This window comes from Panicum virgatum, chromosome 8K (genome assembly GCF_016808335.1).
Source record: "Panicum virgatum strain AP13 chromosome 8K, P.virgatum_v5, whole genome shotgun sequence".
NCBI lineage: Eukaryota > Viridiplantae > Streptophyta > Magnoliopsida > Poales > Poaceae > Panicum > Panicum virgatum.
In genome coordinates, this window is record NC_053143.1 from 55,073,062 (window position 1) to 55,145,150 (window position 72,089).

Below are 72,089 nucleotides of genomic sequence, written 5' to 3' on the forward strand. Positions count from 1 at the left end.
AAATTTTTGAAAAAACATCTTTCTACATTTGAAATACTAAATATAGACTAATCACAAAAATAATTACAGAACTCGTCTATAAATCGCGAGACGAATCTAATGAGCATAATTAATCCGTCATTAGAGGTTCTTTACTGTATTATTACTGTAGCAATTTAACATCTAATTACAGCCTAATTAGGTTCATTAGATTCGTCTCTCCATTTACAGACAACAGTCGCAATGCGTTTTTTATTTCGTCTATATTTAAGTCTTCATGCAGGTATCGGAAAAAAAATTTGGAATTTAGAATTTTGCAACCAAACACGGGTACCAATGCAAAGAAGTGGAAAGACATGCTCGTCAATGTCATTGTCAGACTCGTGCCTCACGCTTCTTGCATTATTGGAGGCGGCATCTGTTCTTTGCCATATGCCATCAGCGATGACGTGGCTTGCACCTTCATCATGTGGAATATATATAATATTTTCAGTGCGCCAAGAAAGCTGATTTAGTGGTGTAAAGGGGCCAGGGCTGATAAGACGGAATAATAATGTTTTGTTCCATATCATGTATGCCAGCCAATCATCATCTAGGCCCACAATAAAAACAGTGTAAGCTAGGACACTTCACCTTTATCGTTGGAGCTAGCAGTCCACCACCACAACCCTACCTACCGTTTGCTGCACAGATTGGGTCTCAATGAAGTAACCAGCGCGACTCCTCACAAGCTAGCCATGGAGGTTGCAACGGGAGCACTGGGCACTCTGATCCCCAAGCTCGGCCAGCTCCTCCAGGATGAGTACAATCTGCAGAAGGGAGTCAAGAAGGACATCGAGTTTCTCTCAAGGGAGCTCGATAGTATGCATGCCGCCCTCCGCAGTGTTGGCGAGGTGCCACGAGAGGAACTCAAAGAGCAGGTCCGGATCTGGGCGCGCGATGTTAGGGAGCTGTCCTACGACATGGAAGACATCGTAGACACCTTCCTGGTGCGCGTCCGGGGCCCTGTGGCCCCTAGCAAAAGGAGTGCCAAGAGGTTCATGAAGAAGATGATGAATATTGTCACAAAGGCCGCGACTCGCCATGAGATCGGGCAAGAGATCAAGGATATCAAGGAGCGTGTCAAGGAGGTGGCCGAGCGACGTGACAGGTCCCGGAACACCCTCAGAGATCTGCATCTGAACTTATTTTTCTGAATTTTCCTCTTACCTTCATTGATGTGTTTTTCTTCTTGGACAGGTACAAGGTTGATGCTATTAAGCCTGAAAAAATCTTGGTTGACCCTCGCATAACAGCTCTATACACTAAGGCTACATTGGTTGACCCTCGCATAACAGCTCTATACACTAAGGCTACAGATCTTGTGGGTATTGATGAAGCAAGAGAAGAACTAATCATGAGGTTGACAAATGGAGATGACATGTCTGGGCAGCAGCAAAGGGTAGTCTCTATCGTTGGTTTTGGAGGATTAGGCAAGACAACACTTGCCAAAGTAGTGTATGACCAGCTAAGAGTTCAATTTGATTGCACAGCTTTCGTTTCAGTGTCTCAGAATCCTGACTTGAACAAACTTCTCAAGAATATGCTTTATGAACTTGACAAGGAAAAGTATGCCAATATTCATAGCACAATGTTGGAAGAAAAGCATCTCATTGACCTAGTCCGGGAATTCCTCCAAAATAAAAGGTACGGAGCATCTAGATTGAGCATGTTTTGGTATTTTCTTTCAGTATACCTATCCTCTAATATCTATGAAAACTAGTAAGGTGGCTTATGCCAATTGAGATTTAGCATTGACGAGGCTAAAGTCAGATCAACAAACTTGTTGATATAACATATATGCTGATATGTGGTTTCACCGGTGCTCTTTGTTGTTGTATTTTTTTTTCTGTGAGTATTTGTTGTTGTTGCATTTGGTTGCTGAACAATTTATGTCTTGCATGCCATCCTCCCCATGGCACCCCTATATATTAACATCACAGCATCGTGCAAACAAAAAGAAATGACAACCTGCAGATTTTCTTGATTTCACTTGTCAATGGTCGAAATTCCTGCTTTATTACAATACAAAAACCTCACCTTTATGTGTGGTCTCTCCCCCCACTCTAATAAGAAAAAGAGTGCGAGTAGGCCAGGGAAAAAGTTTTTATGGAAGAACTTATAGACACTTATATTTAACAGAAACTCTCGTGGTATACTAGCACTGTAGTATAGTTCAACTTTTCCCATGTCACATCACTCATACACTCTGCACTGCCTGACATGCAGCTTTTAATTGGCCACCACCGAGCTCAGGCTGTATGTGGCCAACGTTCTTGTCCTCACCTCCTCACTCCACCGAAGATGTCGTCAATCATGTCCGATAGATGGGCGATGGCCAAGACTCGTCTTCACCTCTATTTATTGCCCTCTTGCTAGTCCAATGATCTTCCTCCCCTATTGAAACTTGTACCTATCCTAGCCGCTTGCAACTGTCGTCGTTCTCTCGAGAAGAACGTGCATGAGATACATATGAGTAGCTCATGATGACTTTGGCGGCGCTTTAGCCACACCACCATGCTGCTAAGTGCTAACCACTACCACCCCTCGTGCCCGGTCTCTAGCCCCAGGCATCCTGCAAGCCTAGGGACACCTCTCCGTAGATCAAGGAATGCTTGCCGCCTAGGCAGCCACCATCAACTGAATCAAGCCTCAATGTCCAGGCGATTGGAGAATTTTAAGTGTGATGAATAAAACTTTATTCATATTCTAAATCGATCGTAGATAAAAATAATTAATCTTCTATGGATGCAAATCAACAGATGCAATGCAGGAGGAGAGATAAAATCTGCCCCCGGATGGCCCGGACATGAGTCGCTCGCCTAGAGAGCCATGGAGCGGAAAACGATGTCGTCCTGGTGTTGTTGCCACGCACGACGTCACGCATATTGCCACGGTCCTTTTCCAAAATAAAAAAGTGCTAATTTTTATATTTTGGTTTTGGTATGTGTGATTGTTTTTCTGGAACTGCAGATGAGAAATTAGTAAAGAGTTGCTTATCTTATTGGTTGTATATTCTTTTCCTTATATAGAATTTATTATATATGCATATTATTATCTTTTCTATTAATAATCTAATATTTTTAGTCGTATTTGATATGGACTCTTTAGATAAATGTAAGCCATTAGATCTTCATAAAATCTGAGGGTGCAATTTTAGTTTAACGTGAGAATTTCTAGACCTCCCTAGACCAACTGTTCGAGAGATCAGGTTGAGAAACGACGGAGAACTCTTTTCGGCTAGAAAAAAACTGTGCAAGACAAAGCTAATTGTACCAATTATTTTAAGGTTCTATTTATATATTGAGCCTAATATAGATGACAGAGTCGGTCTTGTACCGAGCAAAAGCTTTGATGTAATGGATATGTCTTTATGATGTGACCTTTCTTTATTTTTTAAATCCTATCCATAAACGAAGCAGTATAGAGCCCTAGTTTGAGCAACCAAACTTTGTTTGCTTGATGTAACCTTGCCAGAAACGAAGCATGCAACCTTTCCAAGTATAGACAGTTTAATGTCGCTAAAACAATGGAGTCCGACTCTAATAACAATAGGAAATATAAAAATTTTATTCAATGTGGATTTTTTATGTGATATGGATTTTTTTATATGATATGAATTCTTAGAATAATATAGACCGTTAGATCTTCATATAATCCAACGGTGTATATTCTTCTCTTTTTTAGATTACGTGGGAATTTCTAAACTCTCTCGGCGAACGTGGTGACTTCTTTTAACACTATTGTATTAAGATCTTATAATAATATAGACCGTTAGATCTTCATAAAATCAAACGGTGTATATTCTTCTCTTTTTTAGATTAATGTGGGAATTTCTAAACCCTCTCGGCGAATGTGGTGGCTTCTTTTAACACTATTGTATTAAGATAATAGATTGAAATGACCTTGCTTGTCCCTATTTATTAGTCATATTTGACACTAATTGACTGTTACATGGACATGCACAAACCAACTGTAGTAACAATGGCAAAAATTATCTCAGCTTTTGTAAGCTGGTCTCCCCAGCTAGTGTGTGTACCACAAACGTCATATGCTTTCTATAAAAGCAGGGTGCGTGGTTCCTTTGTCAAACAATGGCAAAATTTGTGGGGTAAGTTAGTGTGGTGCATGCGTGCATATGTGTTTTCATGAAAATGAAAAGAAATCCACTTCTCTAAATTTTTTCCCATATTCATTACAATAAAGTGGCTGCATGCTACCTAAAAGGGTTTTAGACTTTGTGGAAAGAAATTTAGTACTTCTACACTGGTTTCATTGACATTCTGCAAATATCTACAAGTATTCTTGTCACTGCACTAGAGGGTTTTTATTTTTATGTCAGTAGATGTTGGAAGTGCTCTCACATATATTCATACTCTTTTGCCCATATTTCAATCTTACATGGCAGCCTTATTTATTTCCATATGCATATAGGTACTTCATTGTCATCGATGATATATGGGATATGAAACCATGGGGGATACTACGATGTTCTCTACATGAGAATGGCCTGAAAAGCATAATCATAACAACTACTCGCATACTTGATGTTGCTGAGCAAATTGGTGGTTGCTATAGGATGAAACCTCTAACTCATGAGAGCTCCAAAAAGCTATTCTATGGAAGAATATTCGGCTCTGAAGACAAATGTCCTGGGCAGTATTTTGAGGTATCTGAAAAGATTTTGAAGAAATGTGGAGGTGTGCCATTGGCCATCATTACCACATCTAGCTTGCTTGCTAATAAATCAGAAAATATAAAAGTGTGGAATGACGTTTGTGGCTCTATTGGTTCCGGACTTGCAAGTAATCCTAGCATGGACAGTATGAGGAAGATATTGTTGCTTAGCTATTATGATCTACCTTCTCATTTGAAGGCATGCTTATTATATCTTAGTATATTTCCTGAAGATTATGAGATTGAGAAATATCGGTTGATATTGAGGTGGATAGCTGAAGATTTTGTCCACCGTGAAAATGAGAGTCAAAGTTTATTTGAGCATGGAGAGAGTTACTTCAATGAGCTTCTAAATAGAAGCCTGATTCAGATAGCAGATAGGGATACCATTTCATTTTGCCGTGTGCATGATATGGTACTTGAACTCATTTGCTCCTTGTCAAGAGAAGAAAGTTTTGTTACCACGGTATTAGGAGATAGTAGGCAATGCATGCCTTCTTCTGGAAGCACCGTTCGCAGGTTATCTCTCCAGAATACTACTTGGCCTAAAACGGAAATGCCAAAATTGAGGTCCGTTGCTATCTTCAGTCCCGCTATAATTAATACAATGCCATCCCTTTCGATTTATCATCTTCTACGTGTGTTGGATCTACAAGATTGCAATCTCAGGGAACGTCGAAATTTGAGGTTTGTTGGGAATTTATTTCACTTAAGGTATCTAAGTCTAGCACGTGCTGGGTATGCTGGTGAGCTGCCAGTGGAGGTAGGGAAGCTACAGTTTTTGCAGTCATTGCTCTTACATGGAACTGAAATAGAAGAACTACCGTCAAGTATTGTAGGCCTAACACAGTTGATGTTCCTATGTGTTGACCGCCGTACAAGTCTGCCTAATGGGTTGAAGTATCTAACATCCCTAGAAATGCTAGGGATTGTGAGAGTGGATTCTGCATGCATTGCGGAAGAGCTAGGCCATCTGATGCAACTGAGGCTCCTTTTAGTGAATCTCACAACTGACAAGGAAGGCAGATGGGATGAAAACATATGCACAGCTTTGGTGGGGTCTCTTGGGAAATTACACAAAATCCAAACTCTAATAGTACTGTCAGATGACGTGGCAGCCAATCTCGAAGGCTCAGTGGAGTCCGTGGGCAACTTGAGCACTCTCTCTATTGATAGAACCACTTCCTTGCCAACATGGATTCGCCCTGCAATATTATTGCTTCTCTCCTACGTGGACATAACGGTGGTTCAAGTGAGAAGGGAGGACATCCAAGTCCTCGGGAGGCTCCAGGCTCTTCGTTATCTTTATTTAGGAGTTGGCAACAAACAAGTGCTGGAAAGGTTCATGGTCAGGCCTGATGCTTTTCCATGTGCAATAACATGTATATTCAGCAAGCTTGCAATGGTTCCGTCTACCTTCCCACCTGGAGCTATGCCTAGACTTGAAAAGTTTATATTTGGCATCCAACTGGAGGATTTCTTGCGAGGTGAATTTACTACTGATGACCTGGCCTTGGGCCACCTCCCCTCCCTTCAGGATGTGCAGGTTTACCTTAGTGGAAGGTGGAAAGTCAGCGAAGAGGTGGTAACCAAAGTGAAAGAGAAGCTAAGGCACGAGGCCGATGGCCACCCCAACCACCCCTCCCTTCGATATGATGATGATTTCTGAAATCTTATATATACCAATAAATAATGTACGTGCTGATCTTTTCTTCTCTGCTATTGTGTTGTTTGTCCAATAATGAGTAGCAGTATGGTAGTACTACAGAATCGAAGCTTATTCTAGTTGCTTGCATGCCATTTCAATTTGAATCTTACCATGGTATTTATTTCGCATGTATGTGGTACAGTAGTAGCTCCTTCTAGTTGCACTCTAGTTTTATGGTGTCAATACATACGTACTCATTAAACTAGAAAAACCTGGTTATTCACTACCATGACTGGTTATTCATTACCATGACTGGTAATTGTTCACTCTGTTTGCAGCTTGCAAATCACGTATGTCTGTCCTCGTAGAAATTCTGAGCCAATATATAGTTTGTTGTGCTCCAGGAACAGAGTCTACATCGACATAGCCGGGAACCTTGACGTGGATCTCTAATTGTTGCAATTTATACTGTAGGTTTGTGTGAGATTAGATAAATTAAATTTTGCCTCTGAATTGTCGTGCAGGACGAATTGAAGGCTACCATATTAAGCTTTGGTGTGGTGGAAAAACATTTACGCCTAGTACCAGATCGCCGTGACATACATGGATCGGAGATCTGCTGCTCTGCATGTGCATGGTGCCGAACCATGGTCCATGAAGATAACCCGGTAGGACGCACGGCCTGTGTTCTTCCTGCCCGGCCAAGTTCGCCTTCGTCTACAAGGGCCTTCCCACCTGACACCTGGTCTCCGTTGACCGTTGGTTTTGTCTGATTCTTCTACATGTATGTTCAAGTTGGCCTGATACTCTGGTCCCGTTCTTCCCCGTTCCCATGCAAGACTCATTAAAACTCTGCGGTTGGTCGAGCAGCAATATGATCCATAAGCCCAAGATCACTATTCAACTGTATTTAATTTGTAGCATTATTATGATGGACTATCTATTGGCCTTGTTTGGTTTGTACTATGGTAGGAACTATAACAATTTTGACTATTAATTAGAGGTATTAAATAAATGCAGTTTGCAAAATTATCTCCACAACTCCTGCGCTAGGAACTATAAGGAATCTAATGAGGCCTCTGACCGCGCGATTAGAGGATGGTTATTGTAGCATCACTGTAGCTAATCATTGATTAATTACCGTCATTAGATTTGTCGCGAAAAATTACACATATTCCTACAAAAGTTTTGCAAATAAACTTCATTTAGTACTTCATGCATTCAAAAAAAATTCGTGCTAGGAACTAGCAAATGCGAACCAAACAAGGCCATTGTTTCTGTACACCACTCTTTGTTCCTGTTCCTGCGTATCTAGTGTTGCCACTCGAAATAATGTGAGCACAGTACACTATGCAGGTTGTCCTCGTCTCAGGTGCATAGCGTATTGGGCTTCATTTGTTCCTTGGGCCTGCCTAACATTTCGGGTATATTTCAGATCTGGATAAATTTGGAGCAAGCTAGAATCTTATCTGTATGCGGTGACACGATGTAATCTGTATTCTACAAACGATATTTTATAATTTAAATGAAAGCCTGACGTTTGAAAACTAGCTGCAGGAACATGCATGATGTCTAATTCTTCAGGTTAACATCTGCAATATGGATTGGTGAAGCATGGATACGAATATGGCAGCAGGAACAAAGGTGCCTGTGCCCAATTCCCATATATACTAGTCTATCAACCCGTACAGAGCATGGGCTAATTAGGATTAATAGATAAGACATATAGCTAATAATTATAACTATGTCTACCCCACTCCCTCTTTCATCTATTAAATATTCTAACACATACTCTAAAATACATATTTATTATTATCTATTTGCAATGGTTTTCATTTTGTATCGCATGTCTACATGTGTTTGATATATGTTAATTGAAGCATTTATTTGCAAATTAGTATTCTTATCTCTTCCATCATAAATCAATAAATGGTGACACATATCGTGGGTATAATTTTTATATAAACAATAACATAAATAATATATTAATAAGGATAAAAATAGTAATTTAGATTTTTATATTGGTGCACTCTAATATTTTGTTGTGCTTATATAATTTAGATTCAGATTTGGGTGTTGCTTTAACTTTTTATAATGACATAATTGGATAATTTATATACAAATTTGTGGGATTATTTATATTATTTTTATAATAGCATATGTGGGTAATTTATACGAAGATTAGGAGGTTACTTTAGATTTTTTATAATGGTAGAGATGGGTAATTTAGATACATGTTTAGGGGGTTACTTTAGTCTACCTTCATAATGACAGATGTAGGTAATTTATTAGGAAAGATAACAGATCCAACGACTATTATGATTACAGTTATCGGATTGATGGACGATGTTTCTGATTTTTGTGAGAATTTCTAGAACTTCTCTATTTTTCTATTTTGTCCACCTAGGATTCTAGGTATCTTCACGTGGAGGCTTCAAAGGAGCATCCAATTAGTAATATTAAGATTAAGATTAAGATAGCCTGCGCCATGTACTTCTCATTTACCCCTGTAATAAACTTAGAAAAGGAAAAAAGATAAGAACATAAAAACCTAGTGACTCTCAATTTGCACCAATAATGTAAGAAATAACTAATCTGTCAATCAAGGATTAAACACTTTCTCATATAAAAGCAATGCTCAGATGGACTCCCCAAAAGGAGTATATATGTCTTAATACCTTCAAATGACTTGAGATCAATTAGTTTAGGGAAATCACACACATACAGGTTAATAGTAAACACAAACAGTCTTACACGCATGCCTCCTTGCACATGCATGTGTTGATGCAGAATCGCGCCAACACACTCGAATGCGCTAGAATGCGCGGACGATTGTCAAAACAATCAACACCCGTGAAACCTTGGGCAGGCCGGTCTGACTGGTGCCGCCGACCGGTCTGATCGGTGCAAGCAGGGTTTCGCCGGAAACCTAGAACAGCGAGCTCGGGAGGGACCCCGTCGGAGCTCGGGAACGTAGGGTTGCTCTGAAGTCGGTAGGCCACTCAGAACGTCTTCAAATGCCGTCGAGACGAAGGAAGAAAGTAATCTAGGGTTGGAAAAGGCTAGGATTTGAGAGATCAAAAGTAATGCGATTTTTGTATTGATTCGATTGGGTATATACCTCAATCGGCCTTAGCCTTTATATTTATAGGCCGGGGAAGACGTACCCCTTCATGAGTAGGATTACATGAGGACTCTTTACAAAAAACCCTATTCTACTCGGACTGTACAGACCAGACCGGTCAGACCGGTCGACCCGACCGGTCAGACCGGTCGGCCTTGGCAGGTGCCAAATTTGGCTGTCAACATATACCCCCCTGCTTTTTAGTGAGTTTACAAGCTAAAAAGCAAAACAGAGGTATTCTATACAATACTAGGGCCTAAAAAATACTGATAAAGATGATTCTCATAAACCGGCCGTCTTCCTTCATGCATCTTGCCACACACTTGGATAGAATTTCTTCGAGTACTTCCCATTGATAGCTCTAGGTAGTCGATCTCCTTGCAGCGTCTCCATCATGTAGGAATTCCCGAAGATAACTTTAACAACTCTATATGGACCCTCCCAACTTGGCGACCACTTACCAAACTTATTGTCTTCCAAACTAAATCCCCAACCTGAAAAGATTTATCTTTTACCTTCTTGTTGTAAGCTCTAGCAACCCGAAGCTTGTCCTTTTCAATCTCCTTTAAAGCCTTCATACGCTTGTCAGTCACCTCATCAATATTATCCATCATTGAATTATAATAATCAACAGCAGAAAGATCATTTTGCTTAGCCAATCTATAAGCGTCCAGATTTACCGCAACGGGTAAAACGGCCTCTTGACCATACACAAGCTCAAAAGGAGTAACATTGGTAGCACCATGACGAGATATACGATGAGCCCACAATGCTTCGGATAACACTTCATGCCAGCTCTTAGGATTTTCTTCTATTTTCTTCTTAATAAGGTTGATCAAAATCTTGTTACTTGACTCGGCCTGTCCATTGGCCTCCTTTGATATAAATGAAGAGCCTTGATCTGTAGTCAAAGTTTGAGGAATACCGAATCTATGAATAATATGCTCAGTTATAAACTCAATCACCTCTCTATGTGTCATATTCTTCAAAGGAACCGCTTCGGTCCACTTAGTAAAATAATATGTAGCAACCAATACGAAGCGATGCCCATTTGAAGATGGAGGATTAATTTGTCCAATAAAATCCAACCCCCAACCTCGGAATGGCCATGGTTTAATGATAGGATACAACGATGTAGCAGGTACCAATTGCAAATTTCCAAACCGTTGACATTCTTCACATCCCTTATAATACTTGAAACAATCCGGAATCATGGAAGGCCAATAGAAACCGGCTCTCCTAAGCAACCACTTCATTTTAGGAGCCAATTGATGAGTACCACAGATGCCTTCATGAACTTCTCCCATAGCAATCATGGCCTGATCCGAGTCCAAACACTTGAGAAGCAAATCTTCGGCGGTTCGACGATAAAGCTCATCATCAATTAAAATATACTTGAACACTGCACGCCGAATATTTCTCTCTACATCACGACCAGGATCTTTAGGATAGGAGATTATAGGAACTCTCCAATCCTGATCTTCGGCTTTTTTCATGGCCGAATCAGTGTTTTCTGCTGTCTGATCGGTTAGACCGGTCTCCGGACCGGTCAGACCGGTCTGGGCGGTTAGACCGGTCGCGTCAACCGGTCTGGGCGGTTAGACCGGTCGCGTCAACCGGTTTGACCGGTTCATCCAGAAACTGCAACTCGGCTATCATCTGCATCGGTTTTCTAATGTTAAATTTTCCTTTCCTAACATTATAACTAGATGCTTGCTGGGCCAGAGCGTTAACATGTCCATTTTCTTCTCTTGGCAAATGTCTTATAACGAATTCATCAAAAGAAGAAATAATTTTGAGGCACTTATCAAGATATGCATTTAATGAACCATTATAACATTGGCATACCTTGGATACTTGCTGCACAACGAGAAGTGAATCACCAAAAACTTCAGCATGCTTCACGCCCATGGATTGTAAAATTTCCAAGCCGAATAATAATGCTTCATACTCAACTTGGTTATTTGTGCAATATTCTTCTAATCGGTTTGAGAATTCAAAAATAGCACCACTTGGAGATATAAGAACAGCACCAATCCCTCTCCCATCATCACAAACCGATCCATCAAAATAAAGCTTCCATGGTGTACAAACAATATGGCTGATTTTCAAATCATGCTCATCATTAATCTGATGCTCAACAATGAAATCCGCTACAATTTGGTCTTTCATAGATTTCAAAGGTTCACAAGCCAAATCATATTCTATCAAAGCATATGCCCACTTGCCGATTCTACCACTCAAAATCGGCTTTTGCAACATATGTTTTATCACATCAGTTTGACATACTACTATGCATGTACTAGATAGTAGATAGTGTCGCAATTTAGTACAAGCATGATATAAAGACAAGCACAACTTTTCAATAAAAGTATATCTTGTTTCCGCATTAATAAGTTGTCGGCCTATATAAGTAACAACATACTCCTTTCTTTCGGTCTCTTGAGTCAAAACAGCTCCAATAACTTTATCTTCGGCCACTATATAAAGTTTAAAAGGAATACCTCTCCTAGGTGCTTTAAGAACCGGCGGCGAAGACAAATAGTATTTAATTTTTTCAAATAGCTCTTGCTGTTTTGCCCCCCAAGTAAATTCGGCTTCATTCTTTAACCGAAGAATAGGAGTAAAAGCATCAATCTTTCCGGACAAATTAGAAATAAATTTTCTCAAATAATTTACCTTGCCCAGAAACTTTTGCAAGTCTTTCTTGCAAGTAGGGGCCTCAACTTTCCTCATAGCTTCAATTCTTTTAGGATCAATCTCTATGCCCTTCTCATGAATGATGAAACCAAGGAATTTTCCCGCCGATACTCCAAAAGCACATTTGAGTGGATTCATCTTCAAACCATATCGACGCATCCTTTCAAGAGCAAGTCTTAAATCGGCTAAATGAGAATCCAAACTGGCCTATTTAATAACAATATCATCAATGTACACTTCCAAGATAACACCAACCAAATCATGGAAGATTAAATTCATAACCCTCTGATAAGTTGCACCGGTGTTCTTTAAGCCAAAAGTCATAACCACCCACTCAAACAAACCAACAAATCCGGGACACACAAAGGCCATTTTAGACGTATCTTCCTCGGCCATGAGTATTTGATTATAACCCGCGTTACCATCAAGAAAGATAATAACACGATGTCCCGATGCTTCATTAATTAGCATATCGGCTATAGGCATAGGATATTCATCCTTGGGAGTAGCTTTATTGAGATCTCTAAAATCAATGCAAACACGAATCTTGCCCGAATCTTTCTTTTCAACGGGCACAATATTAGAGATCCAATCCGCATAACGACAAGATCGAATAAAATCAGCATCTAATAATCGATTAATCTCCTCTTTAATTTGGTCATAAATACTAGGATTGAAACGTCTAGCCGGTTGTTTATAAGGTTTAAAACCGGCTTTGATTGGTAAGCGATGTTCAACAAGATCACGACTCAATCCCGGCATTTCAGAATACTCCCAAGCAAAACAATCGATATATTCTTTTAATAACTTTATCAAATCGGCTTTAAACCCAACCGATAAATTCTTGTTTACAAAAGTCGGCCTAGGAATAGTACCATCACCTATATCCACCTTTTCTAAAGGATCAGCCGACGTAAAATCTTGGCCCAGCTTGTCCATGTCTTCTGATTCTTTAATAGTTTCGCACATATCGTTCGTACGCGCCCGATAGTGCTCAATGCGTTGCTGGAGCCACTCTGCGTTGGATCGATCTGACCGATCTGACCCACCAGTCCGACCGGTCGGCTCTGATGGCCGATCCGAAGAGGACCGGTCTGACCGATCGTGGGACCCGGTCTGACCGGTTGCACCTGAGTCGCCTGCTGGACTCATCTTTACAACATTAAGTGATTTAGCCGATTTTCCATCGGCTTTAGAGTTGCAGGAACGAAACCCTACTTGGTGCAACTGATAAGCTCATAATCGGACAGATCCAAGCCCGATAAGCACTTGACGTTGTCATTGGCACCAATGAAATTGGAATCGGCGGTAGCTATGATGGAAGAAGTGTCACCAGGCACTATCTCAACCTCATCACCGATCCACTGAATAAGAAATTGATGCAAGGTAGACGGAACACATTGATTGGCATGAATCCAATCACGCCCAAGTATTAAACTAAAGTTACCTTGCACTTCCGAGACGAAGAAGGCTGTGGCAAGCGTCTTACTTCCAACGGTCAACTCCATGGACGCAACTCCCTTGGCACCAATGGGATCACCTCCACCTACACCGCTAACCATCATGTTGGTCTTGATCAGCTCCTCGTCCTTCCCGCCAAGCTTTTTATACAATGAGTAGGGCATAAGATTTACAATAGCCCTACCATCCACTAACATGCGAGAAATCGGCTTTCTATTAAGATGTCCCCTCATGTAGAGAGCTTTCAAGTGGTTATCCGATTCCTTGGGCTTCTGGAACACAGCATCACGAGGCCCAAATTGAAGATGAGCCACTTCCTCTTCAGGAAATATGAGATAATCCGAAGACATATGCACAATGTTGATCTCCAAATTATTGCGCTCCGGGGACGCCTCATAATCCACCAGTTCTTCTTCTTCCGTTACTGGAGGAGCTGGTTCCACTTCATTAACTCGAGAAACTGAAACAGGCACCGCTGATTCGGCTGTACTCTCTGCACTGGGCTCAACCGGTCTGAACGGTGGCTCAGGGCGGTCTGACCAGTCGAGAGAACCGGTCTGACCAGTCACCGTGGTCAGTTTGACCGGTTCTTCTGATGGCTGGTCAATCGTCTTGGCCTGCCATACTTTGTCTTGAGGGATCATGGGCATGTACTTGTTGAAGTACTCATCCCTCGCCTTCTCTGCGTCCTGCTCCCTCTTTTTCTTATTGCGAAGACGTTGGAGCTTCCTCTTCTGGGTATGCGTCAATCCCTCGGGACACCAACGGGGTTGATGGTATTTGTCCGCCACCTTGCTGCCACTAGCCTCATGATTGTTAGCAGTAAAAGGTTTCTGGATAGGAGGGGCAGAAGAAGTAGCCGATTTATCAATCACCATCGGCTCCATACCCTTATCTTGTACAACCACTTTAATCTCGCCAATCTGAACAACAGTATCGGCTTTAGCCTTCTCTGGAGTAGCTTCTGATTGCACCTCTAACTTCTTTTCCTTCATGCGGTATTCAACCTGTGGAGGAACAAATCGCGCCGGTCTCTGCTGAGACCGGTCTAACCGATAGCGCCTGCTGAGCTGGACCAGATTGGTGTGCTCCCAATCGGTTGTGTACTAGCATCCTTGATGTTTCCTCCCTCTGATATAGTGGTGGATATGGCATTGGAAAGCACTGGAGCCAAATCCCCTCATGTTCCCACACTGGATTAACTGCATTTGACGCCGGTGGGGACCAAGACATAGTAGCATACACCTTCTGTGGAGGAAATTGAGGATAATCACTCCTGTGCCTGATGAATTCCCTCCTTGGAGGCGAAGCATTGCCCCGACGTGGTGGTGAATGAGGTCTCTTTTTTAATGGCCGATCTTGTTGAACGGCCTTAGTGTACTTGTTCAATAATTGCCCAAAGGTAGGTCCCTGATTTGTACGCCTACCCCACAGTTTTGGCACATTTGTTTTCCAAGTACCCTCTTCCGGACGTTTTGGCTTGAAAGTTCGGGGCTGCTCCCTGGGCCGGTCTGACCGGTCGTTGTACCCGGTCTGACCGGTCTGACCGGTTGATGCTACCGGTCTAACCAGTTGCGCCTGGACAGCAGGCTGACTAGAGGAACTTGCTTGCCCCCGGGCTTAGGAGCATTAAGAAAAATCCTCAAAGTCGGCTTCCCATCAGGAGTCTTCTCGGCAACGTCTTCTCGGGCCAGAATCTTGTCATTTGCATTCATCGGCCTCGGATCTCCAATCACCACATTCTTCCCTTGAGCCCCTTCGGCTTGCTCCGGCCGAAGGAGAACCTTTGGATTATTCAGTTCCAAAGTATGGACAGGGAAGGGAGTCTTGTCTACTTGCATCTCAGAAAGCACCAATCGTCTTTCATGTACAACCGATTGGATCTGTCGACGGAAAACATTACAATCATTAGTAGCATGTGAGAAAGAATTATGCCACTTACAATATGCATGCCTTTTTAGTTCTTCTGGCGATGGTATAGCATGAGACAAACAAATGTTTCCATGTTTAAGTAATTCATCAAAAATCCTATCGCACTTGGAAACATCAAAAGTAAATTTCATCTCATTTTGCCAATTCTTTTGAACCGGTTTAAGCGAAGGACACATAGAAGGTTTTTCCTTTGACGGCCAAACAAATTCAGCGGCGTACACTCCCTTTTCCTCATCGTCCGAACAGTCAGAATTATTCTCAACAACATGTGTGTTAGACCGATGAGGCTTAAGGGAATTTTTAGAATTTTTATATTTAAATTCGACACCAACAGCTCGCATTTGTAAGTGATTAACCGTAATGAAATCAAAACTTTCAAGTTTCTCTTTCAAATAAGAACGCAAGCCATTAAATGCCAAATCCGCCAAATCTTTTTCCGAAAGAGACGAATTGAAACAACGGTTTTTCAAAGCTTTAAACCTCTTGAAATACTCCAAAACCGATTCATCTCGGTTTTGTCTAACCGATGTTAAGTCTAGCAATCTAACTTCGGCTTCCCCACTAAAGAAGTGATCATGAAATTTGCGCTCTAATTGATTCCAATTTAAAATCGATCCCGGCGCAAGCGAGGAAAACCAAGAGAAAGTAGTTCTGGTCAAAGATAAAGAAAATAAGCGAACGCGCAAAGCATCGTTAAGACCCGCTTCTCCCAATTGCAAGACATATTGGCTAACATGCTCCCAAGTCGTACGAGAATCTTCACCATTAAATTTCACAAACTCGGGAACGCGCCAACCAGCAGGATATGAAATGAAATCAAACTCTGGAGGATATGGCTTTTGATATAAACGCGACCCACCCATATCAATCCCAAGTTTAGATTTAAGTACACCGGTGTAAGGATCACCGGGGTGTCCGACCCTAGAGGGGGAGGGGGTGAATAGGGTCGCTAATCGCTTTTCTATCCTAGGGCTCAATCTAATTGCATAAGATAAACCTAACACGTCCTACACATGCTAGTTATGACTAAGGTTTATCTATGCTACCCTCTACTTACCCCAAAAGACTTGCAACCTATAGCCAATCCTAATCAAACTAACTAGGAAAGTAAAGGTAAGCAAGAAAGAGTAAATGCGGAAACGTAATGCGGTAAGTAAAGCGGTAAGGGAGAGGATATGCAAACTCCCGTGAAGACACCAAGACACACGATTTAACGTGGTTCGGTTAGGACACCAAAGTCCCTCCCTACGTCCACGGCCACTTGCTCACAAAGAACAAGTGTGATGCCGAGTCTCTTCGCTTGATCACCGTCTTGCCACGCCTCCAAGGCTCCCGACAAGCAAAGGCTAAGTGACGCCAAGTCACAAAGACGAGGTCACCGCCACCGTCTATCTCGAAGCGTCACCACGGCACCGTCTTCACTATCTTGGAGCTTTAACACCAAGTAGGGGCCTCCTTCCCCGCACAAAGTGTCGTTGCCACTCCACACCAAGTCGGAGGGTCACACGACGAGTACACAAGTTGCTTGCCGCAGCAAGACTTTCTCTCAAGCTAGTTCTCTCAAGAACTAAGCCTAAACAAGCACTAAGCACTCTCACAAGTGTGCTTAAGCCTATATGATGTACAATGAAGCTCTATGGTGGTTGGAGATGATCTTTAGCTCTTGTATACTTCCTTGAACTCCAGCACGCTCAAATGACCCGGCCTTGGGGGTATATATAGGCAGCACAAGCAAATATAGCCGTTGGAGAAAAGCTGCCAGAAAAACGCTTAACGCCGGTTAATCCGATGCTCCCAAATCGCCATCGTCGGTTTAACCGGTGATACTAAACTGCCCACTGAAAACTAGCCGTTACGTGTACGGGCAATCAACCGACGCAATCGACCGGTGTATGTAATGTTAGCGTCGGTTTAACCGGTGAGTGCAACTGTCCTCTGATCCTTGAAAAACAAACTCTCTGGACAACTGCACCGACGCCATTAACCGGTGCATCATCGGTTCATCCGATGTATGCATTTTCCTTGGTCTGCTTCTGCCATTGCACCGACGTATTCAAACTTCCTATCGTCGGTTCATCCGGTGCCAAACCCTAGCCCGCAGGCCATCTCTGTCATTGCACCGATGAGTACATTTTGCCTTACGTCGGTTTAACCGGTGATACTAAAAACTCCCAGACGTGCTCAAGTCAATGCACCGACGTGTGTAATTTGCTTGGCGTCGGTTCAACCGGTGACTTGATTTCTTTTAGGTTTCAGGGCGCCCCCGTAGGGGCGGCCCTTCGGGCCTAGCTTCGCCTCTCTTCTCTTTGTCATCACTTGAACCTAAAAGCCTGAGTATATCATCTAAGCAAACACATTAGTTCAAGTGTTGCGTGTGTCATCAATCGCCAAAACATTATATTGAAATATGGCATGAGAGGCCATTTTCGCTACAACCGGCCAAATCCTCTTTAAACCTGTTGAAATCGGCCTGATAAGTACCGCTGGCCGATGCATGCGAAGAGGACGAAACACGTTGCGTGGTAGGACCGGTGTAAGTCATGTTTGTGTTAGGAATCGGCCCTCGGTGAGGTCCAGATCCCTGCTGTGATGTAGTATGAGGCCCGGCATGCATCACTATCTCATTGGTTCGGCTAGGGACGGCCGAACCGGGAATAGAAGCGTGCGGTGCAGAGGGCACTGGACACTATCCCGTTGGACCGGTCTGACCGATCATGTAACCGGTCTGACCGCCCGCGCCAGTCTGACCGGTCTAGGAGACCGGTGGAACCGGTAGCGCGTGGACAGTAGATGGCAATGGTGTTTGCCCTGGAAACGAGTTCGGCGGCATCCCAAAGAATTGATCTTGGGTAGCAGATGTGCCAGTCGAATTTGCTTTTGGAATATAAGTGCCATCCTCGACACTTTTGCCCTTTTTAAGTGCCTCAATCTGATCATTGAGCCCAGCAAAGCTCTCTCCTGCAGCTACTTGCGCGGTGGATATTTTCGAATCTACCATAAGAGAGAATTGCTTGACTAATTCAGAGGGATCATTAGGAAGTACCTCGAACTTTTCTTGGTTCAGCTTGAATGATGGCATCATGAACTCCTCGACCCTCTTGAATAGGCCTCCTCGCTCCTTCTTGAATCCTTGAAGGAACTGCTCTTTCAGGTGCTCTTCAGTGATGAGGTAGGCCCTACGCTCGTCTTCAGTGAGTTCCTCCATGGTCGCCTTGATGACGTTGTCGTTGTGAATTTCACCATGAGTACCCATCTTTTCGGAGAAGTTAGATTAGATCGGTTTTAAAAACCAGATTAATCTGTTCCCCAGCGGAGTCGCCAAAAAGTATGTTGACGCAGAATGGCGCCAACACACTCCAATGCGCTAGAACGCGTGGACGGTCGTCAAAACAATCAACACCCGTGAAACCTTGGGCAGGCCGGTCTGACCGGTGCCGCCGACCGGTCTGACCGGTGCAAGCAGGGTTTCGCTGGAAACCTAGAACAGCGAGCTCGGGAGGGACCCCGTCGGAGCTCGTGAACGTAGGGTTGCTCTGAGGTCGGCAGGCCACTCAGAATGTCTTCAAACGCTGTCAAGACGAAGGAAGAAAGCAATCTAGGGTTGGAAAAGGCTAGGATTTGAGAGATCAAAAGTAATGCGATTTTTGTATTGATTCGATTGGGTATATACCTCAATCGGCCTTAGCCTTTATATTTATAGGCCGGGGAAGATGTACCCCTTCACGAGTAGGATCATATGAGGACTCTTTACAAAAAACCCTATTCTACTCGGACTGTACAGACCAGACCGGTCTAACCTGTCGACCCGACCGGTCAGACCGGTCGGCCTCGGCAGGTGCCAAATTTGGCTGTCTGCAGCATGAATGATTCTTGGTTTCGACTGGCTTGGTTTATTTCCGTAAAAAAAGAAACTGATGATGATAATTGCAAGCAGAAGCACATAGTAATCAATCTATAGACCTGCTGCTACAGAAGATACGAACGATTTGCGCTATGCCACTTGGACTGTCTCCTGCCAAAGAAATGGGTAGTCCGTGTGTCCAACCACGGGATCGGAGGTGTAAAACATGCTCCTGTCATACTTGTTCAGCTCCGCCTTCTTCTTGAACCTCTCCGGCAGGTCGGGGTTCGCCAGGAACAGCCGTCCATACGAGACGAGGTCAGCATACCCTTGGCTCACCGCCATGTCCCCTTCCTCCTAGCCATACCCTCCGTTCACGATGAACGTGCCCCGGAACACCTACCTGAACGGCAACAGGCGGTGTTGGATCGCCAGCTTGCAACGAACCGGGTTCCCGGGAGGGCAACCCGACTCCCTGTATCATCGTGATAGTCTCTGAATCAGTAACTATCACATACAGAACTCATTTAAAGTTACATAACTAGCAGCGCCAGTGGTGGGCGAGTGGTCGCTGTGGCCTATGTGCTAGAGCTGGCAGAAGAAGAGAGCGCCCTTGGTGTGCACCGCATCCACGACGGGCTTCCATGCCTCCAACTGGTCGTCGCTCTAGAGCCCGAGCACAAGCGGTACCCTGTCGCCGTCTCCGACACCGCGCTAACCTCGGCGATGAGGAGGACACCCGACACCGCCCGCTGCTGGTAGTAGAGGGCGTTGTGCGGCTGCGCCAGGTTCTCGTACGACCTGCAGCGCGACACTGGTGCAAGAACAACCCTGCCACCACCAACCATACGCATGTTGGGGACGCCACCTTCGGCCGTCGAACGAAGGACTGAGAACCAGCGGAGTCAGCGCAAAGAGTCGAGGTCCTCAAGCGAAGACGTCAGGCGAAGCCATGCGAAGAGCCGAAGCCCTTGGACGAAGACCTCAGCGAGGTCCCGCGAAGACCCGCGAAGATGGTACCTCCGGAAGGGAGGTGGCGATAGCGAAGCCATGCGAAGCGTTAGCGAAGCGAAGCCTCCTGAGCGGCTGTACCGAAGGAGGTGAAGACCAAGCTGTCCGATGATGACATCCAGAGTTGGGCCCAGGGACTGCAGGAGTCCAGCTGTAATCCACTTTGTGATGTAAAAATACGGCATTGTCCTTGGAATATTCCAGGAATATAGTTGTTGGAGGATATTACGTTGTAAATTACGGAGTTTGATAGGTGAACCGTCATTTATAAATACCCGGATCATTGTATATTGATGGGACACATTGAATAGAGAGAGAAAATTCCGGACGGTTGTCCGAAGCCGCCATTCTTGTTCTCGAGTGGTCTTCTTCGCTTGGCGTGCATTTACTTACTGTTATAGTGTTCGTCCGACCCGGAGGCACTCTCCACCAACAACGCACAAAGAAAATTAAACATGGATGATGAGCAATATTCATATCGCACACATTCAGGCCAGGTTCTCGTATGACCTGTGCGCGAGGTTAAATTTGCCCATCTTGTAAGGAGTCAGGAGAGGAGTCGACTCCATGCCTTGCCTTGGCGAAAGCTTCAGTGCTGCTGGTTCTTCTTGCTGCTTGTTCTTCTTGCAGCTCTTTTCGAAGTTAGCATTTATGGAGCTGATTGGTTGATTTCAATTACGTGGCCGGCAATTGTGTTATTAACAACTCTTACAAAAACTACTATTGCAATCGTTCTACTCAAAAGAAACATATTCTTGTTGTTGCTTGCGTAGTAGCGTATAAGAGCAAAGTCAGAACAAGTAGCGTGTAGCATATGTGCCACCTTAGCTTCTCCTTGTTCGCATGGTTGGATATCAATCAAGTTTAATCTGATCGAGCGCCATATGTGTGTAACATAAATTTTAATTACCGCCCAATATGCTCTTGGGACATGAGAATAAAGAAAACCAATCAAGGCACCGACTACTCTAGCTATCTAGCTAAATAAAAGGAACAAGTTGGGTTTTGTTGAAAATTTGGAAAAGATTCAAATTTTTACTGGTTTTAAAAGGGGGGAAAAATCTAGTTTGCACCCTCGAACTATCATAAAAGTCCAATTTGTAACATTCAACTAAAAAATTGGATAATGGAGGCTATATATCCAACTGTCTAAACTGGGCAAGTTTAGCCTATCAGAGGTGGGTTTTTATTTTTTAAATTTAAAATATGAAAATTTAAACTAAAAATTCATAAGTAATTTATAAATTAGAGAAATATGAAACTAGTACCAAAAATTTTATGAAAATGTAACCTATCTAATAGCACTACTTCCAGTTATTTCGATCCAATTTCATGTCCCTAGTATATTCTTGCTTTATATATAGAAGGTTACATTTTTAGAAAAGAATTGGTACCCATTTCATATTTTTCTGATTTAAAATAAATTAATATTGATTTTTGAGATCTAATTAGATTTTTTTTAAAAAATTATAAAACCGTCTTTAAAACCACCGTAAGGGTCAAATTTCTCCGATTTCGATAGTTGGATGGCCTCATTTTGTAGTTGAAGGCTGACAATGACTTTTATGATGGTTTGAGAGTGTAAACTGGACTTTTTCTTTTTAAATTGATCCAAGAAAAATTGGATGTTACAATGTAGCTTGATGGTAAGCAACGACCTTAACCTGGAGAGATTTGGAGTGTATTCTTGGTGGATCTCCAATGTGGATTAGGGGTACGGTAGCATTTGCCTACCTAGACGACATGAAAAGTTCTTGCACTGAGTTTCCACTCTCTCTAACCCACTCCTTTATGTATTTTTATTTCGTAATTCAAATTGAATTTACTGTTTTTTAGAGCAACTTGAATTTACTGTTGACGATCTGGTCTTGGGCCACCTTCCCTCCCTCCCTCCCTTCAAGATGTGGATGTTTTGGCCTTTATGGAATTATTATCGTAGTCGTCGACGAAGACGTGGTAACGAAAGTGATGGACAACCTAAGAGCATCTTCAACAGTTTCCAATATATTTTTCCAAATCTTGTTATTTACCAACTCTCTAAATAGGTATAGAGAGGTAAAATAAACTTCATCTCCAACAGATCTCTATTTTTATTCCCAAAAAACAGAAATTGTAGTCCAACGTAATAATTCGGCGGGAAATAATCCTATCGTGGCACGCCCGCCGCCCGCCGCCCCTCTCCCTGACGTGCCCCAGAATGTGACGCCGCCCCTCCCTGACTAAAACGCATGCACTGCCGCCGGCCCTTGGATCAGAGCGAGCACAGGCCTGCTGCCGCCGTCCCTGTCGCGCAAGCACCTGCTACCGCCCGACGGACGCAAGCACCTGCTGCCGCCGGCCCTCTGATCGGCACAAGCACTTCCTGCCGCTGTTGGCGCCAGCACCTGCCGAAGCCCCTCCATGGCTACATTTGATCCATCCTGCAAATAAACCTAAAAACAATCGGCATTCTCACAAAATAGTATATGATGTATTGAAAAAAAAATAAAGCAGCCGTGCTGTTTATTTGCACGGCGTGATTTGATCCATCCTGCAAATAAACCTGGCACAGGGCGTGAATCACGTGATGACGCCGGCGGACAGAGAGACCATGCGTAAGGCGAGGCACAGAACAGGGAGACCATGCGCAGGGCTACGGCGGCAGGCCACAGGCCAGACATTATCCGGCCACCCAGGTGTCGGTGTTTTAGCGTTAGGTTCTCTGAGGGGTATCCCGAGGAGAGTGTTTATGAGTAGGGACTCGTCGAGATCAGAACATGATAGTGCAAAAAACACAAAAATTTAGACAGGTTTGGACCGCCGGAGCATAATACACTGCGTCTTGTGTGTTGGTTTGTATTCCCTCTGGTATTGTTCGATGTCTTGGAGGGGTCCCTGCCCGCCCTTATATAATCCGGGGAGACAGGGTTACATGGAAAGTCTTAGCCGAGTACTGTTAGAGTCTTACTCCAATGAGGTCGAGTAGTTCCCATGTACTCTAGCTAGTCCTACTACTGTACGGGTAGTTACAAAGAGGTAAGGAATATTCCATGTGCTATCCCTTACTCTAGAATAATCCACGCATGTGAGCAATCCCACTGTTCTGGGTCTGACAAGCCCCCGAGCTCTTCGTAGTCGAGTCCTACAGGCGTCGAGTGCTTCTGAAGACGTTCATCGAGTGCTTCGAGTGCTCCTGGAATCCAATGCCTAGGGTTGGAGTCCATCGAGCGTTTCGAGTAGTCTTTCGAGTACTTCCTTGGCTGCATCGAGGCTATGAGGTGCTCAAGCCCCGAATCTTCTTTATATGGTGCGCGATGAACTCACACTCCATATGGAGTAGCCCCCGAGCCTTAGGTTGAATCGCAGAATCAGGCTGAGGGTCAAATCAGTCTTTCCTTCTTATCTTCCAGAAAAAATGAGCCATCGATGACACGTATCCCACAGCCCCCGAGCCTTGAATCGAAATCCCAAGATTTGGAATTAAGGATCCGAAATCGTGGCATGGAGGTGTCGTTGAATCAGCATCAACCCCCGAGTATGGGAGTGGCAATGAGGCACTGAGCAGCTTGACGAGTCATTGTAGAAGCTTGACCTTGCCGGAGCCACCGTGTGACAGAGTAGCCCCCGAGCCTTATGAGCAAGGCGAGCCATGGTAGTCGACTGGTCTTTATCCCGGTGAATGATGATTCCTTCTTGGAAAATAGAGATTTTGTCTCTTCATAGGTCGAGTACGTGGTAGTCGACGTGTTGTCATCTCGTGGATGAATAGATCCTCTTGGGAAATAGAGATCTTGTCTCATCTTGAGTCGAGTACCGTAGCAGTCGACGAATTGTCACCTCATGGGTGAATAAATCCTCTTGGCGAATAGAAATCTTGTCTCAGATCGAGTTGAGTACCGTGGCAGTCGAGGAATTGTCTCCTTAAGGATGAATAAATCCTCTTGGAAAATAGAGATCTTGTCTCAGTTAAGTCGAGTACCGTAGCAGTCGACGAATTGTCACCTTGTGGATGACTAAGTCCTATTGGGAAGTGGAGATATTGTCTCAGTTTGGTCAAGTACCGTAGCAGTCGACGAATTGCCACCTCGTGGGTTTGTTGCTCTTCTTGGAGATAGGAAACTTGTCCCTCCGGAGGTCGAGTACCGAAGTAGTCGATCAGTTGTCGTCTCATGGACGAGAAAATCCTCTTGGGAGATAGGAAACTCGTTCCTCTGAAGGCCGAGTACCGAAGTAGTCGATCAGTTGTCGTATCATGGACGAGAAAATCCTCTTGGAAGATAGGGAAGTTGTCCCTCCGAAGGTCGAGTACCGAAGTAGTCGAATAAGTCATCGTCTCATGGATGAGAAAATCCTCTTAGGGGATAGGGAACTTGTCCCTCCGAAAGGTCGGGTACTGAAGTAGTCGACCAGTTGTCGTCTCATGGACGAGAAAATCCTCTTGGGAGATAGGAAACTTGTCCCTCCGAAGGTCGGGTACTAAAGTAGTCGACCAGTTATCGTCTCATGGACGAGAAAATCCCCTTAGGGGATAGAGAACTTGTCCTTCCGAAGGTCGGGTACTGAAGTAGTCGACCAGTTGTCGTATCATGGACGAGAAAATCCCCTTGGGAGATAGGAAAATTGTCCCTCCGAAGGTCGGGTACTGAAGTAGTCGACCAGTTGTCGTCTCATGGATGAGCAAAAATCTTCTTGAGAGATAGGGAACTTGTCTCATCCGAAGATCGAGTACTATAGTAGTCGATAATTTGTCGCCTCATGGACGAAAAAGTTCCTCTTGGGAAATAGGGACCTTGTCCCGTCCGAAGATCGAGTACCGTAGTAGTCGATAATATGTCGTCTCATGGATGAGATTAATAGAGAGCATGTCCTGTCCGTAAGTCGAGTGCTGTAGTAGTCGAATAAGTCGTCTCATGGACGAGAAGAATAGGGAGCATGTCCCGTCCGTATTTCGAGTATCGTAGTAGTTGAATAAGTCGTCTCATGGACGAGAAGAATAGGGAGCATCTCCCATCCGAAGATGGAGTACTGAAGTAGTCGATCGATTGTCACCTCATGGACGTTGTTCCTCTTGGGAAATAGGGATCTTGTCCCATTCGATGATTGAATACCATAGTAGTCGATCGATTGTCGCCTCAGGGACGTAGTTCCTCTTGGGAAATAGGGATCTTGTCCCATCTGAAGATCGAATACTGTAGTAGTTGATCACTTGTCGTCTCATGGACAAAGAGGTAGAGAACTTGTCTCTAGGGCCGCAAGACACATGTCCTCTAGCCCCAGTTACTCGATTTGCCGTGCCTTTGACTCTGAATGAACAAAGAAAGGTTGGTATTCGGGGTAACTGTTAGAGTTACGACTCCTGAAGAGGGTAGAGAACTTGTCGCTAGGGCCGCAAGGCTCATGGCCCTTGGCCCCGACTACTCGATTCGACGTGCCTTTGACTTTGAGTGAACAAAGAAAGGTTGATATTCGAGGTAGCCGATGGAGTTACGACTCCTGAAGAGGGTAGAGAACTTGTCTCTAGGGCCGCAAGGCTCATGGCCCTTAACCCCAACTACTCGATTCGCCGTGCCTTTGACTTTGAGTGAACAAAGAAAGGTTGGTATTCGAGGTAGCCGATGGAGTTACGACTCCTGAAGAGGGTAGAGAACTTGTCTCTAGGGCCGCAAGGCTCATGGCCCTTAGCCCCGACTACTCGATTCGCCGTGCCTTTGACTTTGAGTGAACAAAGAAAGGTTGGTATTCGAGGTAGCCGATGGAGTTACGACTCTTGAAGCTGTCTTGGGTGCTTGAATTGAACTTCTGAAGGACCATTTTTCTTTATTGAAATTTGAAATCCGGGAGGTTGCTTCTGACAGCTTATGGGTGGAACTTCCGAAGATGCTCGATGTTACAAGAATTAGGGACTTCTAGTCCGTCCACGTAGATTAGTCGATAGGATCCTGGTCCTATGACTTTGGTGATGATGAAATGTCCTTTCCATCTTGAGTTGAGTTTGTGGAGGCCTGTCTCATCTTGAATTCTGCAGAGGACCATGTCTCCGATGTTGAAAGATCTTGTCTGGATGTTACGATCGTGATATCTTCGCATGTTTTGGAGATATCGGGTTGATCGTAGCAGTGCATTGCATCTCATCTCATCGAGTGAGTCCAGTTCTAGCTGTCGGCTTCCGTCGGCTTCTGCTGAGTCATACATCTCTAGTCGAGGTGACTTCCACATGATGTCTGCCGGTAGTATTGCTTCGGAGCCGTATACCAAGAAGAAAGGTGTTTGACCTGTCGCCTTGCTAGGTTGGGTGCGTAGCCCCCAGATTACCATTGGTAATTCTGCTAGCCATTTACCTCCTTTCTTGCTTGTGGAATCGAAGATTCTTTTCTTTAAAGCCATCGATTATCGGGCCGTTGATGCGTTCCACTTGGGCGTTGGCTCTTGGGTGTGCAACAGATACGTACTTGATCTCGATGCTGGAGTTCTCGTAGAAATCCCAGAATTCTTGTGAAGTGAAGTTTGATCCAAGATCTGTTATGATTGTGTTTGGGAAACCAAATCTGTGGAGTATTTCACTGATGAATTCGACTGCACGATCTGATGAGATCTTCTTGATTGGCTTGACTTCAATCCATTTGGTGAACTTGTCAACTGCCACTAGAATGTGTGAGAAACCTCCTGGCGCTGTTGGGAGTGGTCCTATCATGTCAAGGCTCCAGCAAGCGAAAGGCCAAGATGGAGGTATGGTTATCAGATTTTGGGCAGGGAAGTGACTTTGTTTGGCAAAGTACTGGCATCTTGGACATCATTTGATGAGTAGTTCTACGTCTGATAATGTTGTTGGCCAGTAGAATCCTGATCTGAAGACTTTGCCAATTAGCATACGTGAGGCTGCGTGGTTTCCACTTGTGCCTCCGTGGGATTCGTGTAGTATTTCTTTGCCTTCTTGTGCTATTACGCATTTCATGAGGATTCCAGATCCTACGCCTCTTCTGTAGAGTTTGTCATCAATAAGGGCGTGGTTCTTGCTACGGCGCATGATGCGTACTGCTTCTGCGTCGTCTTTTTTGATTCCCGGTGGGAGTACTTTGTCCTTGATGTAGTCGATGAACGCAGTGTGCCAATCAGCTTCGATCATCATTACCTCTCGACTTGTTTCTTGAGGAACTGAGTCAACTTCCATTGGGGTGGAAATATTGATTGAGGGGTGATGGAGTTCATGGACGAAGATTCCTGGAGGGACTTCTGCTCTGTCGGAGCGGAGTTTTGAAAGGATGTCTGCTGCTACATTGTTGTCGCAGACGACGTGGTGGATTTCCAGTCCTGAGAACTTGTTTTCAAGTTTTCTGATCTCTGCAATGTAGGCATCCATGGTTTCTTTGTTGCTATCCCACTCCTTGTTTACTTGTTGGACCACAAGGAGGGAGTCCCCGTAGACAAGTAGTCGCTTGATGCCAAGTGAGATGGCCAGTTGAAGGTCGTGTAGGAGAGCTTCATATTCTGCTTCGTTGTTGGATACTTCGAAGAGAATTTGGAAAACATACTTGAGTTGCTCGCCTTTTGGAGAGATGAAGTGTACGCCGGCTCCTCCTCCACCCAATTTCAGTGAGCCGTCGAAGTACATGGTCCAGTGATCTGATATGGATGGTGGGGTAGGTACTTGGTTTTCTCTCCATTCAGCCAGGAAATCAACTAGAGCTTGAGACTTGATTGATGTTCTTGGCGCGAATTTCAGCTCGAATGCTCCTAGCTCGACTGCCCATTTTGATATGCGACCAGTCGCGTCTCGGTTGTGTAAGATGTCTCCCAGTGGGAAGTCCGTGACGACTGAAATCTTGTACTCGTTGAAGTAATGTCGTAACTTCCTTGAAGTAATCAAGATTGCGTAGAGGAGTTTCTGAATTGGTGGGTATCACACTTTTGATTTAGAAAGTACTTCACTTATGAAGTAAACTGGTCTTTGGGCGCCGTAGGCGTGGCCTTCTTCTTTTCGTTCTACCACCATTGCTGTGCTGACAACGTGTGTGGTAGCTGCGATGTAAAGGAGCATCTCTTCTCCCGGCATTGGAGCCGTTAGGATAGGAGGTGACTGGAGGTGCTTTTTCAGGTCTTCGAGTGCATCGGTTGCTTCTTGGGACCATTTGAACTTATCTTGTTTCTTCAGTAGTTTGAAGAAAGGAAGTCCTCTTTCGCCAAGTCTCGATAGAAATCTATTCAGGGCAGCCATGCATCCAATGAGTTTATGGACATCTTTGATGGAGGTCGGGGCTTCCATGTTCAAGATTGTGTTGATCTTTTCTGGATTTGCTTCAATTCCTCTGTGGCTGACAATGAAGCCGAGTAGTTTTCCGGATGGTGCACCGAAAATGCACTTAGTCGGGTTCAGTTTCCACCTGAAGTTTCGCAAACTGTTGAAGGTTTCTTCTAGATCGGGAATAAAGGAGTCGAATTCCTTTGTTTTTACGACCACGTCGTCGACGTAGGCTTCCACGTTGCGATGGAGCTGGTTGGTGAAGCATAACTGTATGGCGTGCTGATAAGTCGCGCCCGCGTTCTTCAATCCAAAGGACATGGTTTTGTAAGCGTACGTGCCAAACAGAGTGATGAATGTCTTTTGATCTGATCTTCTTCCTTGAGGGCTATTTGATAATAGCCCGAGTAGCAGTCCAGGAATGATAGTAGTACGCATCCGGCCATCGAGTCGATGACTTGGTCGATGCGAGGGAGTCCGAAGGGATCCTTTGGGCAGTGCTTGTTCAGGTCTGTGTAGTCGACGCACATCCTCCACTCGTTGTTGTTCTTTTTGAGAACGAGTATTGGATTCGCTAGCCATTCGGGGTGGTAAACTTCTTTGATGAATCCTACCGCGAGTAACTTGGCGAGTTCTTTCTTGATGGCTTCTCTTTTCTCTACCGAGAATCTCCGTAGCCTTTGCTTCTTTGGAGTAGCATTAGGGTTGACATTCAGGGAGTGCTCGATCAACTCCTTTGGGGCACCGGGCATATCGGCTGGTTTCCATGCAAATATGTCGCGGTTGACCCTAAGGAAGTTGACGAGCGCGCTTTCCTATTTGTCAGAAAGCCCTGTCCCGATCAAGGCTGTCTTTGACGGGTCGTCCTCTTGCAGCTGAATTGCCTTGACTTCGATGTTATCGGGTGGCTTCGGAGCAGAGCGGTTTATCTTCTTTGTAGGGATCTCTGATCCCGATGCCGAGTACTGCTGGGCTGTCACAAGTACTTGTCCTGCGGTATTCGGGAGTCGATTTGTGGAGGCATAGGTTATGGCTTCCTTTTCACATTCAAAGGATCTTTGAAGGTCTCCGCGGAAGGTGAGGACTCCTGTTTTTCCTGGCATCTTCAGCAGAAGGTAGACGTAGTGGGGAATTGCCATGAATTTGGTCAATGCCGGTCGTCTGAGTATGACATGATAAGAAGACTCCAAGTCTGCTACTTCAAACTTGATGAGTTCTGTTCGGTAGTTGTCTGGAGTACCAAAAGTGACTGGGAGCACCACGGTTCCAATCGGGAAGGAAGCGTTTCCCGGAATGATGCCGTAGAAGGGTGCTTTGCTTGGTTTCAATTTGTCAGATATATCGAGTCCCATCTTGGTGATTGTACTCATGAAGATGAGGTTTAGGCCATTGCCTCCGTCGATTAGTACTCGAGAGAGGATGGAGCCGGCTACCACTGGGTCCAGGACGAGTGGAAACTTTTCCGGTTCAGGAAAGTTAGTCCATTGATCTTCCCTTGAGAAGGTTATGGGTGTTTCACTGTGCCTTAGTGGTTTCTGGATAGCTGGCTCCATCTTCAGTATTTCATGCCAGACCAGTTTCTGGTTTCTCCTGTTGAAAGAAGAGTCTCCTCCGTAGATCATGTTGACCCTGTTGGCGGGTTGCTGGAATCCCATAGTTCCATCTTTGTCGCCATCTTCATCATCTTGTTTATTTTTTCTTTTTGTCTTCTTCCAATTGACGTTGCTGGAGGGACTTGTGAAGGTTACCACACTCGAGGATTGTGTGCTTTCCTTTAGGATGTAAAGGGCAAGGTCTTTCGAGTAGTTTCTGAAAATTGTCTTGCGAATTTCCTTTCTTGCCTTTCTGTCCTCGCTACATTGTAGCCACTGTATCCGGCTTCCGCTTTTTGTCGAAGTTGCGTTGGCCTTTATCCGGCTGCGGGTCCCCGTTGCGCTTCTGATTGTTATCTTCGCGGCGGGGGAAGCGATCGCGTTCTTGCTCCTCTTGGTCGGACCATGCAAGCATCATGTCCCACAGTGCTACAACCGAGCGAGGTCTGTTCCTTCCAAAGTCTCGGTACAGCTGTTGTGCGGCGCGGCCGTTGTGAAAGCAGTCGATCACATCGTCATCTGCTATGTTGGCGATGGTAGCTCGTGTATCAAAGAATCTCTTTATGTACGATCTCAAGGCTTCGCCCCGCTCCTGTTTGCAGAGCCGTAGGTCATTGCAAGTGGCTGGGCGATGAATGAAGCCTTGGATGTTATCGATGAAGATCTTCTTCACGTCTTCCCACGAGTGGATAGCTCATAGCCTCGCCCTGAATAGAGTTGGGGGGGGGGATCTATTTTACGGTAACCACTGTGACAGTTTAAAAACAAACGGGATTTTCTGCTTCATGACTCTGACCAGGACGTGTTAACCTAAGCTACCAGACCCTGCATTGTGCTGCATCTCGGCAGCACAGGTGGTCTGCACTCTGCAGCATGTCAACAGTTTGGTTAGGACCAAACTTTCAGAGTAGCACAAAAATATTGACCACTGCACTGCACAGATCATTCTAGAGTATTTTTAATATACTATATCCTAACCAACGCGTGCCAGCGTGGCGCGGCCATCGCCAGCAATTATGTACGTGGCCTGCAGGTAGAACAAAATTCATATGTCAAATAGGATAACATGCCAGCGGAGTAAGTAAACGGTATTTTTTGGTCAACTAACATTATCTTTACCGGCCTCCCGGCAAAGATATGAATGTTTATAATGTCCTTGTCGTAACTCTGAAATCTGTGTGAATTATTTTATACGCATGATTTGTGATCTTTATTTTAATTAAGGTAGAACCCCGGTCTTGAACATTCACAAGTGATGTCTTGAACATTCACAAGTGAATGTCTGTGACCACAATCAAATACATCCGGCCACAAAGACAGAAGTTTACATGAGTACTTAGACTCCGAACCTCCAACTAAGGAACACAAAAGACAAGAAAGTAAGACATAAGAAAAAAAACAAAAGACTAAGCTTTGAACTTCTTCTATGTTCTTCCTTCAATCTTGCTTTGGTCCTCGAGTAGAAATAAGAATCCCACATTAATTGTCTTTCTAGAAACTTTTAATGTAAGGATCGTCGTTGCTCTTGTGCCTTCTGGTCACCTTGTGATCTAGAAACCGCACTAGAAACCGCACTGAGTCGATTTCTACCACGCCAACAGATCAGACGCTGCCGTTGCCGAAGCCGACCGTGGTGATGCAATCAAGGACTGAAATTATCCCTGCATGTTGAGGTTCTCACGGTAACATCTACAAAAAGAAAAATGATACCCACGACACCATTGTCACCGGCACGAGCTAGGCTTTCGCCCAAAAACCTACACATCACCAAGCAAAAAAGGGCGACCGGCGACCCCGACAGCTCCACCAGAGAGGGCGATGTCACCACTGCCATGAGCTGCCACGCGCCCACACTGCTCAGGCTGGCCACCGCCCTAGCCCAGAGGGCACTGGATCAATTGGTGGTCAGACTCCTACAGAGCTACACTGTACAGAGCTACAGAGCAAAGCGCCTGCAGTTCCATCCACAACAAGAAAAGAAAGCTAATTCTTAGAGCTTGTGAGCATGGATGACCTGGTGACAGGGGCGACGGGCAGCCTCATATCCAAGCTCGGCGAACTGCTCAAGGAAGAGTACAATCTGCAGAATGGCGTGAAGGAGCAAGTCGAGTCTCTCTCGCGAGAGCTGGAGAGTGCCCATGCCGCCCTCCGCAAGGTAGGCGAGGTGCCGCCGGACCAGCTCGACGAACAGGCCAGGATCTGGGCACGCGAAGTCCGTGAGGCGTCCTACGACATGGAGGACGTCCTCGACGCCTTCCTGGTTGGCCTTGACGGCGGCCATGGACACACGGACCACGCGAGCTTGTTCCAACGCCTTCAGGACATGGTGGCAGGCCTGTTCACCATGATGGGGAGTGTGTTCAAACGCCGTAAGATTGCGGGCGCAATTGGCGACATCAGGAAGAAACTCCAGGAGGCGACAGACCGACATGGGAGGTACACAGTCGACGGTATTGCAGCCAAGCCTGCGGTGGCTTCGATGATTGATCCTCGCCTTGCGGCTATGTTCAAGGATGTCACACAGCTCGTTGGTATCGACAAGTCAAGTAGTGAACTCCTGTCCATGATGATGATGTCTCATCAGGGGGATGACACTTCCAACAGCAAGATGAAGATAGTTTCTATTGTGGAGCTGGAGGATTGGGCAAGACTACCCTTGCTAAAGCAGTGTATGATAAGCTTAAATCACAATTCAGTGGTGGAGCTTTTGTTCCAGTTGGGCGAAATCCTGACTTGAGGAAAGTCTTTAGGGACATTCTTATAGATCTTGACAAGAAAACATACATGGATTTAAAATTTACTAAATTGGATGAAAGGCAGCTCATCAACGAACTGCAGGACTTCCTAAGAACAAAGAGGTATGGTAATTAATGAACCGCCCAATTGTATGCACAGATGATGATCAAGTGAATTTAGTCAGTTTACTTATACAGTAACTTCAGAAACTGCAATTGTGATGTAGGTACTGTACTGTATTTAATTTTCTCCTTTTGTTAGACCTGTATCAACAATACTTAGTTTGATATGCGTATGGTTTCAAGAATATATCTATATATGATGAGTTTCAATTATAATATTTTTATTATTCCTTAATGCCGTAACTGATATCATAAAAAATTATTGTCAGCTGAATAATAACCAACTGGTCAGAAAGAGTCAGAGCCATTAGGAAATGTATCTAATTCAAGTTAATTAGTGCCTTAATGTTGGATAATTACCATTTTTGGGTTCTTAATCTTATCACACTTATTTGTTCGATATATTCTCTCCAGCTACTTTTACTAATTGGGGCTCTTGTAATACCATATGGGTAGGTACTTCATTGTTGTTGATGACATATGGGAGATGAAATCTTGGGAGACTATCAAATTGGCATTGGTTGAAAATAATAGTGGAAGTAGAATAATCACAACTACTCAGAAAGTACAAGTCGCCACTGGTGAAATTTACAATCTACAACCACTTTCATATGATAACTCCAGAAAGTTATTTTATACAAGGCTATTTGGTGGTGAAGGTGAGTGCCCTGATAATCAACTCGACGAGGTATCTAAAAAGATTCTAAAGAAATGTGATGGTGTACCATTAGCCATCATCACAATGGCTAGTTTGTTGGTGGGTAAATCAAGAGAAGAATGGTACGAGGTTTATAGCTCTATTGGTCTTGAGACTCTTGACCATAATCATAATCAACAAGTAGATACTACAATGAAGATATTGTCCCTTATCTATTATGGTCTACCTTCTCACCTAAAGACTTGCTTATTGTATCTAAGTGCATTTCCGGAAGATTACTTCATCGAGAAAGGTTCTTTAATAGAAAAGTGGATAGCCGAAGGCTTTGTCAATAAAGAGCATGGACTTGGATTACTTGAGGCAGGAGAGGGATGTTAGAGTAGGGAAGGGAAGCAAGAACGAGGTAGATCGGCGGAATTCACTAGCAGGGGAAGCAGCAGAGGTCTGCTTCTTGGAGAGGAAGAAGAAGGTTCAGTTTACACATGTCTGCCGATCTCTTCTCTCTCATTACATTTAGGCAAAAGTCTATTTTACCTCCTCCAACTATCACCAAAGTTTAGTTTTCCTCCTACAATTATAAAACCGGGTATTTCACCTCCCTCAACTTTTCAAACCGTGCATTTTACCTCCCTTGAGCGGTTTTGAAGACTGTTTGCTACAGTAACCGTAGTTTTGTTTTTTTCTTTTTTAAAAAAATTTCAGTTGAATCTTTAAAAAATCATAGTAAATCACAAAAAAATCATAAAATAGAAAATCCAATTTTGTTGGACTCCACATGAGTAGATATACGCATTGAATATATTATATAGTATACTTTAGTATAATTTTTTTACTGTAACTTTAGATATATACTTTTCTGTAATTAATTTATACTACAATTTTCGTCGTCCCATTATGGTGAAATTTTTATGGTGGGCTAATCATTATATGATTGAGCTGTAGTAAAAATTTTATGATTATTAGATCATGTATGACTGAGTTATAGATTTATCTAGGTTTATCTATAGATTTGTCTAGATTTTTCTATAGATTTATCTAGTTTATATAGATAAATCTATAGATCAGTCAAACATGATCTAATAATCATAAAAATTTTACTACAGCTCAATCATATAATGATTAGCTCACCATAAAAATTTCACCATAATGGGACGACGAAAACAGTAGCTATAAATTAATTATAGAAAAGTATATATCTAAAGTTACAGTAAAAAAAATTATACTAAAGTATACCATATAATATATTCAATGCGTATATCTACTCATGTGGAGTCCAACAAAATTGGATTTTCTATTTTATGATTTTTTTGTGATTTACTATGATTTTTTAAAGATTCAACTGAAATTTTTTTAAAAAAGGAAAAAACAAAACTACGGTTACTGTAGCAAACAGTTTTCAAAACCGCTCGAGGGAGGTAAAATGCACGGTTTGAAAAGTTGAGGGAGGTGAAATTCCCGGTTTTATAGTTGTAGGAGGAAAACTAAACTTTGGTGATAGTTGGAGGAGGTAAAATAGACTTTTGCCTATAATATATTCGCTGCGTATATCTACTCGTGTGGAGTCCAACAAAATTGGATTTTCTATTTTATGATTTTTTTGTGATTTACTATGATTTTTCAAAGATTCAACTGAAATTTTTTTTAAAAAAAAGACAAAACTATGGTTACTGTAGCAACAGTCTTCAAAACCGCTCGAGGTAGGTAAAATGCACGGTTTGAAAAGTTGAGAGAGGTGAAATACCCGGTTTTATAGTTGTAGGAGGAAAACTAAACTTTGGTGATAGTTGGAGGAGGTAAAATAGAGTTTGGCCTTACATTTATCCCTCACGCACGCAACTCCTCACGCGCACGGCATAACACATGGGCCGTCAAACCCAGACTCCTCCTTGTACCCTGCTGTTGGGCCGGCGTGCTCTGGACCCTCGACGCGGCCCAACTGCAGCATTGGTGTCTTCATGTACTTCTCCTTGATCAGCACCATGGTTGCTGACAAGGGATATTTACACGACCTCATAAATAGATGCTTGATCCAGATGGTGGAGTTAGACTATGGATGCTTACATGATCTCATAAATAGACGCATGATCCAGGCGGATGAGTCGGAATATGACACCCTATTTTATGTTCCTACATATGGTTGCTGTGTTCATGATATGGTTCTTGATCTCATCCGTTCCTTGTCACGTGAAGAAAACTTTGTCACTATATCAGACAATCGTAAGGGCCTTACATTGTCAGGAAATAATGCGCGAAGGTTGGCCCTCCATCTCCATGATACAACCATGAAGTATACACATAAGGATAATCATATGGACATACCACAAGTGAGGTCAATTATTGCCTGTTGGTGTGATATCCAAGACAGGGTCCTGATTTCTTACGTGTGCTAGCTCTAGAGCATTGCAGACATAAGGAAGGCCGGTACCATCTCGAGCACCTTGGGAAGTTACTTCATCTCAGGTATCTTGGGCTAAGACATACACCTATCCTTGAGCTCCCTGAAGACATAGGGCGCCTGAAGTTTCTCCAGACACTAGACTTGGATGGAACTGGCATAGAAGAATTGCCGTCGAGCGTCGGCCTGCTAACACAGCTGATATGCCTATGCGCTCGGGAGACGAGAATGCCAAACGGGATAATAGAGAAACTGACATCCTTAGAGCAGTTGCAGATAAAACCTGTGGACGTTGACAAGTCCAGGGATCCATTTGTGAAGGAGCTGGGCAATCTGAGTGAGCTCAGGGTGCTCAGGATCAATAACAATGAACCGAATGTTGAGGAGAGCATGTGGCAATCAGATCTGTTGCAATCTGTAGGCAACCTCCACAAGCTGCAAATCCTAATACTGGACGGTTGGTTCATTAGACCTGAACAGCAATTGGATAAAGATGCATGGGATGCAGCAGTGCTCCCACGGCATCTCCGGCATTTGATTCTGCCAAGTGTGTGGTTTTATAGGATGCCATCTTGCATCAAGGCATCAAATCTCCCCTCCCTTTCCCACTTGTTCCTGAATGTGTATGATATGGATGAGGAGGGTCTGAGAATATTGGGTGGATTGCAAGAGCTCCGTTACCTCTACCTGACAACGCCATCCACGGTAACGCTAACCAACATTGTCGCTGATCGCTGCTTCCAGAAGTTGAGATCATGCTTGTTTGATAATTCAACTATCCACATTGAACTCCATGAGGATACAAGCAGCGTTTCATTGCGTATCTGGAATGGAAGTGATGATGTGACCTTATCTTCTGGATCTAAAAAGGATGGTTTCAGAGTAGCAGCACCGGCTGTTATGCCAAACCTTGAAGTGCTGGATTTTAAGGTCCAGGTGAGGGGCTTAATGCATAACAATAGGATCTGTGACAATCTCGGTCTGGAGCACCTCACTTGGCTTAAGAAAGTTAAAGTTCGTCTATGGTGTGATGGTTCCTTTGCTGATGATGTGGAGAAGGAGAAGGCTGCGCTGAGACACGCAGTTGAAGAACATCCCAACCAGCCCACACTCGAAATCCACTTTATGGAATGAAGATAGAATTAAGAGATGTGTATCTGCTCACATGGATTCGTGATAATTTCCTTGAATTTAATTATCCTCTAATCAGTTGTACTAACCAAGTTTCCAATTCCTTGATTGCGCGGTAACGATATAGCCACCGAAGAACAAGAGGAGGAGGAGGTCTCACCCACGGCCGATGATGCTGCTGAGGAAGAGGAGGCAACCAAAACTAGCTATTGAATTTAATTTGATCCATCTATGGAGTCATCTATGTGCACGTAATTTTAGCCCTTCTCGCGATCTCGGAGTGGTCTTAGTATGATTATTATATCAGCTTAATGTGATTGACTAAGATTAATAAATAAAGGGAAAAGTCTGTTTTTCAACCCTGAACTATCACGCTAGTCCGATTTTGGCCCTTGAACTACGAAACCGGACATCCTACACCTCCAACTAACGAAACCGTTTGAAAAACAACCCTGACTCAGCCAAAGGCGGTTTTGCTACAGTAAAATTTCCGAATTTCTGGAATTTCACACCTCTCTCAATTAAATAATAAAGAAAGCATAGTTAATATTGTCTAAAAATCATGATATTTTTTTGGGAGGTAGATCAAAAGACAAGGAATCTATTTTGGCTAGATGTGCTACAATAGACATAAAGGAATTTGAATTATAAAATTTTAAAAATAGGTAGAATTCAAAATTCCTTGAATTTTTAGGTCAGCTAAACCTATGATAAAAATGAATTAAAAATATGATAATTCATAATTTTTTATTTAGTTTAGTTAGGTACTTTTTATTGGCCCAAGTTCTATAGAATATTCATAAATTAAAATTTGAGGAATCAAATTTGATTCAAATTTGAGCATTGCGAAGGAATTCAAAAACTTTCATAAAAACTTGGGCCAATAAAAAATACCTTATTAAACTAAATAAAAAATTATGAATTATCATATTTTTATTTCATTTTTATCAAAGGTTTAGCTAACCCAAAAATTCAAGGAATTTTGAATTCTACCCATTTTTAAAATTTTATAATTCAAATTTCATTATGTTTAATGTATCACATCTAGCCAAAATAAATTTCTTGTCTTTTTATCTACCTCCCAAAAAAATATCATGATTTTTAGACAATATTAATTATGCTTTCTTTATTATTTAATTGAGAGGTGTGAAATTCCAGAAATTCGGAAATGTTACTGTAGCAAAACCGCCCTCAAAACAACTTGCTACAGTGATCGAGGGGTGATTCGGACGGTTTTGCCAGTTCGAGGGCCTATGTTACCCGGTTTCGTAGTTGGAGGTTGAAAAACGGACTTTTTGACTAGTTCGAGGTTGTAAAATAGACTTATTCCATAAATAAATGTGTATGACGCATGCAGCGTAATCACTGGTTTTTGGTTAATCGCTTGGCAGGCTTTTCGAACAGGCACGGCTTGCTCTGTTTTAGCATGCACATAACCTTGCTGCAGAGGCAACTCAGGGTAGTTCGTCAGAAATGGGCTGTGTTAACCATAACCTTGTCTGAAATTCGTGCCACCAGTACTGCATTCTGTGTGATGGTCCAGCAGAGTAGTCAAAGCATTACCATGAATCTGAAGTTCGGAACTCTAGCTAGCTCGCTTCAGGCCCCGTTTAGTTCCCAAAATTTTTTCCACACTATCCGTCACATCGAATATTCGGACACATGTATTGAGCATTAAATGCAGTTGAAAAAATAACTAATTATCAGTCTAACTGATTAGGACGAGATGAATCTTTTAAACCTAATTAGTTCATGATTGAATATTATTTGTCAAGTAACAACAAAATGTACTATAGTACCAAAACCAACAACTTTTCATTGTTCAACTGGCCCGTAATTCTAACTCTAGCAGTTGAGAACTTCAGGCTTCTGGCACTACATACAGTTCAGCCGACGAGAGCTTCATTGTTCACATCATGTCCTTGCTTCTCCTCATTCTCGTCTCTTCCTAGTTGTGCCAAATCCTCTAAAGCCACCCGGCGCCGTCTCCCATCTTGCCCCGTAGTGCCGCTCCCCGTCATCGTCAACGCTCCCGCACCGCGCGCCGCTCGTGATGGTCCGGCGGGGCGGCCGTCGCGGTCGTCGGCTACTCCCCTGCCGCGGCCCGCGATGGCGAGGTGCTCGGGACGCACAACATCAGCATCACGGCCTCGTGGACCGGCCACGCCGCCAACTCGGTCTTCGTCCTCCCGCCGCGCCGCGCGGAGCACCTGCTGTCGGGCTGCACGGCCTGCGCCCGGCGGTGCGGACCGCCGCCCTCGAGGTGAGCCATTGTGCGGACCGACAGCACAACATCAGCATCACGCCCTCGAGGACCGCCGCCAATGGGTCCTCCGGCTTTGACGCTGGCGCGCTGCGCGAGCTGCACGGCATTGTGCGGGAGGCGGCCCTCCTGGCCCTGAAACCCAACGTCTCCAACTTCTTCCCAATTGGCGTCGTGCGTGATGCTCGACATGTCCGACCAAGGCGAGGTCGATGCGGTGGTGATCAACAGGGACACTGAGAGCATTTCTCACAGTATGACTGCTTACTGATACGATGAACACAATTTTCTTACTATTATTAATTGGAGTCTCATTTGAAGCCTCCACGTGAAGCCATCAAGAATTCTAGATAGAAATTCTAAAAATTAAGAGAACTCAAAGAAATCCTCATGTGAAGCCACCTAGAATCCTAGTTAGACATCCTAGAAAATAAGAGAAATAAAAAATTCTTTAAAAAACGAAAACATCTAGCCGTCAATCTACATCATGTAATTATAATAGCCTTTGGATCCAAACACATCCACATATACCAGTACTCATAGATCACATTTCGGCTGGATTTCTGAAAATCATAGGCGTCACATTTTTTGGCCCAGGTGGCCAATGACTTTTTTGCCCGAGTGCATGGGTGGTAGTCTAGTCTTAGGATTGACAGTTATTAATGTGCTTGGCTTCTATCAAAAACTTTTTTGTATGGTTCTATGTCATTATGGCAGAGGCCGGGAACATTTCAAGGCGATATATCACCTCGGTGTATCAAACTTGAAATTAATAAAGTCTCTCTTTTCTTAAAAAAAAAGATCGTACCAATCGTACCATCATGAGGCGTGGCGGCACATATGAAGTTGTACAGGTTGGTGACCCGTCCATCAGGTCAGATGCAGGCACCTGAGTTGAACGAAGAAAGCAAGGCTCCTCCATCAGGTCATACCAGATGCAGGCACCTGAGTTGAACGAAGAAAGCAAAGCTCCTCAACTAACGGATGATTTAATATCGACTGATTTTTTAGATCTCATCGTTATTTGAATCCTACAGAATCTCTATCTCCAAGGGTAATCTCAATCTCCATGGCTCGATAGTTAATTCAACTAAAAAACATATAAGGAGAGTTCCAAAACCAGATCACGTATTCAAGTACAAGCACACCACTGGCCATCTGCTGGCAGGAACATACGCCGGCCGTTCTAACATCGCTTCGATCAACGCAGAGGTAAGGATGTTGAATCAATACAGAACGAAAGACTTATGCAATTAGTTTAGTGTCAACTAATGTCTCTTGCAGTTTTAGATCTGTTTCATCATCTCAAGATAAAAAGTAAACAACATTTATGCGGCTAGGGTATCTACTCTATGTATAGAAAATAGTTCAATTTTACATTCCTTTTGAATCTATCTCGCAAGATCGTCATTCCTTTCGAAATGGTTGTAGTCCCATATTTCTATATATGATAACTTTTGTATAGAAAAATAGCTGAATTTAATCCATCACCACTTTGCTGAGTAGAACAAGTTGCGATGGTGAGCAAATCCTTAAGTGAAATTAGAACAGGAAAAGAATTGTAGAAAATCAAGGCAAGGGTAACCAGAGTATGGAATGCAATATTGCGTAGTGGAGAACAATTAGGTCTTGACATGATCCTTATTCATCAGCTGGTACAATAGTATGTCACTATTATTGCAATTTTTGAGATTATTTTTAGTTTATACAAATTCTTAATGATGATGATAAATCAGGGAACCATGATGCACAGAGTTATCAATAAGGCTCATATGGAAAATTTCAAACAACTAATTGAGGAAGGTAATGTGCACATCACTGCAAATATCAGAGTCATACCTGAAGCACAGAAATATCGGCCAGTGGAAAATGATAAGATACTCAACTTCATGCGGACAACTAACTCTAAAAGAGATCAAAGATACAGAAGATATCCCAAAGTACAGTTTCAAGTTCATCGACAGTGATATGCTTTCTCGAAGAATAAATGTGGACATGTATCTCTCAGGTAACATCACTGACTTTAAAAACAATCTAATGTCAAAGTCACCAACAAATGCTAACCTGTGCGGTAGCACGGGTTGATGGACTAGTAAGGCTCTAATGCAACGGTGAACTTGCGTCCCAATTGAATGCTTTTAAAAAAATACTGTAGTCAAGAAAACAAAGAACATAAGGGGCATGTTGCCGTGTAATACAATAGTTCCGAGGATAGAATACTACACTACGTAAGAAATGGCCTATAGTGACGCGCATAAAGGTGATCTGCAGTTGTTGCCCGTCACCCCACAAGTAGAGGTGACGGGCTTTATATTTGCGCGTCACCTCGGACTAGTTTGAGGCCTCGCGAGACCTCGCCAGAAACATGGCCCGTCACCTTTCAGAGAGGATAGGTGACAGGTCTTAGCAAAGCCCGTCACCTAGAGTTGAAGTGACGGGCTACATTTCTGGCCCGTCACCTACATTACTTTCAAAGGTGATGGGTCAAGACTGAAGCAGCGAAGGTGACGGCCTTTACTTTGCGCGTCACCGAGTCTTGTGATGCGCTTAACCTATGCTACTTGAAAGCTAATGCATCACGCGTCTAGTTTGTCACCTATGTGTATGCCTTATCCCACGAACTTATTAGCCATTTTTTGTCGAACAACTAAAATGTCACCGCAGTTCTAACAAAATGATGAAAATTGCGAGGTAACAATGCTGAGAATAACGCGAGATAAGAAAAATGTGAAAATTGCGAGATTATTACGAGATAACAAGCAGGCAGAAGTTCATAAATATATATATATATATATATATATATATATATATATATATATATATATGAAAAATACATTCTACACCTGCTTGTAGCTACACCCATCTCAAATGTGACCCGAGAAATAACCTGCGGTGCCTAGCTTCTCTTTTAGCGTCATCGGTACCAGACCATCCTATTTTAGCGTCCCCGTCCCCAGATCCATTCCGTCCTCGTTTGTAGGACGCAGCAAACCAATCGGCAGGTGACGGCGGCATGACGACGGACGACCACGTACGAGGTGCTGCTTCTAGCAGAAATTGACGAGGTAGGAAGAATGGCAGGGGCAGCACGGCGACCTCGAGCTGATGCTTCTAGCAGAAATTGACTAGGTACGCATCAGTACGTGTGAATTGAATCTTTATCGCTCTCGCTAGTGCTCAATATATACATCTGCATATTCATGTGTTTTTAGGCTGGGCGAAATGGGATCATGGGAGCGGCAACATGAAACGAACATGACACTATTTATGTCATTTCGAGTGATTTTGGTGATCGAATGACAACACAACACTTAGACTAATATGATTGTTAACATGACCATTCTCAGACTTTTAGGTTCAAGTGATGACAAAGAGAAAGAGAAGATAGGCGTAACAAGGCCCGAAGGGCCACCCCTCTTTGGATCAGGAGCACCGGAAGAACCGATGCCTAAGCATCGGTGCATCCGACGCTTGTCGTAAGAACTGACGCTATGATGTTTGGTGCAGGAGGGAATCGAAACCAAGTCAGCCTATAGGCACCGGTTGAACCGACGGTCCAAGAAAGGGCATCAGTGCATTGGGCGTACTGTGTACCAGAGACGATGTCAAGTGCCCAGAAGAAGTTTCTTCAGCACCGGTTCAACCGACGGTGCATCGGAGTATTGCGTCGGTGCATTGACATCAGCAGAACAGAAGAAGGCTGTGAGTGACCGGTTTAACCGACGGGCAAGCATCGGTTCAACCGGTGGTCACTGTGTCAGCAGTCAGAAGTTCAACGGCTACTTCGTGTCTTCGAGTGACCGGATGAACCGACGCTACCCCTGCCAGAGGCATCGGTTCATCCGATGATACGCAGTTTTTCTGCTGATCGTTGGAGCAACGGCTACAAGACTTGGTGGCCTATATATACGCCTCACCCCGGCTATTTGAAGCTTGCTGGAATAGCTGGACATCCCACACACACCCAAGAACATCTCCAAGCCATACAAAATCATTAAGATCATAACCTTAGCCCTTAGCACACTTTGAGAGTGTTGTGTAAAGGATTAGCTCTTAGTGAGTGAGATTGCAAGGCTTCGAGCCTTTGTGATGTGGTTCATTAGCGAACCAAAACAAGAGCGTGGTGCGCCGGCACCTTGGAGCGTGAAGCTCGCCGGCAACGTCATCGATCCTCCGGTTTGGTGTGGAGCGGCGACGACATCTTTGTGCGGGGGACGTGGAGACCCCCATCCTTTGTGGAGAAGCTCCTTAGTGGAACCTGGGGCCAAGGTGACCGTGATTGTGTTCACGGAAGAGACTTGGTGGCCGAGTAGCAATACTCTTAGTGAGTGCTACAACAACGTGGATGTAGGTGTGCCTTTGTGGCTAACCGAACCACGGGATAAACACCAGCGTCAAGAGTTTGGTATCTCATATCCCGCTCATTAAGCTTCCGTATTTCATACTAGCAATTTGTGTGCCTTTACTTTCATAGAATAGTTTCTTAATAGGAAAGACTATAGGTTGCTAAACTCTTTTGGGAGAGGGGTTTTCACACTAGAACTACCTAGTTGCACTTCTAGATAGCATGTATTAGTTTAAGTTTTGTGCAAACTAGTTGGAGCCATATGTCTAAGTTTTTATTAGTGCCTAATTCACTCCCTCCCACTCTTAGACTAGAGCACCCGATCACTTTCACAGCAGATTTGTTCTTGGCTTGTTGCCTGTCCGTATTTGTCCTGAGTCTGCATTGAGGAACCAATTGCCAGGCGATGGGCGCAAATACCTGATTCCGTCATGCTCCCCTCCGGCAGTTCCTGTCCTTGCGATGGATTGATCGACATGGCAGCTGCCAAATTGCGTGGCGACGATAGCAACCTTCAGGGGGTTCATCATCATCGTTGATTAATTTGTAGTGATCTTGCATTGTTTTTTCCTTTTCTTTGTAGCACTCTGCTTCGATATGGAAGGCAGTGATACTGCAATGACTCAAGTGAGGCCAGCAATCAACCTTGTTAGTAGGCACTTGATGGCCTCCCCGGTTTCTGCATTGCTATCAGGCGTAGCTCCCCAGCCTTCCGCCGGCTCGGATTCAGCACCTGAGGGTGTATATATCTCTTGGTACATCTTTGTTGAATGAAAAAAATGATGTACTAAGAAATAAGATGGTGTTAAAATCCGTGAAAAAATTACTAGATGTACATAATACTGAATAGCAGGAGAAATTAGTATAAATTACATAAAAATTGAATAAGCTCGTCGATTTTCTCTGGGTACAGATGGAGGGTAACAACTCAGATGATGATCTTGCAGAAAACAGGATTACTAAATGTGCATTACTGGATTACTGAATCAATGTGTCTGCTGAAAAATATTTATTACTGAGCCTCTATTCCTAAATCCAACAGAAACTAATTGCGAACGGAAAAACTAGCCAGCATGGATCTGCATATAAAAAAATTCTGAAAATTTGATCTCCCTGGATGACAACTCAGAAGATGATCATGAAAAACCAGGATTACTGAATGTGCATTACTGAATCTCTATTTCTAAATCCAAACACAGGTCTACTAAATTTTTTATTATTGAGTCTCTATTTCTAAATCCAAATATAGGAATTGATTGCGAACAAAAAAATACAGCCTGAATGGTTCTACGTATAAAAATTCTGAAAATTTGGATCTCCTGATTACTAAATCCAAACATGTACACAAAAGAAAAATAATGAATCTCCTGATTATTGAATCCAGACATGTACACAAAAGAAAAATATTGAATCTCCCTAATTACTGAATCCAGACATATACACAAAGAGAATACTTAAATCTAGAAATGTACACAAAAGAAAATACAAAATATTTGATCTCCCGATTACTGAATCCAAGCATGTACATGGTGCACACAAATGAGTCACAAGGAATTGCTGGAAAAAAGTACATAATAATGAATAGCTGGTTCTCTGGATTACGGAATCCAAGTGTATACATATAGTTGGGTGTGCGAGTGACTACACAAATGTGCACATATTAGTCGCGATTGACTATCTCATGCACCCGCCAAAAACCGAAAGTCCACAAAAAAATACACGAAGCATCTTTTTCATCAGTTGGAACCCTCTCCCTTGTAAAGTTCAGTATTATGTCTGTCGTGTGGATGAGGCGAAAAGAGTCCTAAGGGGAGAAAACCTGTATGAAAAATTACCGGAAGAAAATGCAACCTACTAGTAATCCTAATAATAATACTGTATGAAAAAATACTGAACATTTAGAAGGTACACTATTGTTGATAGCAAAAAAATACTTAACATCGGGAAGATACATCCCACACAGCCTCCAAAACACAAAAAAGTCTAAAAAAACACATGGATCATCTTTCTCTTCACTTGGAATCCTCTCCCTTGTGAAGTTCCGTACTATCATTGTCGTATGCATGAGGCCATGAGTCAGCAAAAAGGGGTGCCATGCCCATATGAACCTGCCACCGGTAAAAACTTTGAATAAGATCTTTGAGAAAAACACAACGAGAATAACTTAAAAAAATGCTACAAAGTATTACTGGGTCATAGAGAGTTACTGAAAATACACAAAGTATTGAGGGGCATTTGTAAGTATTACTGGATTACTGGAGACATATCGTAAGCGAGGGCGCTAGGATGAACCCATATTCGGAAGAATTAGGGATTAGTTCTTTATCGTCAAGCATCCAAAAATAACAAAAAGAAAAATACTGGGCTATCTCAAAACCTAACGAATTACTGATGCACCTAAGGTATCGAGGGATTACTGATATGTGTAAGTATTACTGGATTATTGGAGACATACCATAAGCGAGGGCGGTAGGACGACCCCATATCCGGCAGAATTGGGGTTTAGTTCTTTGTCACCATGCACGGTATTAAAAAATAATACCGGTCTGTTTACTAAACCTAAAAAATTACTAATACTAAATCCTAGAATTGGGGTTCAGTTCGTTGTTTGCTTAACCACTAGATTGATGGGATCAACGTGTCTCCATTTCCAATATACCCCGAGAAAACCTAGAACATATATATTGGTCAAAAATTGCGCAGATGATTCAATAATTAGCCTATTCAAAACTATGTTGAGTATCTGGCTCTAGATGATTCATGAGATGATTGGGCTCAATAGTTTGTTTAGTTGCAATAATTTTAGTTTCTGAGCTCTATTTCAATCTCATGTAGTTCGATAGTCTAGTATTTCATTACTGAACTACTAAACTACCTACTCGGTTCAGACCACCAGTGCTCATGAATTAAAAAAAATACTAGTCTAACCACTAAACCTGCGGAAAAAGAACAATTGTGCTTGAAATAACAAATTACTGAACTAAAAATACTAATAAAACTACTAGACTAACTACTCGGTTCAGATCATCAATGCTCAATAATAAAAAAAATACTGGACTAACTACTAAACCTAACAAATTACTGATACTAAATCCTTACAAAACTACTAGCCTAAAAACTAAATTTAGAGCATCAACATTCAGCCATCCAGATCAGTATCCACTCTAGATGATTCAGTAATTAGCCTTTTAAAATTATGTTAATTTGAGTTACTGAATATAAAATTGGCCGAGCTTAGTATTTTTTTAGTTGCAGTAGTTACGGAGCTCTATTCAATCTTATATAGTTCGGTGGTCTAGTATTTCGTTGTTTGATCCAGTAGTTCAGTAATAACTCCTGAACTACTAGACTAACTACTAGGTCCAGATCATCAGCACTAGGCAATCCAAAAAAAAGGTACTGACTATCTCAGAAACTAACAAATTACGCATACTAAAATCCTAATAAATTAAAAAACTAATGGCTGAACTAGCCAACATTCAGTGCGGTTTAGAGCATCAAAACATTCAGTAATCGCTGACAAAATGTGCATCCTGCCCAATGCCGATCCAAGCTGAATGTTCAGTAACCAACTAACCATTGGATGGGAACACACCTTGCAAAATCCAGTCCATGGCGTGCATCTGGATGCAGATATCAAAGCTGCTGGCATGCAGCCTCACGCATCCTGCTCCACGCCAGCACCTCCTCGTCGGGGGTCATGCACGGGAAGGGGCATGGGCAGGATGACCGCGCCCATCACGCAGCCTGTGGCCGCCGCTCTTCATTGCCGGCGCTGCACCCCGGCCGCTCGAGGATGTCGATGAGCCGCCTCCGTGCCCCGCCGCTCGCAGCCTTCGCGCCATGCTTCTCGATGCCGCCGCAGCCTCCGTGCCCACTAGCTGCCTCCGCACCATGCCGCTCGATGCCGCCGCAGCCGCTGCGCCCACGGGGCCGCCGTGCTTTCGCCGCTCAAGGGCGCCGCACTCCCTCCTGCTCGGGGCTGCTGCTCTTCCGCCGCTCGCGTCGCCGCGGTGATTTGGATCTAGGTGGGGTGGGTCGGAGGGGAGACGAGACGAGGGGGCAATTGGAGCGGGGGTGGGCTAAACTGGGCCGGGCGGGTTTGGATGGGTCTGGTGCGGGATGGCGGCCGGGTGGGTTGGTTGGCCGGTTGGGTCCGTTGGGTGCTGGGTGTAGAATGCTATTCTACACCTAAGGTGTAGATTAGCACAATATATATATATATATATATATATATATATATATATATATATATATATCTCTAAAGGGAGCTACATACAAACTACGATATACATAGTTATGGTAGCCCCCTCGTAACTTCTGCCACCATGAAGATGGCGTAGACGTATCCGGCGACGCTCGGCACGAGTGGCGCGTTCACCGGAGGTCTCCCAAGGCGGCGGAGGGTCTCGTTCATCGAGTTGAACGAGTCCCTCAGGACACCGATTGCCCAGGTGTCGCCTGGGCCGAAGGGGTGGGGATTGAAGACGTCCTCCACCGGAGCTGGGGCTGGCGCAGGAGGTGATGGAGGACGAAGGCAACGGCGACGAGGGGAGGAGGGGGAGGAAGACGGCGACGGCAGCGGCGGGAGGGAGAGCCCGAACTCGACATCGCGACATGCGGCGGCAGCTGCGCGAGAGCAGTTGTGTGATGTGAGGCGATGGCAACCGTGGCGAGTGGAGAAGAAGAAGAGACCGGGAGGCAGCATTTATAGCGAGAGGCCGGAATGCGAAAGGACCGGCGGAATTCGAACGGGCGCGCGGTTGCGGAGAGGGCAGCGGGCAGCAGGTGCGATTCCCGAGAGAGAAAGATAGGAGATGGGCGGTACGTGGAGCCCGTCACCTGTAATCATTTTAAGGTGACGTGAGCTCTTTATCATAAGTGATGGACCACTATGACGTCCGTCACCTACGAACGTTGCCCGTCACCTGTAACCATTTCAAGGTGATGTGAGCTCTTTATCATAAGTGACGGTCTACAATGACGTCCATCACCTGTAAATGTTGCCCGTCGCAGTTGATCTTCACCTAGTATTTCCCCTCGATCAGCCGCCGGTCGTTGCGGCGCAGAGGCAGCGGGAGGCGGCAACGCATTTGGGCAATTTGGGAGTCGTGCAAGGTTAGTGCTCCAAATTATCCCGCTTGATCTCCTCATTCCCTCCTCCACGATCACCTCCTCCTCGATGTTCAATTAACTGTTAAAAAATCTTGTGTTTTGCAGATGTAGATGGAGGATAGAAGTTGGATGAGCCTTTCTAGCCATTGTTGTCCGCAGTACTTGAGGGTTGAAGTCTTTCATACAGATTGCGAGGGCCGACATGGAAGCGAGGTCTGAAACAACAATGTATTGTCGGTGCCTCAATTACGGAAATGATAAGAAATACTCTGATTTTGAAGTGGTTTATGCGCATTTGATCGTTCGTGGATTTGTACCAAATTACACTTGTTGGAATAAACATGGAGAGGAATGGCCTAATGAAAGGGGGGAATGGGTTGCCGATACCCAAGAAGGGTGCAGGGATGATGATCAAGATGGGCAAGGCAACTATGATCAAGAAGGGTGCAGGGATGACATCAATGAGGAGTGCATTTTGGAGTTCAGTGACCACCAGTTTGATGCCTTGGTCGACAATGTTGAGGAGATGATCCATAATGTCAGGGGAGAAGATGAGATGACTGAAACTGAGCTGCGTAAATATAAGCAATTTGTTGAAGATTCCAAAAAACCTCTTTATCCCCATTGTGAGAAGTACTCGAGGGTAACCGAGGATCTGAAGCTTCTGCAACTAAAGGCTGCTCATGGTTGGACAGATAAGAGTTTCAAAGCATTGCTTCTTCTCCTGAAAAATATGCTGCCAGAGGGGAAGTTGCTACCGGATACTGTGTACGAGGCCAAGCAGATTGTGTGTCCCGTGGGATTGAAAATTGAAAAAATTCATGCATGCTGGAATAATTGTGTCCTGTTTCGTGGAGAGAATGAAGATCTGGACAATTGCCCTGAATGTGGAATGTCGAGGTACAAGTGTCGAAAGGATGGTGGTGATGATGGAGAGGATAGCATGGATGAGAGGAAGAAGAAGGGGACTCCTAGGAAAGTTGCATGGTACTTTCCTCTGGTTTCCAGACTGCATCGGATGTTTGCAAACAAGAAGGAGGCGAAGTTGTTGCGTTGGCATGAGGAGGGACGTAATAAAGACGGAATGCTTCGTCACCCTGCAGATTGTGCTCAATGGCGACATTTTGACAACACCTATGGCTGGTTCGGTGATGATCCTAGGAATATTAGGTTTGCTCTGAGCACAGATGGAATGAATCCATATGGAAACATGAGTACATCACATAGCATGTGGCCTGTTCTATTGTCAATCATGAATCTCCCCCCATGGCTTTGCAATAAACGCAAGTATGTAATGCTGTCAACATTGGTCTCCGGACCGAATCAACCCGATGATAGAATTGATGTGTTCTTCCAGCCCCTCGTCGAAGATCTTCAGCTCCTTTGGGAAGGTGTGGAGGTTAGGGATGCTGTCGTCAATAAACACTTCACTTTGCATGCTATGCTGATGACCACCATCAGTGACAATCCGGCTCATCGTAATTTGTCCGGGCAGAGCAAAAGGAAGGGTCAAGGTTGCTCCCACTGCTTGTCAGAGACATGTTCCTTGAGGCTGAAGAACTCGAACAAATTTGCATATATGGGCCACAGAAGATGACTTTCGAAGAATAACCCATAACGAAGCATGGACAAACAGTTTGATGGTACAAGGGAGACAAGAAATCCTACACCACATTTCTCAGGGAGTGATGTGTACAAGCAGGTTAAGGATGTCAGAACAGTTCTCGGCATACGGAAATGTGGAGTTGATCATGAAGGTGATGATAATGGTCGTGATGAAGGGATCTGGAATAAGAAATCCATTCTATGGGAGTTAGAGTATTGGCACATCTTAGCAGTCCGCCATTCAATTGATACCATGCATTTAAAGAAAAACATTAGTAAGTGCAACTGCAATGTACAGCGGTCTGAATTTTCTTTCTGGAAGTGTAAGTGCAATTGCAATGTACAACAGTCTAAATTTGCTTTCTGGAAGTGTAAGTGCAACTGCAATGTATATCACTCTGAATTGCTTTCTGTAAGTTCAAGTGCAACTGCATTACCCATCACCTATCAGTCATAGGTGACGGGCGACATCTATGTGGCCCGTCACCCATTCATGAAAGGTGACGGGTCCAAAACATATGTCACACCTTGAAATTTTTGGATTTCAGGATGTGATTAAAATTAAAAAGTAATTCAACAATTTTTCTCAAAATTTTAAAATTTTCCCAACATTTATTTTCTTTACAGAGAATTTAGAACAGAAGAAAATGTATAATGGTTGTTTTCCAAAATTAAATAAGGCTGTTCTTCTGTGTTGCATTCATGCCGCACTGCATTGTTTTATTACTTGTTGTTCAACTCGAGTTTAAGTTCTCTTGAATTTAAATTTGAATTGAACTTGTTTGGAACTTTTACAAAAGAAAATGCAAACCCATCTCCTTTTCCCTTTTTCCTTTTGGCCCAGCCCAAGTCTCTTTCTCTTTCCCTCTCTTCTTTCCCGCAGCCCAAACCAGCCCAAACTTCCCCTCCCGCCGGCCCATCTAACTCTCCCGGCCCAGATCAGCGCCCCCTCTCTCACGGTCACCGCCAGGTGGACCCCACCAGTCAGGGGCGTCTCCTTCCCGTGGACGGCGCGGACTCGAGCCGGAGTCCGGCCGGGGCACGCCTCCTCGCGCACCTAGGCCCACACGCCAAGGCCCGAGCTCTCGCGCCCTATAAATAGCACCACGCGGCATCCTGGAAACCGCAACCCTAGCCACCTTTGCTCTCCTGCGCCGCGAAACCCTAGCCCGTCTTGCGCCCGCCATAGACGACCTTGGAGCTCGCCGCGCCGCCGTCTCGTTTCGCCTCTGCTTCAATCGAGCCACCTTTGAGTTTCCCAGCAAGGTAAGGAACCTCCCCGGCTCTTTCTCCTCCCTGGGTTACTGTTTCTTCGCACCTGCGCATGCTCGCCGGCGCAGCTCACCGCAAAGCGTCGCCGCGCGCCCCTACCCGGCCTCCATCTCGCGCACCCGACCCTCTAGATCGCTTCGTGGCCTCGCGCGCAAGCTTCTCGACCAAAGCCTGAGCCGAATCGAGTTCCGGAGTGCCAAAATGGCAACTCCGACGAACTACCGGCCGTGCGCCGCCGCTCGCCGGCACAGCGCCGCCGCCCCTCCGCCCCCTTTGCCCTAGATCGTTGGATCTCGACCCAGCGGACCAGATCTGATCCGAACCATAGCCGTCCGATCTGATCTCAACGGCCCAGATCTAATCCAGCCGAGTCAAACCGTAGGCACTGGTCAACCTTGGCTACTTTTGTAAAAAGGCCCCTATGGTTTTCTAAAATCAACCCGCAGTCCACCTAGTTCAAAAGAAATTACGAAATAGCCCTTAGTTTTATGTTTTAGCCCCTGAGCTTTTGTAAAATAGAACCCGCCATCCAAAGCTTTAGTTTTTGTTTTCTAGCCCCTGTAGTTTAGGTTTAATCTCGTTTTAGTCCCTGGTTTCTTTAGATCTAGCCCCTGAAAGCTTTGTTTCTTCACAAATAAGCCCCTGAAACCTTGTTTTAGCCATATCTTTCACGTTTTAACTCCGTTTTCATCGATTCTCGCGCTCACGTGATCCTTGCAACGTGTGCGATAGCTTTATGACCTTGTTATCCTCTGTGAGCATACTTTAATGTGCCTCACAAATCCTTTTTGCTAGCACTTCATGTCCATAGTTAATCACAACTAGATCCCTAAAGCACTGTTTAACCCATAGAATCGCCGTTTTAGCTCCGTTTTTCGTGTTTCTTGCTCTCTTGTGACCGTAGCAGCGAGATCTATCTGTTAGTATGCTCTTTTAAAGCCTTTCTTTTGTTTTGGTGTATTGTTCTTAGCTGTATCTTTTTGTTTTCTTTGTATGTTTGCCCGATGATTGTTCGAGTAGAAGAATCGCATTTCGAAGATTGAAGATCAAGATATCCAAGTGAGCAAAAGCTGAAGAGCAGTAAGAGTAGCTTTTTGTTGGAGAAAGGCAAGTGACCCTAACCATCTTTCTGTCTATGCTTATTTACAAGAATATTTGATTTAATTGGAACATGGAGAACCACACAAGAAAACCGTACAACCACAATACTAATGGGCTCTGATCTTGGCTGAGTAATTAGATGAACTATATGTTGTGTTGGGGTTGTTCCGCTTGGTGGTTATGATTTTGTGTTGTGGAGCGGGTGAAGGAAGCTGTGTCTTCTGAGGGACCGCACGGCAGGGACCAACACATACATATAGGGATTCTTTGTAAAGGTCTCGTAGCGTCCCTATGCAATCACACCTCGGAAGTGTGGTATTGTGCCTAGCTAGCACATTGCGTGGTTGGGTTTAAAGTTCTTCGGAACTTTTACGCGAATTGTGGTGAAAGTGTACAACCTCTGCAGAGTTAAAACTAACCGGTTAGCCGTGCTCACTGTCAAGAGCGGCTTGGACCCTCACATGATTAACAAACTTAAAGATGGATTTAAATCATTTTCTGGTTATTTCTTGTGGCCTTGCTGAGTACCAACCATAAGTGTACTCACCCTTGCTTACTACTGCTCAGAAGAAGGTGCATAAAGATTTTGAAGATGATGCTGAGTTATAGGCGTACGCAACCCCAGTCGATTGCCAGTGAAGTTTGGAGCCTTCGTTTCCAGGATAAGCTGTATAACTCTGATAGTCTTTTATTTGTTTTTGTTTCTCTTTTTCGTGATACTGTTACTGATTATTCACTTATAATGTCTCTATATGTATGAAACTTGATCCTGGCATACATATAGTTATGCATTCGGTTTCGTCCTTAAAACCGGGTGTGACAACATAGCCCGTCACCTAAGACGTAGATGATGGGCCACACTGGAAACAATCTTCAGGTGCTGCACTGTAAAGCTAATAGAAAGGTGATGGGCTACATTCCTCGCCCGTCACCTGGGTCAAGTCCCAACTGGACTTAAAGCCATCCCCCTTAGCCGTAGTTCTTTACGGCTCCCATTTCAAACCCTAGGTCGCGTCCACCTCCTCGCCTCCTCTGGTAGCGCCGCCCTCTTCGCCGTCGCGCAGGCCCACCTCCTCGCCTCCTCTGGTCCTTGCGCCACCCTCTTGGCCGTCGCGCATGCCCACCTCCTCGCCTCCTCCGGTCGAGCCACCCTCTTCGCCGTCGCGCCTCCTCGTCGCGGCCCCCGATGCCCGCCCGCCCTCGCCGAGGAGCCGACCACAGGTAAGATCCAGAGCTGGGCACGCCGTCACCCAAACAAGATCTAGAGCCCAGCCACCGCCAGCGGGCAAGATCCAGAGCCGGTCACGCCATCGCGCCCGTCGTCGTCTTCAGGCAATATTGTTCTTGCGATCATATATTTGCTTCGATTTTCTTGTATTTGCTGTCTATTTTTGCTATCCGAAACATCAGTCTGAATTGCTTAGATTTTCTATCTATTTTTGCAATTAGAGGCAAATGATGATATGGGAATAGTGAATATCTTATTGCCACCTTTGCCATACAAAACTGAGAGATTGAAAGATTCATACTTGCCATGAACAGGTCAGCCTCAAACGGCATGAAACAGATGCCATGTACACTCGCTGGTGTGTGACATCTGTTTCTGCCCTTTGAGGCTGAGCGCTTCATGGATTCTGGAGAGTGAATCAGTTATTGCCACCTCTGCCAAATAAAATTGAGAGATTGAGTTTTTTCCATGAACAGGTCAACCTCGAAAGGCATGAAGCATATGGCATATACACTTGCTGGAGTACTGTGGCATGTGCTTCTGCTTTTTGAGGCTGAGGTCTTCATGGATTCTTGAGAGTGATATCGGATTGGCAAATGGATAGTTAGTTAATCCAAACATATCTCTCCCACTTTTGATGCCTTTCTATGTTATATTTTTTATAGTTGACATGCAAGTGCTGCTGATCTTTTATGTCTAAGGTCATTTTTTATGTATTATTGGATCATTTTGGTTTTATTGAATCTTTCTGCAAATGATGATGTGGTAGATTTGCTGCCTATTTAATTGGATCATCATGCTTTAATTTGCTGCCTATTTTTGCAGGATCAGTGGAAGCAGCCATGTCGGAAACTGGATCCTTCGATTCAAATGCACAAGGTGACCAAGTGTTGAATCTTCAACAAGAAGTGTCTGCACAAATAGGTGCATGTAGCACGTCTCAGCGTAGGAAGCCAAGAGAACAAACCAAGTGGCCTAGTGACATCATCAAAGTCGCAGGCTTCGATAGTGAGGGGTTCCCAACAAATGATGATGGAATGAAACGCTTGCGACTGATATGTGGATTAATCACACGGCAAAGGGTTGGAATCAATGTCCACTTTGAGGATTTGAATGAGCCCGCACGGTAGGGCTTGTTCGATATCATGAAGCAATACTTGCAATTTCCTGAAGGCACATCAAAGGCAGAGATGAATCGTGTCAGAGGGGCGGCATGCAAGTCAATCGCCAAACTCCACAAGCGCTTCAAGTCTAGTATGGTACGGAATTTTGTCAATGAAGGTACAGAGCCCTTCGAGCTACACAAGCATTTGGATCGTCAAGACTAGGAGATGTTCGTGGAGACTGCCACCTCGAAGCAGTTCAAAGAGAAGAGTCAGCACTTCAAGAACCTTCGTGCCAGGATCACGGACAACCATCGCCTCGGTCTAGAGGGCTATGCTGGGAAAGAGAAGGGGAGGTGGGGCAAAGAGGACAAGGCAATGGAGGAGGCGGGGTCAGAGAACCCTTGGAAACAGTATCCTGGGCGATCAGCGCCATATTTAAGGGCCAGGGCTAGTCCAACACCATCCAGCGGGGAAATCACCTGGAGTAGCGACGGTACCAAGAGGCTAGCTGATCGGGTGATCGAGCTAAAGGATCATGAGAGCGGTGTAAGAGAACATGACATCCTCTCCACTGCCACTAATATGCCAGAGTACACTAGTCGCGTGCGTGGAGTCTCCAGTTCAAAGGGTTGGAAGAAAGCCTTCGGCAAAGAACATGAAGGCTTGTGGAAGAAAAAGAAACGGTCAACTGTTGTGGATCCCGACCGACTGAAACAGGAGATAAAGGATGACATATTTGCTACACTCAAGGCAGTGGGGATAGATGTTGATGCAGCATTATTAGCTGCAGCCCATGACAAGAGCAGTTGCGCCTCTAAGGAGGTGGAACAGCGAGTACCAGAAGAAGCAGCAGCAGCACCAGCCTTGCCTAACCCCCCCTCCCCCGGTCAGGGCAGCATGCCGAACCCGGACCACGAGAAATGAATGGATGCTATGCTTGATGAGCCGGACATAATTGACAGGCTCAATAATGTTCCAACTCCCTGCAACATTATAACTGGAAATTACTCAACTTTGTTGATTGAGCTAGCATAGGGGATTGTGCAACCCGAGGACAAGGAATGCCACACGGTGCCAGTGCAGGATGGGTATGTCATGGTCAAGCTTGATTTTGTCCACGAAAACGCCAAGGATGTCGCTCTGCCCATCCCGCTGCCAGAAGCCAACATTTTTATTTTGGCGTATGCTCGTACCATGCGGATCCAATGAAAGAAAAGTGGTATTCTCATCTCGCCCATTGGTCGGTCATCAACTAGTGGTGCCCAAAAGCGGCCACGCACCCCAACACCTGATCCTGAATATGTGAAGAAAGATGTCGCAGCATGCGTTGACCCTCCCCCCCCCAACCCCACCAAAGAAAAAGGAACCAGCCACCCCAAAGAAAAAGGGAAGGGGTAAGGCAGAACCCAAGGAACTAGCACAGAAAGCAATGGAATCAAAGGGTAAGGCGGCACCCAAGGAACCAGCAAAGAATGTATGGACTTCTGCTCACTCCAAGTTTGAGTTGGGCAAGCCAATGTTGTCAGAGCTGGATCTGGCCACTACAGGGGTGAATACCAAGGGACTCCACAACCACTACATCACCCATGCCATGGACAATGATAATACGGCAATTGTGGGTGAATTCAAGGCTGAGGACTTGCACAGTGGACCTGGTTTTTTCTCCGTTTCTTGGTCTGATCTGTACGACGTCTTCAACCTCGATGCCTTGGACATCTCCCTCATCCGTTGCTTGACACTGTAAGTATATATAGCACAAATGATTGTTCACTGTCATTCTTAATTACTTCATAATGCTAAACCCTATGTCAGCTTTTTGAAAACTAATGTATTTGTATGTAGGCAATTGGCCAGAGAATCAAAGGAATGTCAACTTGGTGTTGCGTTCATTGACCCCCAGGATTTCTCTTCCAGCGTGATCAATTCGGATCCGCAGCACGTACAGTCTGCCATCTTAACGGTCTTGAAGTCATCAACAGGTTGTGTGCTTGCCGCGCACGACACAGGCACCCACTATCTCCTAGTCGTCATCTGTCCAAAGTGGGGCAATAGTGTGGTACTTGGACTCCGTAAGACCACGCGGTGACGATGGCATCACTCTGGGACAACGAGACTTCACCAGCATCAAGGTGGTTATTGATAGGTATATCTCTGAGTTACCACATTTGCAATCTTCTCATTTGGAGCCTGTCACCTATTTAATTTGTAGCTAACAACATCCATAACGCCTAATGCAGTGCTTTCTCCACCTTTCGAACCGAGCACTATTTTCCAAAAACCAAGTTGACGCATGTGACCGATTTTCCAGTATATCTCTAACCTCCTGCATGCTAAGTTTTCATGATTTCACTAAATAATATATTTGTCCTAACAGTATATATCATCTTGAGCAGTGCATGCAACAAGGACCTGGAAATGAATGCGGGTTCTATGTTGCATACCACATGATCCGCCTTGCTGCAAGTTTCAAAAACCTTAAAGGAGCAAAAGTAATCCTTTGTCAAATATATCTCTGACCACTTGCTGCATCAACATATATATATTTGTCGTACAAGCACTCATCATTTGACTGTCACTTTTTGCTAGGACGTGCGGGGTCATCCGGACAAGCAATTGAACAACAAGCAGCTCTCGGCTATTAGAGAAAGGCTTGCCTCCTTCTTGCTTGTAGATGTCATAAGCCACAAAGGTGACTTCCACTATCGCAGCTGAACTGATTTCTTTCATGGACGTACTCTCGATTCATGTGATTATTGTATATGTGTACTGTTAATTTGTAGTGCAGAGATACAATATATAGTTTGTCATGTACAGTTAGTGGTTGTTTCTTATGTAAGCTTTGTGAGATATCAATTGAGATCTATTCTGTGTGTTTGCTGGATCAACAAGAAGGCTACCAAATTCGATGCAGCCAGGAAACAAATATCAGCTTGCAGGGGTCAAGTTCTAAGGTGACGGGCAACAATCAAATCCGTCACTTCTGTATACTCACCAAGTGACGGCGTAGTAAAGCACAACCCGTCACTTATCTAGAATCGTAGGTGACGGGAGTCGTGATCTAACCGTCACATGTGTTGGACAAAGGTGACGGTCGTAGACCTCATACGGGGGGCCTGGTCACCGAAAAAGGTGACGGTGCTAAACTGAAGCCTGTCACCTTCTACATGCTGATAAGTGACGGGTTTTGTTAAAGACCCGTCACCTAGAGTAGACAAAGGTGACGGTCGAAGACCTCACACGGGAGGCCTGGTCACCAAGAATGGTGACGGTTGTATACTGATATCCGTCACCTTTTCGTCTCTGTTCTAAATAGTGACGATGTAGGAGTGACGGGCGCGATGTCCGTCACTATAGGGAGATGACGCCCGTCACTATAGGCCTTTTCCTATGTAGTGCTAGTCAAGAAAAAAAAATACTTGAACGGTAACCGCTCAAGATGCAAGCGGCGCGGGCCTCTATGCCAACTCAATGGGCCAGACAGCGCCGCTAAATGAAATTAGTCCCACATCCAAACACTTCACCGGAGTGGGCCTCGTGCGGGTAACCCGCACAGCCCACTTAGTTGTCGCCCTCCCAAATCCCACTTAATCTTGACAAGCGATTACATGTTAGACTTTTTGATTAGACTTAGTGCCTACCGACACCACCGGATACATCCTTTCACTTCCTGTCATCCCCTCTTTTACATTTCTGCATTTCATAATTGCATCATATGTGTGCCTTTACTTTCTTAGAGTAGCATAGCTAGGATTGGCTATCAGTTGCAAAACCTATTTTTAGATATGGGTTTCCCACTAGACGAACTGTAGTTGCACATCATCTAGATAGCATGATATAGTTTATATTTTGTGCAATTTAGTTGGAGCTATAGGTTAAGATTTTTAGATTGCCTACTTCACCATCTCCCTTAGGCTACGAGCAACGATTCCTTTCTATTTGTTTGAGCCCTTTGGTTTGATACATCCATGTTCCTCTGATCTTATTCTTATCATTAGGTGAACCATCCAATGCATATATGCCCACAATGGTTTACTATATCGAGATAAAGTATAGTTAGTGGAGTGATGGTTGATGCTTCAGCTTTAGTGACGATATAAATGTATATAGATCGTGACTTGACCTCGCCAACCACGCATGGTTTGTCCTAGTAATAAAGAAAACAAAATGTTTATAGTAACTAAAAGTCCCGCCACCTTGATTCAATGGATGGAAGATGCCCTGCCTCAGTAATCGTACAATACAACGGCTATATTCAATAATCTATCTCAGGCAAGGAATATTTAAGTGCCTATTCATTTTGGAATTGTACGGTATAGCTGGCCACGTTAATACAGTATTCCTCCGTCCCATCCTCTCAGAGTCTAGTCAATGCTTATCTGCTACTGCTCCACTGGCATGCCACCTATAGCTGTCGCACGGTCGTCGATGGACGAACGGTGCAGATCTTGGTAATGCTGAGTCTGCATTAAATCATCAACTAATCAGTTGGGTTGGGGGGGGGGGGGGTCCTTTTTCCCAATCCACCCAGGCGACACTACCAACCGCTTGCTGCGCACAATCTCAACCCAAGCAACCTGCGCGACACCTTGTAAAGCCATGGAGGTTAGCATTGAGCACCCTGCTCCCCAAGCTCCGTCAGGTGCTCCAAGGTGAGTACAACCTGCAGAAGGCCACCAAGAAGGACATTGAGTTGATCTCAAGGGAATTTGAGGGCATCCAAGCCGCCCTCCGCAATGTCGACGAGGTGCCACGAGAAGAGCTCAAAGAGCAGGTCGGGACCTGGACGCACGACGTGAGGAAGGTGTCCTACGACATGGAGGACATCGTTGACAATTTCATGGTGCGCGTCCAGGGTACTGAGCCCCCGAGCAGAAGAAGCACCAAGAGGTTCGTTACGAAGATGCTAAAAATGTTGAGCAAGGTCTGAAAGGGATCGGGTGATCTAGCCTACGAGGAGGATCGGGTGCTACAAACTATCTAGAAGTACAACTACGGTTCACCTTAGTTTGAAACTCTCATCCCAAAAGAGTTTTGCAACTTATATCCAATTCTAGCAAGATACTACACTAAGAAAGTAAAAGCACACAAGTTCCAATATGAAATGCGGAAGCTTAAAGGGAGAGATGAGAGGAAGCGAACTCTCGACACGAGGATTTATCCCGTGGTTCGGTTTGCCACAAAGGCGCCCCTACATCCACGTTGTTGAAGTACCCACTAAGAGTATCGCTTCCCGGCAATCAAGTCTCTTCCGTGAACACAATCACGATCACCTTGATCCCGATCTTCACTAAGTGAGATTGCCCACGAAGGAGGGGTCTCCGTCCCCCGCACAATATCGTCGACACTGCTCCACACCAAGCCGGAGGGTCGTTGACTTGCCGGCGAGCCACCAAAGCTCCAAGGAGGCCAGCGCACCGAGATACAACTTTAGTTCACTCTAGAACCATAGCACAAGAATCTAAACCTTCCCAAGAATAGCCGAAGATAGAAGATAGAAGCAATATGGCAACTTGAGTGCGATGGGGCATACCAGAGAGACGGAGCAGGAGCTTCGGCTGTATTGACAGCACCCTCGGGCACACAACTGAAGTACACAGTAAGACTTGATTTCAATGGATGCACAAACAATGTCACAGAGTACGAAGGCCTTCTCTTGGGTCTTCGCAAAGCAAGAGTGCTGGGCGCGCGAAGATTAACGATCAGGTTTGATTAAGAGTTGATCACAGGCCAAATAAACAAGTCAAATAGGGCTCTCAAGCCAGAATTGGCGAAGTACCTGGCAACAGTGCGAAGCATGGAGAAATACTTCCTCGGATTTAGTATCCACAGTTTCTCTAGAACAAAGAATAAGCAAGCCGATCAACTGGCGAAGGCAGTAGCACAGTTCGATCCATTACCGCCAGATGTGTTCTTCGAAACTTTAAAGCAGGCCTCCGTCAATTGTGTCGAAGAACCAGCCAAATCCATCAATGCCATAACCAGCGAAGACTGGAGGGCCGCCATAATGGCCTACCTTCGCGGACACTTCGTCCCGGAGGATGAGAAGGAAGAAAAGAGAATGGCGCTTCGGACCAGGAATTACAGAATCATAGGTGAAGAGTTATACCGAGGGGGAGTCTGCGCACCACTCCTAAAGTGCATCTCACGAGAAGAAGGTAAACAGCTGCTTGAAGAGATACATGCAGGAATGTGTTCTTCGCACATCGCAACGAGGGCCCTGGTCGGCAAAGCTTTCCGTGAAGGATTTTATTGGCCCTCGGCGGTGGCGGACACTCACAATGTGGTTCGCACATGTCCAAATTGCCAGAGGCATGCCCCATACAGCAAAATCCCACCCGACGAGGTGCAGCTACTTCCTCAGGTATGGCCCCTCGCACGGTGGGGCATTGATATTGTTGGATCATTGCCTACAGCTCCAGGAAACTACAAGTACGCTGTTGTGGCGGTAGAGTACTTCTCCAAATGGGTCGAGGCCAAAGCACTCAGGGACATCACAGCAGGAGCCCTACAAAAATTCTTTTGGCAGAACATCGTCTGTCGCTTCGGGGTCCCGAAGGAGGTTACAGTGGACAATGGCAAGCAGTTTGACTGCGCAACTTTCTAGGAGTTCACCACTCAACTTGGCACCAACTTACGCCTCGCGTCGGTCTACCACCCGTAGTCCAACGGCACGGTGGAAAGGGCCAACAGTATCATCTTCGCAGGCATCAAGAAAAACATCACTGAGCTGCCGAAGGGGAAATGGGTGGATGAACTGCCGAGGGTCATATGGTCTCATAACACAACAGAGTCCAGGACCACGAAGTTCACCCCGTTCAAGCTACTATATGGCGAAGAAGCCGTAACACCCGAGGAAATCAAACTCAAATCATGGAGAACAGCCGAAGGGGCAGAAAACGCCGAAGAAGACATCAAACCCTCAATCGACACAATCGAAGCTGGCAAGATTCAAGCAGCAATCAACTTGGGAAAATACCAAGAAGAAACGCGAAGGTGTAAGAATAAGAAAGTGAAGCCCAGAGACATCAAAGAGGGGAACTTGGCGCTTCAAAGAATACCGAAGGCCAAGCAAAAGGGCAAGATGCACAGCAAGTGGGAAGGCCCATTTATCGTCGCATCTATGGCAAGGCCAGAGGCCTGCAGGCTCCGCACGCTAGAAGGCACCGAAGACCCTTATTCATGGAACAAGGATATGCTATAGAAGTACTACGTGTAGGAAGTGTGTAAAAGCCACCGGAGGGAAATAACCGAAGGGGCTTGTAGGGCAAATTTTTTCTTTTTGCATCTTTCCTTTTTTCTCATGTGTAAATCCGCACAATGTACCGAAGGGCCCGTACTCTTTTCCTCACGGGGGAAGCTTTCGAGTGTCCACTTGGGCGCCGAAGGTGTGAGGTTTTTAACGAGTCGGAACCCTATGTAACCCCTTGTGAAATATAAACAAAGCCCTCACAAAAGAGTCTCGAAGGAACAGGCACACTGCAAAGGCGCCGAAGCGTCTCTCCCTCTTCGTCAAGGCGAAGAGGGGAGTCATCGGCACGAAGTACAAGCCATAACACTTGAAAGAAGTAAGCACGAGGCGCAATCCCAATCAGGGGCTTCGCTCCTCTTAGCTTCACTTCCAAAGAAACTAACAAAAATCCCTAACAAAGTACTTACGTGCGAAAGCCTAAGGCGGAAAGTCCTGTCGCGCGAAAGCCGAAGGCACGGCGCGACCTCTACGGCTAAAGAGCCGAAGAACACTATGAAAGTCCTTATGAGCAACGCTGCAGGCAAGGCGTGCATAGTTAAAACAAGAGGCTGGAGGGGCTAAAACCCCCCTCACAGTCATCCTCCCCACCAGTCGAGCGAAGGGGGGGTGGCACTTCGCAAAACAGATACACGCACAACGCCGGTGACGATGAACGAACCAAAATTCTTTTGCGACCTCGCCCGCACAAAGGGGGGTGGCGCTTCGCAATAGTACATCCATGTACAGCCGGAAGACAAACGGAAAACCGGCATACATCCATTACAAACAAGAAACTTTGATTACGTCTATTACATTGTTACAATAAGGCACCTCGCGAAAAAGCGAGAAGACCAATAAGTTACATTGTTACATCCGAGTTTTCTTCCTCGAAGACCATGCAGTCCACCTCAGATATAACTTTGTGGACCGCAGCATCCATTATTTCTTCGGCTGTCCGTCGAAGAAACGTCTCGAAGTCATCGCCTGAAATCGAGGGCAACGCAAATTAACATGAATTCTCGTCGAAGGCTCTTCATCCACCGGCTCCGGTTTCGGTTCACGGAGACCGGCGGGAGCGCTATACGGCCTATCGGTATCGAGAATCCGTTTTATTTGCGACGAAGCGCGTGGTCAACAAGGATCTTCGTGTGTTTTTCTGGATCACGCTGAAATTCAGCAAAAAAATGCTTCGTATCGGCGTTCCGAAGCTCGTAAACGCGCACCCTATCTGCCAAAAATTCTTCAAATGAAACTGAAGGGTAACGAATATGGAACTTCGCCTAGGACGCACCAGTGACATAGAAATTCTCTCGCTTCAGCTGGTGAGGCAGCACGCCTTCGGTCACCCGCGCAGGGGAAAACGCAGGGTCCTGCGCAGGCACCGAAGGTGTTAGTTTCCAAAAAATCATAATTACAACACAAAAGTGGACTGTCAATCGACCACGGCCCTCACACCTCGCCAGCTGCAGGATGAGAAGAGTCCCCCGTGGTTTGGTCTTCGGCCGCCGGGGCTCGGTCGGTGGCCCCACAACCGCCACCGGCATTTCCTCCCTCGCCGCCCACTCCCTCGCTGCCATCATCGCCAGAAGGCAGCGTAGCGCCTCCGCCAGCGTGGTCGCCACCACCTTCAGCATTAGCAGTTGGAGCTTCGGCAAGGATGGACTCTGCAACAGCGTCGGCTTTGGCTTGAAGCTAAAAAACACGAAATTCTCACAGATGTTAAGATGCATTTCAGGGCGAAGAAAAGGCGCATCAAAAAGAAGACAAAATTACCTGGGCCTTCATTCGTTCAACTTCGCGGTCCATGAAATTTTTGGCAATGTTCTTCGCAAGAGCGGGCAGCGCCTCTGGGCGAACTGCATCTTCTCCGGGCTAGGGAAAACCTTCATCGCTGAGGCAACAGAGCTGGGCTTTCGTCACAGTGTTGGCGCTGGTAGCTTCAGAAGGGAACAAGCTGTACACCGAAGCATTTAGCGTGCGAACGGCGACAACAGCACTTATATCCTCGTTGAAATGAGCCCTAGCGTCCAGCATAGCAATACATGCTCGGAGCCACTTGAAGAAGTCGTCCACCCCGATGGTGTCCCCCGAAGATACATCTGGAGCATCAAGCCCGTACTTCTTCAGGATGTCCGAAAGCTCTTTCATAAGCTTGGTCGCCCCAGCCCTCACCGACGCCTTGAAGGAATGGAAATGTTTGTGCATAAGAGCCCGCCATTTTTCGGCGTCGACGACGAGCAACTTCGCGGCCTTCGCTGAATCCTCCATCTTCACCGCCCGGTCAGCTGCCGCTAGCGGCTCCGTGGTGAGGGTCGTCTTCTCTTTGGAAGATTTGTCGAGGCGCCGTTGCAGTGCTTCTTTTTATTCCTCCAGAGCAATCACCTTCGCCTCCAGATCTGCGATGGCAGCCCTTGAGGTCTCTTCGGCCGCCAACTGTCGAGCGGCACAGTGCGCAGCCACGAAGGCCTTCAGCGATAAATCTTGCGCACTCTCCAGCATGTTCGTCAGTCCACTCGCCATCAAGTCTTTTCCCATTAGAGGGAAGCAAAATGAGCCACCCGCCTCCGCCAGTAGTTCACGCTCACAGTCTCGGCTCTCAAAATGAAGGGACTTGACGATCTTGCCGCCAAGTCACACGGCCGTGGGCTTCGCTCCGAGCTTCGTGGCAACAGCTTCGGGGTCAGCATTGCGGATGAAGAAGCTGTTGATGTCCGACGTGCTGCTTGACTCTTCGCCAACACTCCCTTTCGTCCCAGAGCTGGACGCAGTGTTCTGCTCAGGCAACTTCTCGGCATCTTTGCCGGAGGTAGAGACTTGGGGCGGCGCAGACGAGTGACGGGGGGAGTCGACGATGATGTTCACCTCCTCGTCGCCTTCCTCGTCATCGCTCTCCGGAGCGATGCTAAACTCAAGGTCCAGGTTCGGAGGGACCGCCCTCAAGGGTGGCGCCTCTTTAGGAACAGCGATGGGTGGCGCCTCGGCAGCCGCACGGTTGCTGTCTTCGCTCCCATCGTCTTCAGAGTCCCCCTTGCTTTGCAAGGGAGATTGATGCAAGATGGCGTCGATGAGCCGGCCTCTCTTCTTTGGCTCTACGGATGAAGATGCCCATTTCCGTTTTGCCTTTTCCAGAGCATTCACCTTCTCCAGGCCGCCCTGGCCCTCAGCAAGCTTCAACTCGGCCACCCGCTAAGGAGCGGAGAGGCCCAACGCGTGGAACACCCGGTTCCGTCGAGCACAGCTAAGATGACCGACAAGGGCTTTGTACTCATCCCTCGAGACCAACCCGACCATCTCGTCGGCCCGGCTCTCGATAACAATAGGGTCCACCCCTGCATCGCCAAAGAGGCACAAAGTGTAAGCAAAAGAGCAAAGCGTACACCTCCATAACAAGAGCTTAAGCATGAAAACTCACGGTCGGTCCGAAGGCTAAAGACAGTCGCGAAATTAGGTACTGGAATACCTTCGATCAAGCGGTCCTAGGCCAACCAGCTGGAGATGTCCCAGCCGACCTTGACGGGAAAGCAGCCGCACGCGACGAACTCTTCGATGATGTCGCGCGTGCTGAAGGTCTTCGATAGTTTCCGCAGCAGGGCGATAAGAGCCTCATCTTCGGCTCGGACATGACAGGCGGCTTTCGGCACATCGCTAAGAGCAGCAATGCGATCGACGACGAGGGGATGGGACGTCACCTTGTGATAGAACCAATAGGATGACCAATCGTTGGCCCACTTGTTCTTGCTTGCGAGGACTGGACTCGGAAGGTTCTTGTGAAAGGCGAAGGTATAACAGCCATATTGGGGAATGGCTGATATCTCCGCACCTCCGGTTGATTGCACAGAAATCTTCTTCGGTTGATAATGCACCCTGAAGGCTCGAGCGAAGCCCTCGGTGCTTAGAGAAAGGCGGCAGGTCTTCGCCAGCCACATATACAGATTCAGCTGCACGATCGAAGTAGGTGTCATCTGATGCAAGTACACCTTGAACAGACGAAAGATGTCCACCACCACGGGGTCCAAGGGCATTCGAAGGCCGGCGGTGAACAAGTCACGGAAGACAATCACTTCGTCGGTGCGGGGATGAGCAACAGTCTCAGTCATCAGAGGAGCGCGGACATCATCAGCAGAGACGAAGCCTCGACGAGCCAAGTCATCGAGGAGGGACGGAGTCATTTTCGACAAGCCGAGTACGGTGGTCGTCAGACCTCCCGATTGATTCTTCTTCGGACCCATCTCCGAAGATCCAGATTGTTCCGAGGCCGCCACTGTTGAAGTGTATTACCAAAAGAGTTCGAACAAAAATGAGCTCCGATAGAACCTCCGCGAGATGACAAACGAGGAGGCTGGAAAGCAAAGGCAACGTGAAGTAGCATTGCGCAGTCGTGATGCCGCTATTTAAAGGGGGCGTGGGGGGGGGGGGTCGGGCGCGAGACCCAGCACGCGCGGCGCCACGAAGTGGAAAGACGGCAGCGCCCCGCGCTACGCGTCTAAGATTAGAGAACCAAGGGGCAATTTTGTCTTTTCAAAGCATAACATTTTTAATTCGATAATTTGAGCACAAACTAATGGTTTAATTCTGAAATCTTGTTCCCTCAGCGAAAGTATAATATTTTTTACAGGGGAACACGGACTGTGCTTCGCCGGACACCATCGCGGCGCCCAGCCCAAAGGGTGGCGCTTCGGGGCGCTGAAGGCGCCCACAGGGTCGAAGCCGCGCCCCTCCCGAAGATCGGGCCGAGGCTCCGAGGGGCTACTATTGGGGACACCACCTTCGGATTGGACGCCGAAGATTCGCGAAGACCAGACGGCGTATGAAGCCATCTTCGCTGGTCTTCGGGTCGTAACCCGTAGACTCGCGAGGGCCGGTCAATGGGAGCGTCACGGCGGAGTAAGCAACGAACCACGTAGCCCTCGCTCGTCTTCGGGTCGAAATCCGAAGATGAGCGAAGACCGGGCGATGCGAGAATCGGCGAGGAGTAAGCGACAGGCCACGTGGTCCTCGTCGAGAAGGCCGAAGAGGACTATCTGGAGTTCTGGGCCTGTCTGAACTTAGGCGCACTCAACTTGTATTAGGGAAATTACGTGTACGTCCAGGAATATTCCAGGAATATGGCCGTTGTAAGGGTGTAGAAGAGTAATTGTACATGGGAGGTGTAACGCCATCTATAAATACCCCCGGTAATGTTCATTGATGGGGGACATTGAATAGAGAGAGAATATTCACTGCTTGAATTGTGTGTTTGTACATTACTGTTGTAGTGTCCGTCCGTTCCGGAGACACTCTCCACCAACAGACCTTTAGCGTGTTTTCTAATAGTGAGGGCTTCAATTTATGTGATTAATTTGATGTTTAGACACTGGTTTAGAACTTTAGACAATGGAATATTGCGATAATATCATGTTATCTTATAAATCATATCATATTCACTATGTTTGGGCAAATTTTTATTTTGCATATTTTTTATACAAGTAATGAGAAATCTATATTATATTAACAAATAATGAATCACTTGTTCCACCAATGAACCACCGGTTGGACGAGCTAGTGAACCAGTAGCCTGACCAGTTCCATCTCCGATCCAGCTTTTCATTACTATATGCTTGCTAGGTCAGGTTGGACTTTTTTGAGCCAACCATGATCAGATCTAAATGGGACCACAGTTGAAATAAAATAAGAAAGCAGACGGTGCTTTCTTTAAAAGCAAGATGGTAATCTGTTTTTCAATTAGAGCAAGTATTATGGTGGACTAAAAGCAGGCTGAATGATGAGGTGGAGAAGAGAGAAGAGGAGAGAGAGATGGAGTGGGCTATAAGCTTATAGCCAGCTTTGACACAAGAACTAAGAAAATTTGTGAGATAAACAAGTGGGCCATATATGAATGGTGGAAAGCTAAATCACTATACAAGTGGGCTGAAAGATGAACTACAAAAAGTCTTGCAGCTAGCAATAGGCTAAATTATAAGCCTTCCTCCTCAAAAGAAGAAGAAAGCAGACGATCTTCGTGGGGACCTCACGTGGTTGTTGCATTGGGACACCACAAGCATATGCTGTCAAGCAACTTTGTGTGATTGGACACCAAAAATAATATGCTGTCAAGCGCAGGACAGTGCTCCGGGCTACTACTAATACTAACCTCCTGCACCACAGCGACTCGCTTCCTTCCACATCCCCTCCTCCGTCCATCCCCTCCCACACCCAACAAAGCATTCATTGTCCATTGTACACAGCAAGCTAGCCAAGCAATCAAGCATGGATCCGGTAACAGGAGCGATCGGCAAGATCGCTCCCATGCTGGTGGATCTGCTCAAAGATGAGTACAAGCTTCAGAAGGGCGTGAAGGTGCAGATCAGATCCCTGGCACGGGAGCTCGAGAGCGCGCACGCCGCCCTCTGGATGCTGGCGGAGGTGCCGCCGGAGGAGTGGGTCGACCCACAGGTCAGGCTCTGGGCACGGGACGTCCGGGATGCGTCCTACGACATGGCGGACATCCTGGACACCTTCCGGGCGCGCATCGGAGACGGCGGCGTGTCGATCTTCAGCTTAAGCCAAACCAAGGCACGCACGTAAGATCGCCCGCGCCATTGACGACATCATGAAACAGCTCAAGGAGGTGACCGAGCTGCGTGGAAGGTACGCAGTTAACAGTATTTTGGGAAGGCCTGACGCCACGACGTCTACGGATCCTCGCCCTGCAGTTTTCCCCAATAATATGCCACGGCTCATTGGTGCCAACAAAGCAATGAGTGAGTTATTATTAGGCGATGGCGGCTACAACACGCTGAACCCTGCTGAGCATCAGGAGATAATAACCCGCCGCCAGCTCGTCGGCGTCATGCAGCCTGTGGGGATGAAGAATATGCCGGATCTGGAGAAGTGGATGATCACCTTTGATGAACGGAGGAAGCAGCTCGGAGTGCTTTCAATCGTGGGCTTTGGTGGTGTGGGCAAAACAACCGCTGCATTGGCGCTCTACCGGAAACTTGGACCTCAGTTCCAGAAGCAAGCGGCTGTGTTCATTTCTCAGAACTCAGACCCTGAAGCAGTCCTTCGGAGCATACTGGGTCAGGTCATGTCGGTGACCAACAATAATCGCACGGGCACCACCTTGAAGAAGAAGAATCCTGCCATCGAAAGCATAAGAGAGGAACTGATGGACTACCTAGGACAAAACAGGTGCCGTCATCATACTCCTCTACCAGTACTATTTATCAATTGTCTCGAACATTATTGGCCTTCGTCACCGAGATCTTCGTGGTACACCTATTAATGAATATTTGTGATCGATTTAATATTACTATAAACCCTTGTTTAGGCACCAAGAAACATGGTACACTCTAGATAGAAAATAGAGCAAGTCCCCATAAAAAAAAAGAAAATAGAGCAAGTCCATCAACTATTGAACACAGGTATACTAGCTTGATCCGGGTCACCCATCCTAGGAGGGAGTGAACAAGGATATACTTATAAAAACGAATTGTATATGGATCCATCTAAAATAGCTCAAGATAAACATAAACATAGACATGCCTTTATCTACGATTTATCTAGTGTAACTACTCTACCACACAGATTGCTCTGCAAACCTTGCACTTCCGTCAAAGCGGGCACCAAGCCGGGCAAGATACTCACATACCAAGTAGTATGAGTTGAGCCTCACCCAAAGCTAGCCTTGATGCCATCTTCGCTATGAAGCTTGAGCCACCAAGGCAAGGACTATTTGCATCCGCACACTAGCCTTTTGCTGGCAATTCCAACCAAACAAAAGGGTCGACAAGCTTGAGCCACCAACTCCCAAGGTGTCGTAGGCTAAAAAAAAGGCTGCAAAAGTATGGATCACTCCTTGATTCCAGTAACAAGGCATCAACGCGTGCACGTTGCAACCATGAATCTAGCTAGGCCTAACCTAGTAACACTCACTAAGGCCTCCTCCAGAGGCCGACGATATTGTCAGCTTATACTGACCTGGCAGAGAGAGAACGGTAGAAAACCTTTCGCTATCGAGTATCCCATCGCCAGCTGGTGGCCCGCTTCCCCATGTATTGAGTGAGCCAGCTTGCAAATCGAGAACTACCTGCACTTATTTTCTCTTATTCTCTCTCACGGCCACGTCAACTGACGATTTCGTCAGTACCTTTGGACAAGGCCTAATGATGTGATAATTGCCTTGGATGTTGACTTTGGTTTCTCGGATGTCTTTGCAAGTGTAGATAGCTAGATGTATCCCTATGGAATCTAGCACAGTGAAGTAGCCCAGTAGGTTGGTATTTTTTCTCTCGAATGCCCAGGAGGATGGCGCATCATTGCATTAAAAAAGAAGAATAACAAGAGAGTTAGCCTCAACCATTACTCTGACTACCCGTTGCTCCAAATTTTGGTTTAATGCCCAGGAGTAAGGCTAAAAATCACTACGAACACCAAACGATTCAGCTTCACCTTATACTCTGGAATGTCCCATGTAGACCATGCTCAAGCTGCTTTCAACTAAGCACACATTAAACACACGGGAGTACAATTGTAAAGGGGAAAACCTCACGAGAAAGCTATATATACTTTACTCGAGCATTTCCTTTGCCTCTCACACCCGAATTTTATTTCTTCCCCTTCTTCCCCAATCCAACACTTTCTGCTCCTCTTGCATTCTTCTCCGTCTCTGATGAGCTCTCTGGTGAGATTTAGGGTTCAGGGTTGGGATTTAGCAGTGCTCCGTGAGATCTAGGGTAATTTCTCCTCCTCCCCAATAGGGCTCCGGTGAGCTTCTCCAGTGCCAACCTTAGAGGAAGGCCGGACTGGCGGAGATGGCTAACGCAAGGGCGGTGAAGCCGGTGGCGATGGAGGCGCTGGATTGGCTGTGGAGGAAGCCGGTTGGGCCATGTCGGGGTGTGGGCAACGACGGCCATAGCGGTGGTGGCGGCGCCAGGCGGGGCAAGTGGAGGAGCCGCGGGCGCAGGAGGGTCTCGCCGGAGCCCCGTGCCGACCGATGAGACCCTCCCGTGCCCACAACTGGGGAGGTGGGGCGGCGGCGGCGCAGGTGGAAGAATATGGACAGTGCGAGGAAGGTGATCCATCGTCGGATCTTGATCTAGTTTAAAAAAAATTGGGTGTGGAGAAGAAAAAATTGCCCCGGTGTGATATAATTGATTACCTGTAAGCGGCTCTAGGCCTTAAATTTATCCACGGTTCTAACATATTCACATATATATTTATGAGCTCTTTTACAATGGTTGTAAAGTATCAATGGGTACTTTTAGATACTTTTATCTTGAATTTTTTTTCTAGCCATTGACACTGATCTATAGAAAGTATTTATAAAAATTAAGTTAAATTAATATTCGGTGCAACTTTTTGGTACTTGGTCACATATTTTGGAAGTACCAGGTACTTTATTCTAGATACTTCGGGGTACTTCCTATGTTCACCACCTATGTTACACGGATACTGGTACGGGTATCGGATATGATACGTATCGGATACGCGGATACGCACTTTCCAAAAAAACACTGATACGGGGATACGGCTAGAATAATTAATAATTACACATAAATATCACATCGATATTCAGCAAGTGAGA

The 72,089-nt window shown here is 45.4% G+C and overlaps 4 protein-coding genes and 1 pseudogene across 10 annotated transcripts in view; all 5 read left to right on the forward strand.

The window, feature by feature from the left end:
* The first annotated feature begins 597 nt into the window (after nt 1-597).
* Nucleotides 598-7,893, forward strand: LOC120645280 (disease resistance protein RGA5-like). 4 transcript variants are annotated; one of them, XR_005664206.1, is made up of 6 exons: nt 598-1,129; nt 1,219-1,288; nt 1,331-1,665; nt 4,453-6,389; nt 6,868-7,127; nt 7,688-7,893. XR_005664206.1 is itself a non-coding variant. In XM_039922088.1 (5 exons), the coding sequence occupies exons 1-4, from the start codon at nt 717-719 to the stop codon at nt 6,362-6,364; spliced, it is 2,730 nt and encodes a 909-aa protein (XP_039778022.1). In that variant the 5' UTR covers nt 598-716; the 3' UTR covers nt 6,365-6,389; nt 6,682-7,372. The 4 variants fall into 4 exon arrangements, 2 of the variants coding, with proteins under 2 accessions (XP_039778022.1, XP_039778020.1); XR_005664205.1 differs by having other exon boundaries at nt 7,700-7,893; XM_039922088.1 differs by lacking the exon at nt 7,688-7,893 and having other exon boundaries at nt 6,682-7,372.
* A 24,283-nt stretch (nt 7,894-32,176) lies between these two features.
* LOC120645994 lies at nt 32,177-34,113 on the forward strand (annotated as a pseudogene).
* Nucleotides 34,114-36,358: 2,245 nt separating this feature from the next.
* LOC120645995 lies at nt 36,359-37,264 on the forward strand. The gene has a single exon (XM_039922692.1). The coding sequence runs from the start codon at nt 36,359-36,361 to the stop codon at nt 37,262-37,264; it is 906 nt and encodes a 301-aa protein (XP_039778626.1).
* An 11,922-nt stretch (nt 37,265-49,186) lies between these two features.
* On the forward strand, nt 49,187-50,581 carry LOC120645996. Its single transcript, XM_039922693.1, has one exon. The coding sequence runs from the start codon at nt 49,187-49,189 to the stop codon at nt 50,579-50,581; it is 1,395 nt and encodes a 464-aa protein (XP_039778627.1).
* Nucleotides 50,582-68,639: 18,058 nt separating this feature from the next.
* LOC120645281 (disease resistance protein Pik-2-like) overlaps nt 68,640-72,089 on the forward strand; it is a 7,685-nt gene continuing 4,235 nt past the window's right edge. For 2 of the 4 annotated variants that reach the window (XR_005664208.1, XM_039922089.1), the window contains exon 1: nt 68,640-69,694. Coding sequence is in view for 1 of the 4 variants with exons in the window: in XM_039922089.1 (XP_039778023.1) it covers nt 69,114-69,694 (581 nt within the window). In the remaining 3 variants the exon portion in view is untranslated. The remainder of the gene's footprint in view (nt 69,695-72,089) is intronic. The other 2 variants (XR_005664207.1, XR_005664209.1) reach the window with 2 other exon arrangements.

Coding starts and splice junctions, on each gene's coding strand:
- LOC120645280 (XM_039922088.1), top strand. CDS start 717: ATGGAGGTTGCAACGGGAGCACTGGGCACTCTGATCCCCAAGCTCGGC. Junction 1,289..1,330: donor TAACAGCTCTATACACTAAG/GCTACATTGGTT, acceptor CTATACACTAAG/GCTACAGATCTTGTGGGTAT. Junction 1,666..4,452: donor GAATTCCTCCAAAATAAAAG/GTACGGAGCATC, acceptor ATATGCATATAG/GTACTTCATTGTCATCGATG.
- LOC120645995 (XM_039922692.1), top strand. CDS start 36,359: ATGCCAAACGGGATAATAGAGAAACTGACATCCTTAGAGCAGTTGCAG.
- LOC120645996 (XM_039922693.1), top strand. CDS start 49,187: ATGGAAGCGAGGTCTGAAACAACAATGTATTGTCGGTGCCTCAATTAC.